This window comes from Myiozetetes cayanensis, unplaced genomic scaffold, assembly GCF_022539395.1.
Source record: "Myiozetetes cayanensis isolate MyiCay16 unplaced genomic scaffold, myiCay2020 scf6-25, whole genome shotgun sequence".
Taxonomy (NCBI): Eukaryota; Metazoa; Chordata; class Aves; order Passeriformes; family Tyrannidae; genus Myiozetetes; species Myiozetetes cayanensis.
In genome coordinates this window covers 16,266,322-16,338,410 of record NW_026087853.1, presented here as the reverse complement: position 1 = coordinate 16,338,410, position 72,089 = coordinate 16,266,322, and the positions used below count along the sequence as shown (strand labels likewise).

Genomic DNA, 72,089 nt, shown 5'->3' with positions numbered 1-72,089 from the left:
AAAGCTGTTAATTTGGATCACTCAACTAAAAAATAATAAAAGGTTTTGCTTAATCTGGAATTTTTAAGATTTGTCATTTTTTACATCATCAGAAAATTTCAAAGAAGTGCCATTTTGACCCAAAGCATTGAAATTCTTCACTTAAAAAATATATTAAAAAAGGCTGGAATAATTTAATGGTTTTTTTTTTTTTTTTTAGATGAGGACAGCAAGTTCATGAAAATGTCATTTCCTCAAGAACAGCTTGAGGAACTAAAGATCACTTAAGCTAATTAGCATTTTCCAAAACCAGAATTTATTCTGTTACCTGTATTCCAGATGTATAAGAATCACAGTCAACTGATGCCTGCACTCTGCAAGACACCACAAAGAAACTACTCAAAGGTAGCATGGGCAAACAAAGCATCTTAGGTATGACTAACTGAAAACAAGAGAAGAGATAGGTACCAGCCTGCTGAACAAGCACATGAATTAGGTTAGCTGTTAAATCTGCAAAGCAGGTACTATTTGTGGTTTTTAAATCTACACTGTTTTTTTGCTATGCAAAGCCTATTTATTTAAAACATTTGTGTAATGCTCCACCACCTTCATGTGAACAGTTTTGGAAAAGGATCCTTGCTCCTGAACTACAGTAGGAATAGGAAAACCTAAGCAAAATACCTTTTAAAATGTCAATCACAAGAGAGTTGTAAATACGCTTCTACCACAAAGATTGCCATTAATTTTAATGAGATCTTCTCGTGTGGAACATTTACAGGTTTCAGTTCACTGGCTAAAGTGTAGCATGTACCACTGCTGGTAATAATAATAAATTTTTTCTTTTATGTTGTTGTACTATAATTACAGGTGCATTCGATGTGGAAGTGATAGCTCTGGAGTTAACCTGCTTACTTTATCTAAAATGTGTTCAAGTTGAGCTGGGCCACTGGGCAGATGTGACTATCCACATCAGCTACTGGAGCTGATGGGATGCATCCAGGATTTTGGACACAGTTGATTCCTCTGCTCAAATGATCTGTTTGCAGTTGGGTGAAGTGGGGATAATGCTGGAATTTTTACCACTGGATCACTTCAGTTACACTCCATGTCATCTCTATTCCTCCTTTTCTGGTAAGCAATATAATTTCAGACCAATTGCTCAAGGGAGTGGAATGACGAATGAATTTCCACATTGCTCATTGAAAAGTTGGAGAACTAAGGGATTGTTGCATTGATAATCTGAAATACAGTAAATCACTAAAAGTAAAATATTATCTGTCTGTCCTTGTCTTCTGACCCTTGAAACAAAATGAGACATAACTGGAAAGCAGACAGAATGATTTGTGTGGAGAACATAATCGCTTCAAGGCTTTACTTCATTATAAAGATGCCAAGCCTACTACAGTCTTACTTGGTAAAACAAGAGCTAAATCCTATTGCCAGATATGGTCTGAGAAGGTATTGATCTGATAGGTAGAGGTATCAATGGGAATTCTTCTAAATTTTCTGGTAAGTAAAATTTCTGATTCTTCTATGCACTTTCTCTTTATTTCTGTGTGATAAAAAGAAGTATCCTGTGAGAAGTTACAGGCCCTAGAAGAACACTTAACATTGGCCAGACAGGTCAGGAAACAGGTAGCTAGTGGCCTTAGGAAGCAAGGGGACTATGCAATGTTTGGAAGTCCAAGGTGACAAAGTCCTACTAACGCTTTTTTCTTCTTCCTGTTGGGAAACGGACAATATTGGCCAGTTCCATAATCACAGCTTTACAATCAAAACTTTACAGAGAGTTATGCTGGATATTAGAGATAGAAATAGTATATTCTTGTATGTGGATTGAACTTTGGGTTTTAATATTATTTGACCTGAATGTCTTCTCACCAGCATGAAGGATTAAATAGAAAGTTTTGTGTTTTTCCACCACAACCTGTTTAAATGTTTCAACAGGCTTAACTCACTTCTTCCCACAGTTGCATTTCATAGCCCTTTCCCATCCACTTGTCATCTCTCTGAAATGTTGGCCAATGTGAACGCAATCAAATCATATGGGGGAAAAATCAAAACCAAAAAGCTGAACAAAATAGAAGACCTTTCCATTATACAATTGTGATTTAAATTTGTATGTATCCAAATAATTCTTTTGGTAAAGCTTTTTACAGTCCCTTGTGCAAGGCAGCAATCAGCTGTTAAAAGGAGATAAATGAAAGAATAGAAAATTATAACACATTTCACCTGCATATTGGCTTTAACACAAACATCATTCATTTTCCAAGGTGATTAGTATTGTGCCGGCCTGCAGGGACCAGGCAAATGAAAAGGGTAAGATTTAATACTCTATACAACATACATAAAGACATGCATATCCAAACACATCCACACATCCACAGCAAAGTGTTTTTCACAGCTAAAGAGCTTGTTGTAAAAGCTCCATGTGGATGTGATTCATATCTTAAGATAAATTTAAAAACTAAAGAGTCATACACCAATCACATTTACACAGAGGTAAAAACAGAATAACACCACTGATGTCCACACCATTTTTCAAAGTTCACAAAAGTAAATGAAATATGAATCTGGCTTAAAGTCCTTGCCAAGTTCTCAGGCAACAATACTTTCTTGATTAAGCATCAGGCTATGAAGTACAAGACGCTATTGTCCAAGCAGCTGGTGGCAGATTGATTAATAACAGCACTAGCAGATATATGAGACATGCTAAAAGTTATTGAATTAATTAAGCTAAATTCTGTTGCAACTTGAAATTACTAGGAGTCTTGCCACTGATCACTGTTTAGGCCAGTCTGACATTATTTCCCATATAAAATAGGAAATAAAGCAGTACTACCAAAAACCATTGGAAACCAAAATTGGGTAGAACCTTAGGAAACACAAAAGTAGTGAAACCATTTCATTTTAGAATCTGAGCATGGATAACAACTCTAGTAGTAATCAGAATAAAAAGGCTTATGCTACAGTTCATCAAATACCTTTAACCCGAACACTACCAGCTGATATACTAACAAACTCATAACTGATGGGTTTTGGTTTTGTAAACTATTTTTTTTATTTTTAGCACACACACACATGCACACAAAAGCCAAAAGAACAAGGCTATGATCCCACAGTCACATGCGGAGTCCGTGCACAAAGGAAAAATAGAAAAACTTTCAGTATTTTAATTAAGAAGTCAGAAAGGGATGTGCAAGCCATCATGTAAATGATGCAGCGTATAAATGATTAAGAGGATATCAGATAAATATTTTTAAGAGTTCCTACAATTTTAATTCCTTCTTCCCCTTCCTTTTTTTACTTATGCTGTCATTCTAATTGAAGTCACAAATGGTTCCTGACCCCAAAACCCCAAAGCATCTTAGCAACTCGATGGAAAAAACTAGGCAGGAACCATAACACTCGTGTGATTATTATTGCCATGGCATTGTCAGTCAGGTCATGCCCTATGCTGATTCAGAAGATGAGAGATTAACCTGGCCATTGAGATATTTGCTGTAACCTGCATAACCAGCATTTACAGCTGCAGGGGGAAACACAGGCCAGCTTAACATAACAAGCTCTGGAGAAAAAGGCCAAAGAAGGAGAGGGATTTCTTTCCTTCCTGCAATGCTGACTTGAGGAAGATTTGCCCTTCATCTTTTGCTCTGGGATGATACAGAACGGGCATCAGAGATTAAACTGAGGAGTCTCTCCACTGTTAAGCTGTAAATGTCCTTTTCAGGTATAATGGAAAGAAAACAGGTTGCCCAGACCCCAAGGCAAGGAGCTGCTGTTCTGGCCTGAACAAATCCCCTTCTGGGGACACCTGAGCTAGCTCTCAGCAGCCCAGTTTGGGTGTGGGCAGTAGAGTACAAGCAGACTGGGACTGGAATGTGCATAAGGGAGAAGACCTTGGGAAAAGTTGAGTGAGGAGATCAGTGTGAGTGATGACAAGGAAGAGAAACTAGATGTTCAGCTTGGGTCTCAGGTATGCATTACCTGACTGATGATCTCAAGACAAGACACTGATGGAAAGGGAGAAAACTGTATAAGGAATTTGAAGCCTGAGACTGAGAAATGTCACTGGGGAGGGTGCAATAACAGGCTACAGGCAAAGAGACAGCAATTGGCTGAGAAGGTGGGGAAAAAAGATAAGAGGGAATGGCTAAGTAAGAGCCTGGTTATAGAAGCAGAGCAGGGAAAATGTGAGTTATGATCATACACATTGCCATTCTTCCAGTATTTCCTCACATGGGAGCCAACAACTTTGTAATTTATGCATACTTTTAACCCCCTTAGAGGTCTAGTGAAAAATAAATTCTGCAGAAATGAGGTCAGCTTTGCACTCCTTCCAGGGCTCAGGCTGTTACAAGTTTATTCTTTCTCCCACGCTATGGATGACCCAGAAAAAAGACACCCGTCCAGAGTGGAGATCAGTGTCCAGACTATGCTGTTGGGCTTGGTCATCTTGCAAAGAAACTGATGATAAATTCAGTGATTCTAAGAGACATCTAACACAGAAGCATATTTATTCAGAAGTAGTATTTCTCACTTATAATTCAGACACAGGTGATAAGGAGACTGTGTGTGGAGGATTTCTGTTTGTATTCTTCTCTTTTGCTTTTATGTTTCTGTTCTTGAAGAAATCTTTGGAAAATAGCAATTTATTCAGGGCCTGTCACACAGCTGACAGTCTGCTGCTGCTATCAGGAGATACATCTTATTTCTGTTGAGATGATTTGACAGACACTTGTAAAGTTTCTCTGCTTTATGTCTCAGCTCCAGGAGATACCCTTAGAGAAACAGAGCATTTTATCTATTTCACTTTTGACTAACAGATTATTATTATTTGTTTCTTATCCCAAACCATCAGTATTTGGCAGTCTATCCTGAGCCACACTGCTTACAGTTCTTGCTCCTGTTTGCTAGATAAGCTTGTCCCTGTTACCAACTTCATTTTCCTGTACATAGAGCTGACTGGTGAGGCTCTTTGGGACATTGCTATCAAAATGATTTTTCAATAGGAAACATTATTTCTGCAATTTTTTTTTCTGGGAAAATGGAATGGGTGCACTTAACCTACTCCAAGGGCCAGGACAGCTCATAGAATATGACACTCCAGAAATAAATATCTGCACCCTAGCTCAAGATTCAGACATCACTATGTAGGAGATGGCAAGGAGGCAAAGACACAAAATGAAGAAGGACCAAGGGATCTGCAGATTACATCTCTATGAGACCCTCTTGCATATTATGAACATACAACACATGCAACCTGAGGTGAAAACTTCATTAAAATGATAATACAGCACCTTTTAACAGATGTTTTTGGTATGAAGGAATCTGTGATCTGACTTCAAGCCATTTGACCATATTTAAATAGTGGCAATATCATCCAGTAAGCCCTGGTATATCAAGGTGTGATAGCTCAAAATGTACTATGCAAGCCTGATCATAAGCCTTTAAATGAAAACTGAGCTTTGTCTTCTTTACCCATCCCTTGTAAAGCAAAATCTTTCACTACTTACATTTTTATCCTATTTTATGATTAAACCAAATCCTGAACTTTTTCCTGCATGGCAAGTATGACTTTGCCCATCTGACTTGAATCTAAAACTTATTATAATCCTGATGGTCTCATCCTCCCAAACTCTTTAAGAACTTGTCCTGTCTTGCATCCTGCAGAGCTTCAAACAGGGTCAAGGATAAGCCAGGCAAAGCCCTGCATTGCACTCACCTCTGCTGAGTCCCCTCTGACAGCAAAAAAGTCACAGCAAAAGAGAGAATTACTGACAACCTCAAGGACTTTAGAGCTCCCTGGTAATCAAGTGCCTCATTTTAACCAGTTTATCAGTGCCTGAAGAGCCTCAGTACACAAGCATGGGGGCAGGCAGACAAGAACCCATCTACACAGCCAGCCAAGCCCTACGAGAAAGGTGTGTTCTTCTGTCCACAAGAGATAATCAAAGGAGATCACCCTAGTTATTTCCCACCTCCTCATTTCAGCTGCAGAACTTTTCATAACATTTTGTACATGTTGCATAAGCAGAGAGTATATTCAAGTCCCTTTTCCTTATGTCACACCAATCCTTTCCTCCCTAGGCTTTTATCCCTAAAGGAGGTCCTGTCAAGCTCAGGCCCAGAATGCTATGTCAAGGAAGTATGAACAACTGTTTCTCTTTTCTTTTCCTGGGCTGTTTCTCTGTTTAACTCACAGGCACATTTTAAATAAATTATCAAAAAAATTTGCACTTATGCTTCCAAAGCGTTCAAGAAAGTAATAAGTGGCTTTGGGACTTCTGGTCATCTGCTTTTGGTAAGATATGGAAAGCTAGCTGAAGGTGTCCTTGAGGGTATTTTCTCAGGCTGAGACACCAGAATATTCTCTTGACACAGGAAGGAAAAAGAGAACAAAAGCAATGCTGGATCTGCAAGGCAGAACTACAGATCAAACAAGCTCCCTCAGTGTTGCAGTGTTTACCTCTTGATTTTTCCCTTGGCTTTTCCTGTGTTTCCAAACAGTCACATACAGCTTTTAGTTTTAGGAACTGCATGGTACTAGCAACACAGTCACAGTTTCACTGCTTAGGTTTACTGGGCAGGTCAACTGGCACTGCAGCTGCCCCTACACACACAGACATAGATACAGACATCCACACACGCACACTCTTGCATTCCCAATGGGTCACATGAGGTAGTGACCACATGCACTCTTGCACCCAGCCTAGGCTAAACATACCAAACCCGAACAACACAAGAAGCAGAGTTAACACTAAGGACAAAGTTACAGATACTCTGATCAAAAGTCTCACTGCATCTCTCCTTCACTGTTAACCACTTCATCTCTGAAAAGGGGATAACAATAAGCTTTCACATTAAAGGATTATTTAGAAACCATAGAATCACAGAATGGTTTGGGTTGGAAGAGACTTTAAAGATAATCCAGTTTCAACCCTTCTGCCATTGGCAGGGATGTTTTCCACTAGACCACATTGTTCAGACCTCCTTCCAACCTGGCCTTGAACACTTTCAGGAATGAGGCATCAACAATTTCTCTGGGCAACCTGTACCAGCTCACCATCCTCACAGTCAAGAATTTCTTCCTAGCATCTAATTTATATCTACTCTCTTTCAGTTTGAAGCCATTCTCCCGTGTCCTGTCACTACATGCTCCTGTAAAAAGTGTCTCTCTGTCCTTCTTGAGGGTTCTCTCCAGGTACTGAAAGGCTGTAGTTAGGTCAGCCTGAAGCCTTCTCTTCTCCTAGATGAACAATCCCAATTCTCTCAGACTTTCCTCGTAGGAGAGGTTCTCCATTACTCTAATCAACTTGCTAGACTCCTCTGGACTTTCTCCAAGAGATCCATGTCCTTCCTGTGCTGGGGACCCCAGAGCTGGATGCAGCACTCCAGGTGGGGTGTCACCAGAGCAGAGTAGAGGGGCAGAATCCTCTCCCTCGACCTGCTGGCCACACTGCTTTTGATGCAGCCCAGGACACAATTGGCTTTCTGGGTTGCAAGTGCACATGGCCAGCTCATGTCCAGCCTCTCATCCTCCAGCACCCCCAAGTCCTTCTCAGCGGGGCTACTCTCTACCCCTTCATCCCCCAGGCTGTATTGATAAGGGAGATTGTCCTGATCCAGATGCAGCACCTTGCACTCGATCTTGTTCAACTGCAGAATGGATTATAATGGGCTCACTTCTCAAGCTTGTCCAGGTCCCTCTGGATGTCATCCAATCCTTCAGGAATGTCAACTGCACCATTCAGCTTGGTGTCATCTGCAAATTTCCTGAGGGTCTTTGCTCAATCCCTTTGTCTATGTCATTAAACCAGATATTAAATAACACTGGTCCCAATACTGGCCCTTGAGGGACACCACTTGTCACTGATGTCCATTGGGACTCTGAGTCATTGGCCACTACCCTCTGAATGCAACCATCCAACTAGTTCCTCATCCACTGTTCATCAAATCCATGTCTCTCCAATTTAGAGAGAAGGATGCTGTGGGAGATCACATCAAAGGCTTTACAGAAGTCCAGATGAACGACACTTGTAGTCCTTTCCCTGGCCACTGATGTACTCACTCCATCTTAGAAGGCCACTGGGTTGGTCAGGCAGGACTTTTTCCCTTGGTGAAGCTGTGTTGGATGTCCCAAATCACCTCCCTGTCCTCCATGTGCCTTAGCATAGCTTCTAGGAGGATCTGTTCCATGATCTTCCCAGGCACAGAGGTGAGACTGATAGGTCAATAGTTCCCAGGAAAATAACTAATTAATCAACTAATTAATTAATTAATTTTCCTTTAGAAATAAATTAAAGCTTATCTATGAAAAGTATGGTTAATCTAAAAATGAGTTGCATTTAAAAAAAGTTAATCCACTGCTAGAGCAGCAACTGAAGGAGTTTCAGAATTATGCAGAAAATTACACATAATGCTACATGACAATCAGTAAGAAAATAAACACTGAAAAGTATACTTCCATGCATTAAAAAAACATATTGTACTGTTCATATACACAAAAATGCCATCTGGAGTGTCCTTTTTCTGACTACACAATTTTAAATCAGTAGTTTTATATGAGAACCTCTATGGCTTGACAAAAAGCAAAAGGAGAAATTTTTCTGAATACGTTTAGAGTTTAAACACGGACAAAAGAAAAACATCATTCATGGTACTACAGAGTAGAACAAGACATGGAGTTTTTGAAAATAACCCTAATGAAAAGCTAACAAACAGTTTCACAAGTAAATCAATCTTACCTCTGGTAATGATAATCCTTACCATACCATACCTGAGACTGAAACCATTATCATCAAGAGAATACTTTGCATTGACTTCAGAAGACCAGGCCTGAAAGCAGTGTAATAAACAGAAACTGAGCAAAAGGGGTTTTAATTAAACAAAACTTCCTGCCAACAAGATCTACCAAGACAGAGATCTTTAAAATTGTAGTGCTTCTTCACTGATTTCTTGCACAAGTCACAAAAATCTTATTCCACAGAGCAATCACTGCCCTGTAATTTAAAAGCAAAAAAAAATCAGCACTTAATCAGATCAGTATGTGTTCGTCAGAAGACTTACACATTAAGACAACAATACATTATAAATCCATTTAGTGGAGCACCCTTCAAGATGATTTGCTCACTTCCAGAGAATACTGTGTTGACAAGAACCTTTACAATACCACTTAATGCTCTATTACATGACATGGATTTTCAACTAGAGTCAGCAGAAATAGCACTTAAAAGTACTTCAGACAAGTTCATTATTGACATGATGGCCTGGCTATAATATTCCTTCAGATAGCCATTGTCATAATGGAACAGCTCTGACATTCTTTGATATAACACTCAAGAACAGTAATTTTCTAATTCAGTAACTTATAGACTAACAAACCTCTTCTATGAGAGAGAAGAGGGAGAAAATCCTTCTCTCCTGCTTCCATCATTTCATTGCTATGGTTAGCCATGGGGATATGCCTCTCCTGGAAAGTTTTTGTAAAACGCAAAGATGGATTTGTCTCCACAAACAGTGGCTGTGTGGGTCACCCACTGAATTTATCCATACCGTTTAATAGTAGCATGAGCTCTATTATAACCTCAAAGAGGCATCTTCTGGCTTTACTCTTTTACCATTTTGTGGACCATGTCCTCTGCACAGAGCAAGGCATTACTCCAAAGTGAAGCAAATTTTTCAGGAGCTGAACTGATTCAAATGCACGTTTTCCTTTCCACAATCAAATTCCTACAGCTATGTAATTCAAACAGGTGGAAGGGAGATAGCAAGATGTCTGCACCTTCTAAATAAGGTATAAATGGTCTTTGGTGGTTATAAAGGAAAGGACAGTGTCAAAGAGGTTGTAGGTCACTTTATAAGAGGTGCAGATCCCCTCACAGACTCCTTGCAAAGCTACAACATCCTAATTCCTTGTGTTTCACTCACGGAAAGGGTCCACATCGTCTAAAGAGTAAAAATTTCTGACTATATTTAAAAAGTCAAAGTCATCTCTTCACCTTCACTCATGTAAAATAAGCCATTCCTGAAGACAAAAAGCTTTTTTGTCTATGACAAAATAGGCATTACTAGTGAATTAGGTCCTAAATTTGGAAGTCAGTTAATCAATGCATGTACTAGGTGTCTAGGAATATCTAAACAGGAGGAAATAGCAATTTGACATTTAAAAATTATAACCCATATTGTCATGACCATACATGTCAAATTTACTGGAGAAAAAAATAAGCAGTGAAGCGGGTGGAAGGCCTTTATACATATAACGCAGTCATCAAAATTGTACCTGGTATTTAAACACATGCACAGATGCTTCTTACAGTAAATAGGAAAAAATATAGAAGTTCTTATTTAAGTCTCTAAATGCCTAGTGGGAAATCTCTTCTAGATTGGACAATCTGTTGAATTTTGGCAAATGCAAAGTGAGAATTCTACATCAAGAATCACACAGAGCTTCAAAACATCCTCACTGTCACATAAAGATAACAGTGAACTTCCTCAGTACCTTCCTATTTACTGCATTTATTTGTCAGCCTGGTCCTCAAAGTCCAAGTTTATCCTGCCAGGAAATAAGGAAGAAAGAATTGAAACAGTTGGCAGGAGAATTGTGTGTTCACCATACTCCAGGAAAAAAAAGCAGGAGGACATAGTTCCTTCTCCTTCCCAATTTGATACATACAATAAAGTGTTTTGATAAAGCTCTGTACATGCAGCTGTGTTCAATAGAGTGAAGGACTGAGAGGGGAACCACTGCAGATCACAACTGAAGCAGCTGGCAGGTGAAGATCTTAAATGTCAGAGAGAAGCCAGCAGTCAGTCATCAAAAATGAGTAAAAATTCACAGCCTGAATTACATCTTATCCAGTAAGGTTTTGTATGAATTACAAAGGGATATGGGATATGTGAGATTTTTTGATTAAAAATTATCCCTCTTCCCAAAGCAATCTGTCAATCATCCCCTAAATTTTACTTGGATAACATGGTGGTATAAACACAGACACCTTCAGAACTGCACCAACAGCAGGTCAACTGTCCTAACAAAATTATTATTACATATAGTGAGATACAAGCATTAACCCTTAAGGGAAACGATTTGTGAAGACAAGACAGGCTAAAGCATCCAACTCACACTAAATTATTCACTATTTTGCTGATAGAAATCTATTTTAGTAAGAAGATTTAACTTTTAGTAAGACCTTTAACTTTCTGACACACCATAGTTTGTGCACTCATATATGTATGCATATGCATCAGCTCTGGAACTAAGTGTTTGCAGCACTTTAAGCTCCAGGAGTTCAGTAAACGGAGACCAGGCTTGGTTGGCAGCAAAGTGGGGTCAGAGCGAGTCTACGCACATGTGTATAAATGCAGGCCACACATCAAACAGGATAACCACTGCTAACTCAAGAGGCCTTCTCTTACTAGCTTTATCAGTCATGCTGTTGTTAAAGAACTTCTTCAACTGTGATGCTGAAATAGCTTATCGAAGAATACATCAGTATCTCCACTACTTGCTTGTTTTAAATCAAGACTGCCTATGGTTTAAGTGCAGGTATCAGTCTTAAGAGAGAAACTAATGGTTAAAATTTGATGGCCTGCTATAGGTAAGATTAGATTATCCCAATAATCCCTTCTGGCCTTAAAAATTTATTAATTTTTAACAAAAATTAATTTAAATCAAATTCCATCTTCTCTCTTTTATGCTGCTGCATTAAGATAAATTATCAGGTTCTGTTATGCAAAATATTTCAACATAATCTTAACTCCATAAGAGAATATGTCTGTGGACAGTAGAAATGCCCTTCATTTTTTAAATTTTATTCACCTTATAAAATAACTCTCTCTCCCAACTTAAGCCTCAATATTCATAAAGCAGTACTCCTAATACTGCATTTATACATATGAAAGTGTAAATGAAAAAATAATCTGCTACATGAAATTCCCCGGATGCTTGCAGCTTACTGGGCAATGTATATTTTTGTTCCTACCTGATGATATCACAAGCAGAGAAAGGGCACTTCCTCTGAAGCCTTGCAAATCTCTCAGACTGTCCACAGATTTGCTAAATAACACAAGGTTCCTAAAATCTCTTATCTGTGAAGTCAGACAATGACATATTCTTTAAACTAATAAAAGAGCTACATTGTCTGTGAAAGCATAATAATAAGGCTGAAGAATTTTCAGGAACAGTTTGTAGAAGATAGTGGAAATACCTCTTAATATTTCCTCCTTTCTCCCGCCCATCTTATTCTATGCACAGTTGAGACTTATTCAATTTGCACTTCTTGTCCCATCATCAGTTTTCCATGTCATCTGTAACTCATCTTTTCCCTCTGTTCTGTCTCATGGTAGCTGACCTATGTTGAAACAGGAGACCAATAAATTCTGTGGTTCTGTCAGACGTTCAAACCCCAAATACTTAGGTGAATTTTAACTGGTTAACCACAGAATGGATAAAAATCCATTAATGTGTGCATAGTCCTTCTGGATATAATGCTTCATCTCTAATCAGTTTTTTAGCAACCCTGATGACAGCCATGATGATAGCCACTGTGTAGTGAAAGAGCATTAACAGCATTTTACAGTTATATTTTTTGCTGCACCAGAGACTTTTTAGTTTAATTTCAATTCTCATTACAAAAGGTCTGATTGAAAGTAACAAACCTAAAAGAAAAGTGATCTCATTTAACTGTAGTGCTTGGTTACACTTCATTTTATAAGGTTGCTCTCACTTATTTTATATAACGAGGGGGTGGGAGGGAGGGGGGTTGTTAATGATAAATAGTAAGTGGGTTTCATTTAAAATCCAACTCAGCAACTTGGTATGTCTCACTAACAGAAAGTGCAAACAATGAAGAAATTATGGGCTTCATTTATCTTTCTTTTCTTTTTTTTTTTTTTTTTTTTTTTTTTATCAGCCGTGTGTTACATTAAGAAAGTCACTTATTTTGAGTGCTGTTGGCTCAACTTCTTTGGAGCTGGCATATGTTACACTGCAGTGACAGATCATTGTATACTGCTGCAGCACTATGACAATGGGATGGATAGCAAATGAATAAGTATCTCTGGGAAAGGAAGGCCAAAATATCCCTCAGTTTAAGACTAATTGCAACAGTGTTTATCTCTGAAGACTTGTGAAATATAGTCCAAGAGCATAATGACAAGCAGCCTGGTTGTTACAGATCACACAGTACTGCCATTAACAAAAAAAAGATATAAACCACAACATCCATATAAAGTGGGTAAAACTATCTTCATTTTGCAGAAAATTTAAGACGTGGAGATTAAATAACTCAAGAAAGGTGTTCTAGTAAGTCAGTGGCAGAGCCAGGAATACAATATCAGGGTCTTTACGCTGAGTGCTCTTGTCACTGGGCTGCCGGATTAAGATAATAAGAAGGCTCCACCCTGATAAGAATTAAGAAATCCCATAATTTCTACTTGCAAGCAGAGTTTGGAGCACTTTGGCATGAACATTTCAGTGCAAGAGGTGGTTCGCATCAACACCTGCTTCTGCTCCATAGCTAGTGCAGAGGTTATGACCACTTCTTTCCTCTCTTTTTACTCTTCATTTAGATAGTTCTGTCTTTAGGTATTGTTAAATTTGATTGTACTATACATTTCAAAAGGTGTGAAACTCATGGCTTCTTCACTGGGACATTGTATAGTCAAACAACAAAGATATGTTTTCTCCATGTTACTTCTACTACTGTTATACAGCCAATCAAATCTCACTCCATGTTCCTATCTCATAAGACAGAAGAACTACGTAAAAGAAGAATTAGTACTAGTGATCTATCAGTAGAAATGGAGACAAAGCAGCAGCAAATGGAATGAAAAGACTACATTCTTCATCCTTTGTGAGAAGTGAGATGAAAAAATATGAGCAATAATGGATAACTGAACAGATGGGTTACTACCTCCATTGAAATGTGACATTTCCTCAGGTGAATGACTTGGCTGGTTGATCAAGATTGGCACTTTGCTCTCCACAATGGCCATTCCTGAGTGCTCAATTTATTAACAAAAAAAAGAAGACATAATACACATAGCCATTGAGAATTCTCATGTGATGACAGTTCATCTATTTGAGTCAAGGCAGAAGCACACTCTTGAAATTTTTCCAGTGTGTTTGGGTTTGAAAATACAACCCTCCAAAGTATTTTTAAGCCCCAGTTCAGATTAAAGTAATGAACAGACTCAGAAGTTGATATGAACACGAGGTTTTAATGTAAACAAAATCTAAGCAGAGCAGATGCAGAGAAAATCACCAAAGGTGTTGGTCCTCAACTAGTAATCCTGAAGGAAGAAATGTACTGATTGTCTCCACATATACACAGCACATGCAACCTTCTCCAGGTGAACCTGCTTTAGCAGGGGAATTGAAACAGGTATCTCCAGAGGTCACTTCCAACCCCAATCATTCTATGATTATATGAAGGTTAGGCTGCAGGAAATAAAGTCCAGATAACACAAATTATTTTGATTAAAAAAAAAAAAAAAAAAGAAACAGTGCCAGAAGAGGGAAACTCTTTCCTAAAGGTTATCTTACTCCCAGAAAATTCTGTTCAGCTGGACATATTTACCCTAAGATTTTTCAGGAGTTTGGACATGGACTGAAATTTTGTGTTATGGTTTGTTCTGATTTCTAACCTAACCAAGGAGTAATTTCAATCATTTCTTACTTTTTCACATTGCAAAAACCTCCAGTAACAATGTTTGAACCAATTTTATCTCCTTAATGATGTCTTCACTATAACAGCATTCCAGGGCCAAACCTATCACTTCCCACTGACTTACTAAGGGTGGAGAGGAGTGTGAGTCATCTTTCATCAAGACATCGTGTGCAATGTAACTTTTTTTTCCATTTAAGTACACAGAAATAGTCAAGTCTTGGAGCTGCTAAATTGGATTTTAAATGCTTTGACAGATATTACATTTTAAATGGGATTAACCTTTTTCTTCAACCTCCAAAGTCTGAAAAAATCATATACGTATATTCTACAAGGATGCTAACAACAAACAGTTAGAATCCACCAGGTGAAAATTTCAGTGATGTAGCCCTAGGCAGTGCACAGCTAGACAGGGAACAGGGAAGAAAAATAGCATGGATAATTCTGAAATGTATTAATAGACTCAGCCAGGAACAAAATCGCCATGCTACATTAAGAAGATGCGAAGATGCATGGCAGCAAGCTCTGATGCACCAGGTGTAGCACGGGAAAACTAGAAGAGTGGTAGTTCTTCAAGAGCAGCAGCCCCAGGGAAGAAATCAGTTTCTTCTCCCATAAACTTGTTCCAGAAACATGGACAGTCTGCTGGGAAATTAATCTTTCCTATGCATTTAATTTTTCTCTCTTGCAACAGCAAAAGGAAATTCCATGGAGGCAGCTTATATTTAAGATTGATCAGAAAACAATATTTCTTCTCTGTCAAACAACCAGGGTTTTAAAGGAGTTCTTCCTGTACATTAAAAGAATCTGTGGATTTGTAATTATTTTATGAGAGGAGGGGATTTGCATTTTACATTTTCTTGTTGTTCCTTTTTTTGATGGAAAGCAGTGCCTTTCCTCAGATATCTTGTTCATAGGATAGGTCAACTCCATGGATTTGTGAGAACTTCTGATTTTAGGTCAATGTCCTAAGGACCAATCTACTGGTCACACTGTCAGGAGTTCACTGTTCTATTGTGGTCTAACCCAAATTGCATATCAGAAATTTTCTTGAGAAAAGAAGTTGGTCAGAACTTACTCATTTCTATGAACTTCAATTTTATCCTGAGTTCACAAAAAAAAAAAAAAAAAAAAAAAAAGATATTTTGCTGAAAATTTGATGCTTAGTTTTCTCATGGACCACAATTCTGCACTTTCAATAGCTACAAGATAAATCTCTGCCCTCACCAACATTCATGTCTCTGCCATAGCCATTTCCAGACAAATCAGAACAAAGCAGGGCAAAGGCTATCACTGCCTTGAACATCCCTATCCGTGCCTTTCTTTCTTCCTGCTGTTGCTGCTAGATACAAATGATTTAAAGAGCTGTGTTTCTTCAAAGCAGGGTGAAATTATCTTCTTAAAAACAACAAAACAGAATAACCTTTAAGGGAAATAAATCCCAAGCATAACCACTTTGTCACTGCTGTTAGCATCCTCTAATTTCTTTCTATGAGCTTCTCAAGCTTTGACCCCTCTTACGTCCTCCTACCTGAACAAGTTGCTGTGCTCTTCACACCCTTAACCATTTAGCCTCACAAGAAAGGGTCTGGTTTTATCTCTGCTTTCAAAATAGCTAGCAGGCACCAAAAAAAAAAAAAAACCAGCATTTCTGAAATATCCAGGCAACATAACACAGAGCCTTTTACAGCTAGCTTGGTTAACAACCTCCCTCCTCAGCAAACCAATGTCCACAGGCACAACCCCTCCTCACTGCATGATCTCTCCACTGGTGGTCTCTGAAGACCAAGAAGTGTCTGATCCCACAGACCTGACTGTCACCTCTACCAGACGGGCCACGAGGCAGGAAGCAGAAAAGGAGGGAGGACCTTACATGTCTGTGCAGTGAAGCACAGAGCTGAAAAAAATACGGAGTGCCCCTGGATCCAACAGACTGTAGGAATGGCAGGAGTCCTCTAAGCACGGGTGCATTTGTCACTCCTGCCTGCCTGCCGCTGCCAGGGGACTAAGACCCCATCCCTTCAAATCTATCCCCAACGTATTTCTTATCTGTAAACGAGTTATTTTGCAGTAACAGTGGCTCTTTGCTTAAGGGCCAGCCTTCCTGTGTGGATGAATCAGGTCATAGTCATCAAGATACTGTAACTGAAGATCTAGGACTCTGTGCATGCAAAATACACTTCCAGCCAAGAATGTGTTCAATATCTTTTTCTAGCACTCAGAAAATAAAATAACTTCTTACCAGTGAGATGATGCAGTTACTTCACTAGCTCAAGGTGGTAAGAATTCAGCTGAGCCTACAAACTACAGTGAGACAGTTACACCAGTTTTATAGAAACAAGACAATATCAAACATGAACTGCACATTCCCGTTGGCAGGCTACCACATGATAGGTCTTTTGTGGAGTACATGCACATAAATGTCTGGGGAGGAAAAGAAAATCTTGATCTCAAAATTCATTTAATTGCAAAACTGAATTTGTTTCATAATCAGGCTTTGCAGTAGTATCTTCTATGAGGAGTGTAGGATTAGCTATTAAAATGTTAGGCTTTGAAAATATCTATAGTTGATATAAATAGGGATGAAAGAAAAATTTGTGATGAAAGAAAATGTTCAGGTCATCAAATCAAAGAAAAAAAGTCATATAGTGTAAATGACCGATTATCTAATTTTAAGATTCAGTTCCAATATGGGAATAAAAACTCCCAGTCCTAAGATATTGATGCGTAGATACTTGTTTTTACAAAAGATTTAACAAATCTTAAAAGCAGCAATCCCCTAGAAAAAAACAAATTGCAAGAGGAAAAAGGTCTTAATTTGTAAAATAAATTATTCATTGAGGATTGTTTCTCCAGAAGAAATTTCCATTTTGAATAACTGATTTCATTCTTTTTTACTCTCCCATGTTCTTTTCTTCTCTCCCTGCAAAAAAGAAAGTTTTCTTCCTTTTCACAGAAAAACATATATAAAGTCAAGATTTTTTACTACCCAATACACCAAATTGAAAAAGAAACAAAGGAATGTATTTTTAAAACAATAAATTTCCAATATGTTTGCCCATTGCATAAACAAACAGAACTGGAGTTTGCAAGAAATATTAAAGTTAATTTAAATTGCAAATCTGACCTTATTAAAATGGCTTTGCAGAGAGCTATAAACAAACAGTATGTGAGCTGGTAATGTAGCCAAAATAACGGAAGACATTCTCAACTAGCATTATAATTAAAGTTAAAAAAACCACTGTTTTCACAGTTCTGAAAATCTCAGAAGGGGTGGAGGATCAAGGCAAATGTTTTAAGGAAGTCTCAAGGTTGGGGGGGAAAAGTATTCCAGTTGGATTTCTCCTTTAAGAATTGTTGTGACATTTACTCTTTCAAAATCAAAATAAATTCTGATTATTAAGTACTTACTAATTTAATGTGTTTTGAATACTTTTCTCCTACGATTACTACATTGCCTCTTAATGTTTGAAGCACAACCATTAAGATTTACTGCATCTTCTGTGAGAACAAAAATGGAGCAATTAAGACTGTGCTTGTATCTGCAATGGATGTGGAGAGCTAATAAATTTCAGAATTAAAAGCAAGTAGATAAGCTGGGCTGCTTTCTTGGTTTATGGAAAATCTATACCTGAAGGTCTATTTAAACCAGTGTAGTGTTAGCAAGCAAATTGTTTCCTCTTACTTACAAAAATAATACAGGCTGCAGAAGACCAGAAAAATTAGAAGAAGCAGAGGTGAAACTCAACAGGATATTTCTACCACCCCAATATTCTTGCTTGATTGTGGCTCTTTGGTACAGCATGCATGGTGTAAAGGAGTACTAGCTTTCTGTGTGTAGATGTTTTCTGATCACAAATGTACTGAACTGAAAAATGAGTCATTTCCCTCCAAAACAGAGGCAGGATAGAGCAGGGAGGCAGTTGTGCTAAAGGGTTGCAAAGATACTATTTTATGTAGGTAAGGTGGTTTTTTCCCCAGGAACCTTCTATGTTTAAGTGTCAAATCCCCCATCAGCCACATGCAAATCCTGGAAACCTGGGTTTATAAGATTCTATGGATATGAAGAATGTGTATTTGCTTTCTCTAGTCCTTGCATACAGAACGTGGATCTACTCCAACGGAGCCTGGAGCCTGATCTCTCTATGAAAGGCTCCAGCTGAATTGCGAGCCACAGAGTACTGGCCTGTAGCCAATCCCACCCTGCAGTTCCTCTGGACTGTTTCTCAGGCCCCTTCATCTATGCTCTTTTTTACCTCACCAATACCTCGCTGTGACGTGTCAGCCTAAAGGCTGTGGGCTATCAGGCTGCATCATCTTTTGGTTACTTCTGGCATAAAACCAACAGGAGTAACTGTTTGGTGAGATGCATCATCTATATAACAGCATAGCAAGATCAAACAAAATTTCTGAGTGCAAACAGTGAATTAAAAAATTTGAGTACCCACCATGTGACACAGGAGCTGAGGCTCCTGCCTAGTTCCTTATGCTTTAAAGCCTGCCTGGGTATTCCTCCCCAGCTGAAAAAGAGTCATCAGTTCCTATTGGCATCTGAACAAATACAGACATGTTTTTAGATCAAGAATAAAGAAAAAGAATTATAATTTAAAACAGACACTTCCACTTGCCCCAATCCTGTTACTGAGAAAGGAGAGAGTAGCAGACATACACCAGTGCCAGCCATGCAGGAATGTGATCCATGTGGGGATAGATCCAGGGACTGGAATGGAGAGGAAATACAATGTGAGCCAAATCCTCAGCCAAGGAAGTGCTACCTACATCTGTATCATTGTTGTGAGGGAAACACAGTCTAAGAGAATATTTTCCATACCACAGCAGACGGAATGATTGTCATGGAAGATACTATGTTTTAGGGGGTGACAGTACTAAAAGAAGCCATTATGGATCTTTAGTTCCCTTTCCTTCATACATTTTGTTGCTACATGTCACTGGATGAACGTGAAGTAGCCTAAGCAAGATCATTAAATACACACTCAAAACTAATTCCACCTTTTTGAGTAGAAAGAAAAAAAAGAAGACTCAAATCGAGGACTACAGGTATGGCAGATGTGACTACGTGAATCAACACATACTCTGTCACACCAAGAAGGTTCTCAGAGACTTAAGCTGACATCAGCTCTGATTACAAATCTTGGAAGTTGTATGAAGCAGACTGCCATATCAGCGCAAATATCTGAATTAGTTCAGTTTCCCAGTAACTGATCTCATTCAAGACTGGAGAGTTTTTCACATGGGAAAAAAGGGAAGATAGGTGTTCCCAGGCTGGTAACTTCCATTGATTGTTTCCATTTGTCAGTGTGAAAATCAGTCAAATGACAACAAAAGATTTCCTTTTCATGTTTTCTCCTGCAGCTGAAAAATTGCTACTCCTTCCAAGCAGGATGTCCAATAGATTAAAAAACAGTATAAGGTTTCCCTCAGCCACAGATAACATTTAAATTGCTACCTATCAGAGCAGAGAGCCCAATTGTTTTCTGACCAACTACAGACTGTGGAATGGGGGTACACACATCATGATTAGGGTCATGAAAGTAAGGCCATATGATGGTTATCATGAAGAAGGAAGGAGGAAGATGCTGAAGTCAGGCTTTCAGAGGTGAGAAACTCCTGAATGGTGATTTAATTTGCAGATTCCCAGATGCAAAGTCCTTCCTCAGCTCTGCTGCCAGGCTGCCTGCTCAAGATACACCAGATTTCTGCCCCAGCTGCATCTGGGAGCAGAGAGCTGCCCCACAGCACTCTTTCTGAGAGTCACAGAGAGTTCATAGGTGAAATCAAAGTGCATAGCTCTGACTGGAGCACGTTTTATGAGAATAGCAAATAGGTGAGTAATCAATCACTTGAAAGAAATACAAGGCAATGGAGAATGCTCACAGAGGTTCAGAATTGTACTTTAAAACCATAATTACTTGTGCCCTGGGCTTGGAAAATGAATTATTGCCTTCCTCTTTGCAGAAGTTTTTTATATATATTAGAACATCAAACAGCCACACACTAATTTTTTTCCTCATAACCCATGTTTCTCTAGGCCTTTGATTATTCTCATTGCTCTTCAATTACATCCCCATATTTCTTTGCAAACATACAATTTACACTAATAATAGTCAGCAGATGGGACGACCAAATCCTCCAAACTGAAGAAAGGGAACAGCTCTCAAGACTAAATTTGCTACTTAGACTACAAGTTTTAAGGGAGGGAACTGTTTCTACTGTCAACAGGTATAACAATACACAACAAACTTCTCTGGATTCTTTTCTTGACCTATTCCATAAATGATTCATTAAAAGCAGAGAGACACATAAGAATTAATAAGAAAAAAAAGTGAGATATTTTACTTAGAGTAAAATGAGTAGAATAGAATAGAATAGAATAGAATAGAATAGAATAGAATAGAATAGAATAGAATAGAATAGAATAGAATAGAATATTTCAGTTGGAGGGTACCTACAACAATCATCTAGTCCAAGACTCTAACCAATTCGGGGCTGACCAAAAGTTAGTTATTAAGGGCATTGTCCAAATACCTCTTAAACACTGTCAGGCGTAGGGCATTGAACACCTGAATTATGGAACCAATGGTACCCATACTTTAGATGGATGATATAAGATCTGTCTGCAAGAAGAAACAACCCCCTAAAGCACTTGATGTCTGCACAGCCCAACGTGTGGGCTCACCGCTTTAGAAATATATGAAGCCATTGCCTGAACCCAAAGTGCCACATGCCTGGCATACAGATGTCCCTAAAGATACATTTAAATCTGTCTCTAACTGTTACCACCTCTGCTATTTTAAACCTTTCCCCACAAGGCACTTTCCGGCTCTTAAGCAAGATGAGTGAAATCAGCTGTGGTTTGCCCTGCATACTAACACTGCTTCTGAGAAAAAACACTGCAAGTACTATCAAAACAGACATCTCTGAGCACCTCTCATGCCATATGCTGTCTGTCCTACAAGCTTGTTTGTATTTGCAGAGATCCAGAGGAGTCAGGGGAACAGTGTGTTTCCTCCCCAGTTCTTCCCTCCTCTCCTTAGATTTAATAATAATAGTAATTCACTGTGAGCATCTACAAGCACGCAGGACAGAAAACCTCTCAATGTTAATCTCTGCAGAGAAGTCAATTTTCTGGATGATATTATGAACTAAACTATATTGTTTGTTTTAATTAAGCTACAAATAATCTACCTACATACTCCTTTCCTACTCTTCAGCCTCCTACATGCTGTTGCTACACCAGACTGACTGACACCAGAAGTGAAGGGGAAGAACAAAATCAAATTTCCAAAATAAACTCAGAAAATACATTGCATTGCTGCAATGCACATTTTGCAGAGAGCAATGAAAGCACAGGCCAAAAAACAAATATCCTAAATCATGGGAGAGAAATGCAAATGTTCATTGCTGGGAGATTATATACATGACATGCCAAAAATGAGCTGAAAAATTACATTCAGAAACAGCCACATGCAGTAATTCTGACCTTTTCTCTGTTGCTGCATTAGAGAATTATCAGACCAGGAAAACCATCAAGTAACACACAAAGGAGGCATTACAATGCTCACAGCTTCTTTCTTCATAGTGTTGTCTGAATTCAGTCAGTTATTATCCAGAAGATAGAAGTCAGCTCTTAAATGCTAAAGGATAGCATTCTGCTAGTCTATAGCCCATAACAGGTGAAATATCAGCAGGAAGAAAATGTGTATTTACTATGAAGCTGATTATCAATTCTTAATAGGTATGGAAATATACTGAAGGTACAGTACACATATACTGTATAGCAGTCAACATGTCATACAAATTGATATGGAAAACACATTGTCATTTGGGTGGAAACTCTTAGAAAACCCAAAGGATCGCTTGCAAAAAGCAACAACTGTTACATCCTTACATCTCAAGAGGTGAATTAAGTATGAATCCCCCAAGACAACCCTTTGACATCAAAGAAAGGATGCTCACCTGTAAAAGGGAGAGAGGCATAGACCAGTAAAGAGACTTACTTTTGTTTGAGTCCCCCAAGTAGCAGGACACGAAGTCCTGATACCTTGTGACTAACAAAGCAAAATGCGACAGTTCAAAGATGCTTTGGGGTAAGAAAAGTGCTGGGAGACTGATGGAGATTGACTTAGACAAGTACAAAATATAAAGCAAATAGAGTTACTGTTTGATTAATAAAGCAATAGCTCAGGCCCTGAAACAAAGCCAAGCTGTCACATGCTCATTTTGTGGAGAAAAACTGACTCAATAACAGCCTCAGGGGGCTGGAGAGTTCAGTGAGGAGTAAGACACTAGGACAAACTGACCCAGAGGGCTGTCTGGCAATGAACCTACAGAGTCAGCTCAGCTTTGATGGTCAGCAGGAGGGTGAGGAGGACATGATGTTACTCTTCATAAGGAGTATGTGAAAAAGGTTAGTACTAAGCACTGTTTTAATAGAGGGAGAGCTAACAGGTGTGGATTTGACATTTCTGAGTATAGAGCCAGGCAGAGAAGCTTTCTCTGGAAGAACCAGTGGGAATTTCAGGCAGTGAGAGCTAAACGTTTCTCAAACCCATTGGGCAAATATTTGAAAGAATAATGACACAATAAATGCGGCATTTATAGCCTCAGCTAATGAGCAGGCTTCAGCACCTACAGCTCTAACATAATTGAAAAGCAGAGCATTGCTTAAACTATTTCTCATCAGTGTAGGTGTTTCATCCTCAAGGCTCAGTTTAATCTCCTTCCCTCACTTATTCCACCTGTGATCTGCCAAGAGTATTTCCCCCTTTGCTAGGCTGCTGAATTCTCTCATCTGTAAAAAGCAGGACTATTAATTGAAGTAACTCTCTCTGGAATTTACTTATGTTCTTTGTTTTGATGGGTAAGCACCAAGTCCCACTGACTTTTTCCTCTCTCTTCTGTGGTGATATTAAACACATGCATTGCTTTTATATGACCTATCAAAAGAAATAAAAAAATTTCATGCAGGTTTAGCAATAGCCCTATTTAGAATAAATATATATATATGTAGAATAGACAAGCTAAAGAAGATGACAAAAGAGCAAGGTATCAGTCTAATGCAATATAGTTGCTACAGATTGACAAGGACTGAGGCACTGTTCACCCCAAAACTCTTCCTCAAGTCCACATGAGTTGTGGATGCTCAACCTATACTTGTGATAAATCATAAAAATAGCTTGTGAATCAAATTTGACCAAAGTTTTTCAAAGCTCTCAAGATTTTCCTATGACTCTGATATCACAGAGCAGAACAGGAGCTGCTGGTTGCTCCATTCCTGTAAAAGGGAGGTCAAAAACACTCTTGAGAAAAAGTATCTTGATGTCAAAATCCTGAAAATGAAGAAGTCTTCAGCAGACAACCAGACCTTATCTCCTAAATTAAGGCTGTTCTGGAACTGCTCAAGCCCTGCTCATCCCTTCCTTAGCCCTTTCCTTGCAGGAAATCTCCAGACAAACTGGAAAACCTAATCTTAATGCTCCTAGCACTGACAGAGGTGGAAAAAGAAATTTAGGGGAAATACTCTTTTATTCTTGATGAAAACCTTTTAAGTTGTTTTTGCCCTCAGACAAAGATATGGAAAAGACAAGAAATCTGATTCTGCAGGTCATCCTTACATTCCCGAGTTTATAATAGATACAAGGGTGTCAGTGACCCTCTTACAGGATGGTTATCTGCTGCCATGTTTAGAGGAAGTTGTGCCTGCGTAGAACTGGTCCCACAGGCATGTTTACAGCTTTAAGCCCATTACAAAGGCCATAGGAGTTTAGATGAAGGAAAAAAGGAATAAATGTTTTGAGGTAGATTTATGTCTACAAGGAAGTAGTGGTTTAAAGAAACTTAAGCACTAATCTTCTATTTCTTTTCTCTGTAGCAGGAGCAGAAGGCTCTATAGGCAGCAGAAGTGCTTACTTGAGAGAGGCAGGCAACAAGGCTAAGAGGCATCCCAGGCAGGGAGCTGGGGGCACTCACACAGGAGAGTCAAGACAGTGACAAACAGATCTGCTGCCCTGGGCTGGAAAGACCTAGTTCTCTCTGCAGAAACCTTGCCTGCAGCTTCTATAGCAACAGGATAAGAAAGATGACGAAGGTGGACATTATTTTTTTCCTTTGTGCTGAGTCACCTGCTCTGCCATAAAAGCGAGATTGTCTCACCCTGAGGTGGGAGGGTTGTTTCTGTAGTTTGGAATGAAGCATCACAAATTTAGTGCATATCAAAGTTGTAATCCCAGTACTCTGTATGAAATGGGTCCTGCACACCACACCCATCACTGGAACACAGTCACACCACAGAGGGACAATGATGAAGAAGGTGTACCAGTAACCAAGAATCAGGGCAGGTAGCAGAGCACAGTGAACATTGTTACAGGCTACAGGGCTCACAAGCCTCAGTGTAGCAAAGCCTGGCAATGCCTAATAAAGTCCTACAAACAAAAGGCCTTATCTCATACCAAATCTGCCAGATAGTTATTGATGTGGTACTGTGCATCCTAACATCACTGTGCACCTGACACATGGGCCAGTGAGAGAAACCTCCAGATCAGTGGCTTCCAGCATCCTGGGTTTCTCTCAGAGTTTTCCTGTCCAAGTTCTGGACAGCTTATGAAGATTGATGAGCTCAGGGCCCCCAGGTGTTAGTGCTCTGGGTGTATTCTGAGATAATCAAAGGCGCTAGGTTTCACTCTCAGATGACTCCACCAGCTGTCACAGGAGGAACCATGGTTGTGCTGCACTATGCAGGGAAAGCCCTTCTATCACTGTCTAGGGGAAAATTACACTCCTGTGAAATATACATTGTTATTTTGGGAGGGTGGTTTTGATAATTAACATAGTGTCCAAAGAACCCATGTCATTAAGCAAAGTACATTCTAGAAAGCATACTGTCCCAAAGAACCCACTCCCACAAAAGCCAAGACTAGGAGCAGGAAACAGTCACATCAGCAGAACCGAGGCAAAAGGGATTTACTAACTGTTGTGCACAAAGCCTGTGGCCAAGACCAGTTGCTTTGAGACTTCTCAATCTAAAAGCTAAGACACAAGATGCTACTCCTTTGCAAGCCCAGCGCTGACCAACTTCCAGCTTGCTTTTGAGCCATTCATTTCACTTCACTTTCATTGCTTAAAGTATTGATTCTCCCAGGAGGAGGAAAATATCTTTTTGCCTCTCTGAGGTGCCATGGCAATTAACATGGGTATAACTTTTTAGGAAGCTACAGAACTGGAAGGCACTGTAGAAGTTCAAAGCAATATTATTATATGGCTCAGAAAATGATACAATATGCTGACAGAAATTATGCAGTATACTGCTTAATAAACTTACAGCCAGCATAGTAAAAATTCTATCAGTAATAAACTCCTTTCCCAGTTGACTGCAGACCTGTGTTGCTAAAAATTATCATCCCCTTGCAGGTCCTACAGCACTCCACCTTCATATTCAGTAAAATGGTGCCCCAGTGACATTGGCAGACATTTTATTATTATCCACAGTTATGAAAATACAAATAATTGACCTTGGAATTCTTGATCTTACTCCTAAATTGATTAAAAAAAAAAAAGAATAAGATTTTATGCACACTTAAGTGCATAAGTTTTGCATCCAAGTGAGTATACCATCAAGATGTGGACCTGCCTATATTTAATATCTTGGAGGTAACCTTTATTTCACTTTATGTTTCTCTTCCTTGCTGCCCCAGATGTTACTTACACTATATCTTATTGGAGCATCATCTGGGCAATCTGTACTTACGTCCCTGCCTGGTCTGCAAAGTCACTAACACACATCCAGAAGGCTTAAAAATAGTATGGAATGTTCATACAGTATTAGTTGATATTTGTTGATTTTGAGCACGATGTTAGCTTTTCCTTTTACTTAAAAATAGCCACAAATGATGTATTTGTGCACATGGGTGTTTGGGGAGAATAAACACGCCTCCACACATGCCAATAGCCAGTAATATTTATGGGACCATTTTGAAAGGCCTCTGATTTACTTCCTGTTAGGCATAAATGATCTGGACATCGATTATCTAATCAAAAGCATCATCTTATCCACTCGGCTGTCAGCACTTTCTAAATGGAGAACAACACACTCAGAGAGTAATTTGTAAATAACAGAGCGAAAACTGTTCACGTAAACAGATCAATGGACAAATGCATAAAGAGAATGAGGCCTCTTGACAGATTACTCATAAAAATAAATTATTGGAATTCATTAAATAAGCATTACCAGTTTACCAGCTTTAACTATCACACTGCAGCAGATGACAAATTTCAGAAGATGTGCCTCAATAGTCTGAGCACAACATAGTTGAAGTATTTGAATGCCCATGAACTACTGGTTTGAGTCGAGGCATCAGCATAACCTTTTGTCCCTTTATCGATGATAGGCCATATATCAGGATGTTTACTGAATGCAGATAAGACTTGGAAAGCAGTCTCACCTGTCAGGATCATAACAATCACATATTAGTTTTTCTCTAAAGGAAAAAGAATTAGTCAACAGTGTCCTTGGCCAATCTTCTCAAGTCCAGCATGAGAATGCTATGCACGACTCACATCCTTTGCTCATTGCAAAGCTGTGGAAAGTGGCTTTTTATTTTACACATATCACACATTTCTGTTTCTGCATAGTCCCTTGCCTTGTCACACTGATCTGAAAGCTTAGTGTAGAATATGAAAGCTACAGGATCTGTCTATCCATTACTAACATCACTAACAAAGAAAGTTAGTTTGTTATTCCTATCCAAATCAAAAAATTACCCATAAGCCAAATTCAGCTGAATTCTAAAATACATTCCACAGTCAAAACAAGGGACACACAGAAATTGTGGGGATGGGGAAGAGTGCGGGGAGGAGAGGGAAGCCCCTAAGGCCCTCTGACAGCAGAGCTGGGTTCTCTAGTCTCTACAAATAATTTCTATTTCAAAGGCTGTTGATGCTGTGTAATTTTCAGAGAGACTACAGCAGGGTATGACAACAGAGTGCTTGTCACTTCCATGGGTGGGACATCCAGATTTAAGAAAAAGCTGCTGTCTGCACCATTTGATTCAAACTCAGTGAGGCAGACAGTTCTGACCCATAACTAGTCAAGTAAATGCCAGAATATGCCTGGTCGAACTGTGTCAGTGGGGACTGCAATTCATTGCAGAGAACAAACTGTGCAGCTAGAAAGATGCTATCAGCAATGCTAGAGCCATGAATCTTTACCAGAAGGTTAAAGCATCATCCTGATGAGATTCTTCTTTTTGGATTTGTTATGAGAGAGTACTCATGACTTGGAGTAATTCAGAGAAAAATTATTGTGTGAAATATACAAAGGCTAAGAACACCCTGGTTCGCTCTTGCACTGCAATTTGCTTATGAATCCTTAAAAAAGTACACAAAAAATAAAGGAAAGCTGAGCAAGTCATTTGCAATGGATATAATAAAGAAATAAGTGCTTTTCCAACATAATAATGTCTTGAGAACAATACAGATCCATCATACTGTGGGAAACATCTAAATTCTTTTGATATATGTACAGTGCTGTTACCCTGTGATATGTCTTCGAAGAATGTGATGGCCAAATGCCACAAGGCCTTCTCAGAAATGCAGCATAGACCTAATAAATACATAAATAATCCAACATTTCTTTGACATTTATTGACTTCCCAGGGGCTCACCGAATACGGAAGACTGGAATTTTAAGCAGTGTTGCCTTGTGTAGTTGAAAGGCAAAAGATGGAAGAATTTTGTTCACCCATAGTCTGAAATGCAAAGAGAATACAAGAAGCTGAAAGTGGGAGGAGAGGAAGTAGCTACTGAGCTTTTCCACCAAAGATAAAATGGGTACAGGTCTCTCACGTAGAGAGCAGAGTCCCCATAAGTTAAATCTTATCTATGAGAGTAAGCTAGGACTGGTGTTTAATATTCGTATTCCATAAAAAGAAACACAACTTTAAGGTTGAGCACAGTTCAAGATGTCTTCTCATGTCACAGTACCTGGGATTTCTCCCTTGTCGAGTCTATTAACATATGGATACTGCCAGAATCATTCAGTGCAAAATCAGGAAAAAGACCTTTCCCCCCGCTACTATTTGACACTCCCCTCCCACCAATATAAGACAGTGGTAAACAGAAAACATATTTTTGTCAGTATTCAAGTATTTAGTCTTTTTACAAGACACTTTCAAGTGTGGTTTATCAAGATATTCAGTTTGGAAAAGAAGGAATGTACTAAAGAAAGGATTTCATGAAGCAAAACTAGCTTTACTGGTGATAGCTGGTCCAATATTGTGCTGTTTTCTTAAATTGTGTTGTGGCTGTAAGCAACACACTGAATTGCAAAGCTATAACTGTAAGTAGTTTATATGTCTTTGTGTGCACATATCAGGAACAAAGCAGAATGTAAACACAATGGAATAGCTCATACTTCAATTCAGCTATTATGTTTGCAGAGCTTGATTTACTGTTTTTAATAGTGTGTCTTCTCTATGCTGGAGCTGTCTTAAGCATCATTAAAACATTACATTTTTTTTGCCAGCTAAAAACATACATGTGTTTTTAAAACAGCTCATCTCAAATGCCAAAACTCATCTGACAACAACTGTAAATCAGCATAAGATGAGGCTGAATCCTGAGTAAAGCCACATGTATCCCTGCAAAATAGCAATCAACCTCAACATAGAAAAACAGACTGTCAGTTTAATTTCCAGGACTAAATCAGAGAAAACAAGGGTCCAAATCCAGACATGCCAACTTGACTGCCAGGCTGTGTACTGCTCTGGTGTGAACTCTTCTTTCCTCCATCTGAAAAATCCTGATCTGCTCTAGAATGGTAATATATCCTTTTAAAATCAGCAGTAGGAAAGGCTGCCCATGTCTACCATGAATTACACAAAGGAAGCACTGAACTCAAGCTTGCAGTCACCTGTTTTGGTGCTTTTGGTTGAATCTAAGATAAAGAGACATGCCAGATGCACCAAGTGGATTCAAGAAAGGACCACACTGAAAAAGTCTCCTCTTTTTAAGTTCTTAAGCTGCTCAAGCAGACAAATCCAGGGAAGTTATTAGACCTCTTATCTCACTTTTGCACATTTTCTTTTGTGAATATAATGGATCTTTTTGGCTTCTCAATCTGAATTCCCCTACAGTTAAAATCCTGATCTGTATGCAAACAATAGAAGCTCAAAGAAAGAGGTCACCGAAGCCACAGTTTCACTGCAAATGATAACAATTATAACCATGATGAAAAATATCACTACCTTGATATCCTTTCCTCTCCCATTCCACCCACAAACACAGGTGACAGGTACCCTGTATCATGCTCAATATGATGCTGCAGCAATGAGATGGCTTTGAAAGTTGCCTGTTGGTGGGTCTTTCAGAAGCTCCTGCAGAAGCAGGTTTGAAAACATCACCAGGAATGCATTGTTATCCCTTTGCTACCCCATCAGGTACATGTTAAACATCATTGTTACTTTGTGAGAAGCTGATTCTGGTTTCCTCAGCCTCTTCATTTTTCCAGAGACCTGACTGCCTTGAAAGAAGCTAGGAAGATAATGGAACCATGTGCCATTGTTATCTCCAAGTGGAATTTTTCCTCAGAATTTTCCAAGATTGAGTTCTTCCCATACCAAAGACATCTTTTGTCACAGAATAGAAATTCCATCTTTCCATGACAGTTATAAAGAGGTGAATAAATAAAATATGAAAAAGAAGCCTTATCGTGAAATTCACCAAAATTAAGCTAAATATTGAGCCATACTTAACACAACAGCGTTGTGTTATTCTGCAATGCCTCTTGGATTGCAGAATCATAGTTCTCTTCCTAAAGAAGTCCCAGCATGCAGAGGTCAGATTAAACCTATCTTGTGTGCATAACAACTGATCTTTCATGTCTCAATTTTTGCATTGGCTTCACCTAACTACAGTCCGGGTTTTAGTATTCCAATTCTCCAGTATTACATGATGCTGACTTTCTATAATGCATGCTATCATTTCTGGGAAATAATAGGATAATAAGAGGAATAGAATAATAATAATAATAATAATAATAATAATAATAATAATAATAGGAAGAGAATTTTAAAAGGCAAGAGCTGTAATTCTTGTATTGGTTCTCTGATCTGTAATAATATTTTTTCATTTTTGATAGAATTCTTATCAATAGATTTCAAGACTGGTATAATATCATTGACACACCATCTTACAGCCAGGGAATCTCAAATACAAGAGACTCACTCTGGTGGCTTGACAAAATCTTGACTTTAAGACTGGTGAAAAACTGCATAATTCTTCAGTAAGTCAAACATCTCAATTTCAGATACACAAGGGTTTTTTTTAATTCAGTATTAGAACCCTACCAACAGGCTGACAATATTTCTGTGTTTTGCCTAACACCCTACAAGAGTACCAAGACTACTAAAAACTACTCACAGCTTAAGATGATACCATTCAGTCCCCTTGGTTTGAAGGTGAAATCCTACCTCCCAAACTTCCTTAATCAGCTTTCATCTTTTCATCAACCTTTCCATCTCTTCACTGAGAGGGTTGTAAGGACAGATTGCGCAACAAGGACAGAAGTCTAACCAGAAACCTCCACAGAACTACCTGCAGAAGGGCAAACTACCCTCAGCTCCAGCTGAAGGTCACCAAGTTCTCTGCCATCACTCCCTCTGGGAGTTAGGTCCATTCCCCCACTTAAAACATCCTATAACTAGCAGAGGGTTGCTCCTCAGCCAGCTATTCCCTTGGTCCAGGGCCTGGCACAAGCCCTCTGCCTGATGCAGCGATTTTCACATTACAGCTCTCAGCTCTGCCGAGCGTTATGTACGGCTCTCTGAGGCATTGGGTTATAGCTCCTCTGTTACCAGAAGTCCTCCCTATTAACTTTACTGCTCTGTGCTATGTATTACAGCAGGAGGCAGCCCAGGTGCCCACCAGCGCTGCAGCACTGGGGCCAAAGCAGCTGGTTTGTCATTACTGATGGGGAAGCCAGAAAACAGGAGCTCTCACCAGTGGCTGGCAAGCACAGATTTACAACAGCATTTCGTCGCGCTCTTCCTTCTCTCTCAGGAGCTAAAGGTTCTGTCTTAAGTAAATTCACTCACTAAATAATGCAGACGGAATGTTTCAAAATGACTCAAACACTGCTAAGAGGCTGCCAAGCTGCATGCCTGCACTGGTTACAGCAAGCTCAGTCATCCTGGTATTATTCTACTGGCTGAGACAGAGCCTATAAGTCACCTGCTCCAAAGGTTCTTGCAAATAACCACTGTTCTCTACAGGCCACATGGTATCTTGGAATCTCTCTTCCATTTTCCTGTATATGCTTCACGTACGCCAAGCACATTTTGGATAAGCAATTTGCCTTCAAAGCACTGTGGGTGAAAGGGAAAACCTGTCAAGGTTCAGTGACCACATTTCAGTTCCCTAGCACCTTATGGAAAGGTTTCTTTCTCCCTTTTGCACAAGAAGTTAAAATTATAGCAAAGAAAGGTAAAATGAAAACCTGAGCTATTCCTGAAGATCACTTCCTGTCAGAGCAAACTACACGGAAAATAGCCATGACCCAGAAGCACAGAGCACCTAAAGGCCTGTAAAAACAACTGACATTCAGAAGAATTTCATAAAGAAAATGAACAAAAAAATACACAGAGAGTATTAAGGTTATAAAGCAATAAGGAAAATTTCTCACTTTGCTTTCCAGAAGGCAAGGCATAATGACACATTTTTATGTCAGGATCTTGTATCTTTGTGTTAATTTTCACAAAGTCCTTCTGCTTCCCAGTCCCTACACATATCCAGGTAGGCCCTTTCTGGGGCAATGCTAAAAGTACATAAAGAAAACCATGGAACCCATAAGTAAGGATTTCCTTGAGCAAGGTGCAGCCAGAGAGGCTGATCTGAGCCAGCCCATACTTATGCTCAGTGTTGAGCTGCCTGACAGTGGGGGTCTATGAGGGACAGAGAAGGACATCACCTCAGGAAGCCTGGGGCTTAATCCAGAGTGAAAGCAAATAGCTGGCTATTAACCTAAAGCACATAAAGCTTTTGAAAACCTGGCATGAGGGAGTGAAATGCTTTCCCGGTAATCACTGCTCATTTACCTCTCCCATATTTCTGATTATGCTGTTCTGTGACACTTGATAATGGCCAAACCCATCCTCCCTTTCTGCTTTCACACTGTTGACCTCTTCATTTTCATAAGTTTCTCGATCACCCCAAAGTCAGCCAGTTCCTGTTTCTGACGTGCTCTTTGTGACCTCCCTTCACATGTGTTTACAGGGCTGCTGCTTTCCTTGTCTCCAGACCCTTTTGAGAAAAGAACTGCCTTGTTCAAGGGTAAGCTGGATGACAATTCCTCTGTCAGTGCAAACATGCTGCTTGTTTCTCACACGGTGTCTCTGTCCCTTGCAGCTGCCCAAGCTATCAAGTTCACACTTTAAAACTTAAGCAGAAAAGATGAGCCCCACACCTCAGAAATCCTCAGTGATGGGAAATAAAAATCTTGCAGCTGTACGCTGTAAAAAGCTCCTATACACTGTTCTCATTTGCTGTCACATCGAGTCTGGGGTTTTGTCTTGTGATCCCAACTGTGCACAGCCCTCCCATACAGAGTCTCTGTAGGGCACATACAGCTGCATGCTCCTAGGGAGACCTCCCAATACTGGGGCTGTGACACGTCAAAGGCTTTTAGGATATAGGTTGTAGTAGCATATTTATCAGTGAAGAGCAAATTCACTGTGCTCTAAAAATAATATCTGGAGATAATTTCTTAGTTTGAACACACAAGTTAAAGATTAATGAGACACATACACAAAAGCTATGTCACTGGGAGCAATTGGACATTTGGTGCTTTTTTTTGGTTTAATGACTTTGATCCAGACAAGCCACTGTAGGTAACAGATGCTTTACAAAGCATTTCGGTTTTTATAAGTTAATCTGCTTAAAGGAGATGTAAAATTATTAAAAGAAGAATTAGCATTCTTTGAAAGGGAGGCCTTGGGTTTTGTGCACAGAAGGCCATCCATAGTCTCAGCCTTATCTTTCTTCTCAAGTAAAGCCTCCTTCATGCCTTGTTTTTCATGGCTCAGAGAAGCAGGACAGCTCTTTTCTTAGCCATACTTCCACTGCCATCTAGTGCCTCCAGCACAGACTGCAAGGGCCTTTTGTTTTACGAACTTGTCACAAAAGATAAAAAGTCCTAAGGTTCATGTCAAACCTCAATTTTTCTTTCGGAAACCAATCTTTGTGATTCCACTATAGATTTTTTTTTTTCTAAGTACAGATCAGACTTGCTGTAATGAGGTGGGTCATTTTGTAGCCAGAAGTACGAGCTGCCCCTCCTGACTGTCTGGACCGAGCAGTGATTTCAAATACCGTGTCAGTCACACTCAATGAACTGGAATAGCATTGCTATTAATCTGGTTTTGGTTAGGACTGAGAGACTTTTCACAGGGAATTAGGTCTCCAGAGGAAAAGAAGTAGCTATAGTTAAGCAATAGTGTGGGCAGTGTTCATTATCTTCAGGAAAACAGCATTGAGGAAAGGTAACTGCAGATAGAACAAGTAGACTTGGCATTGTTATCCTCTCATACCATTCTGCTCTTTTACTAGGTATGACTTACATCATTTTTTTTTCAGTGAAAAGAAAGGAGAGAGCCTGGAGATGAGCATTTCTAAGGGCATATTATGGACTCAAGCTTTTACAGATGCATTGGCATAAATCCTCCTCCCTTGTTATGTCAAGCTAAATATGCAGGAACTGATACATCTCGAAGGAGACACTATGTAAGCTTTCCTTCATTCCACTGTGTTTCTATACCAAACAAGGCCATTTCCAACCTATCCTACTTATCTCTATTCTACTGGTTCCACTAGAAAGTCAACTCTGTGAAACACAGCGTGTTGCCTTACCTTTTCCAGAAGATTTCCTTTGCAGGTAGTGGCAGCTGTTGGTGATGTGCTTATGTTTCAGTTCACCGACTCCATCACTTTTGCCTGTTTTTTCTCTACTGTGAGACTGTTGAACTGAGAAACCACAGGACACAAATGTATACAGAATCAAGGGAGTCCTTTCCAAAACTGTGTGAAAAGACCTACACTCATAGCGTGTCTATCATTAGAGGTAGAGCATCATCAGTGTTCCATGCAGAGATGAAGAATAAAAAGGGCAGCACATTCAGTGGCAGATTTAAAAGGAAATGAAGTCACAACTCCCAGTCTCCCACCATCACTAAGGCAGAGCTGACAACCACCAAACAGAGGCACATCTGCAGTGGCTTGCTCTCAGGCCACTATCATTTTCCCACTTACACTTTCAATAGAATGAGACACTGAGCTTTTAATTAGTGTTGTCCCTGCTAGTGCTTTTAGTCTTTGTAGGAGGGAAGTTAAAGCTGCAGCAATGTTCCAGGTCTGCTAAGGAAGACTGCTCAGTGCTACGATATCCCTGTGTTGCATCTGTTTTCTAATGAGGAAACTGAGGCACGGAGTGAGTCTAGGACACCATACTAGGATGCACTCCAGAACTCCATCCACAACCCATTTATTGATCTGGAAAATGCAGAGAATTTAAATGCTATTTAAAAAAAAAAAAAAAAAAGGAACTATCCAGGACTGCACACAGTGCTCCATAATCATTTTAAAAACAGAACTGTACATTTTGAAAACTTAGTACAGGTTCATATGTAAATTCATTATATTCTGAGTTCAGAGCACTGTCCCCAACAGATATAAACCTAAACAGACTCTCTAGATCACCAGAAACATGCAGCATGCAACACACACTTCTCTCATCTGCAATAGAGGCCACTGGTAATATTTACAGGGTGCTGAGTTCCTTGTAGATTAAACAAGTGAGATGTGGTCCACAGTCTTTTGAATTAGTAGAAACAGAAAGAAAAACAACACAAAGCTAAAACATCACAGGGCAGAAAATAATCACCACCACACTTAGAATCAGCATATTACTTTAGCAACTTTTCCAAAGAAACTGCCTTCTGAAATGACCTAGTACAGATAAGTACCCCCAGCAGAAGTCTTCAAAGGCATCTGAGTATGCAGTATACACTCATCAGGGAGGTTGCTAAACATCGAATTGCCATAATCAGGTTTTGATGTAATAAAAGCAACCCAGCACCCCTTCTGCATCAGGATTCTTAGGGAAAAATAAAATAAAGAAACATTATTCAAAGGAATAGAAAAAAATCCTTCAGACTATTAACATTCCAATGCCTGGTTGTATAATAAAACAGATCAAAAACATGCCTGAATTCCAGGAGGTTGAATTCTACGAAGAAGGTACAGAAGATTGGCATCTATCATTCCCAATTCGCCATGTCACACACAAAAAAGACACTCACCACCTTCAGTCCTTAATACTACCACTGAGGAAGTCACCCAGGTGGCCTCCCTATAAGGCACTGGGGAGTGTGTGGGGAGATGAAGGTAGGAAAGAAAAAATACAGTTAAGGTGACTTGTGGCTTCCCACTGAAGCTTTACAGATCTCTGCATCGAGACATTAGCGTGCACCTCAGTTCAGCACAAACCTGGCTGACCTCTTGCCAGTGAACACTATCATTTATTGCTCCCACTACAAGAGCAATCACATTAGAAGGGAATATGGACATCCTTAACAGGATTTGCTGTTTGTCATTGCCATCTGCTCTTTCAAATGACTGTTAAAGCTGTATAATCAAGCTAAGAGGCTATAGAGTCACTCCTGTGCGATCTCAGACTGGCCGATGTACATGAAGCTTTCCAAAACCCTGGAAGGGGAGCGGCAGTAACAGAGAAATATTTTCCCTTTTCATACAGCTCTGCTGCCATGCTCAGAGGGAAGAAATCTTTTGCAACCAGGAGCAGGACTGATTCACACACATCACAGCTGCATTTCAGCTGCATAACCTGTGTTCACGTTTTCTAACCTTTTCTAATCCTAGTGCCCCTGGGAAGCAGCAGTGTCTATAAAAAGCAAAACATTTGCTTTTTAACAACAACGATATCTTGAATTCTCTATAGGCATTTAACTAAAATATTCATGGAAAACAGTAAGAAAGATGGCTGTATTTTCCATCAGGAACTGAACAAAGGAAGTCAAGCTAAACCTGGACTATTCTTTGCTTTTCCTTGTACTATTTGGGAACATGTGTGCAGTTTGTTTGGGTTTTTTTTTGTTAGTGACTGTGTAAGCTTTTTTAATAGTGATTTTGGTGTAATGTCTTCTGTCTTAGTGCATGAAGGATCCCCAGACCATGGCTGCATGACATTAGCCTTATGTTATGCACTAGGTTCAGCCTCCTTTTACACAACCTTGAGCTAAATCTGTACTGAGACACCTCTACTATAGCACTGTGAATCTTTGAGAACAGAAAAAAAACCAAAATCACTGTTTTCCTGCCCTAAGTGAAATTTAAACTTGGTCAGGTACACTTGACATGAACAGAAAAGGGATTTAAAAAAACCAGTCAACACTCCAACCAATACTTTCATCCCTGCTTTCCAGAGATATGTCTAAGTTTAGCCTGGGGTGTACAAAAGTAAAAGTCAGGTTTAGTTGGTTGCAAAGTTACTGGGAGCCCCTGACAAAACTGATGTTTGGGTTCTGTGTTTCTTTCTAACCTTATCCAAATAAGATTCCTTGAGGGGTAAAAAACTGCCTGGAAGTATCTTGGCACACAGTGAAAGCTTGGAAACACTGCTGCAAATACACATTTTCCTCTGCTCAATTACTAGTAGGTGTTATGGGGTTTCCTTAGAACACAAGTTCTAGAAACACCACATGAAGGACAGCAGTAATTACTGTGGTTATTTTCAAAATATCCAGAAAACAGACTCTGGATAGAAACTTCAGCAAGTGAAAATTTAATAAGTGAAAACAACCAACTTGCTGCTATGATGCAATAAAACTAATTCAATAAGGAAAGAGCAGGCCACTACCACTCCAAATCAAATCTGGAAGTAGAAATTTATTTCTGTTACAGTGATACAAGGAGGTGGCTGCAAAAGGAACCATCATCAGTAGCCTAAAGTAATAGAGTTTCCTGTAATTTTAAAGCAAAGGAATCACAGTGTTTTGCAGGGTTTGAAAGTCCCAAGAACTACCTGTGCCTAACCTCAAAGGTGGGGTGGTAGAGAAGGGACAGATTTGATCTTGATGCAGTGTTTGTGCAGTGGTAGCACATACCTGGTTACTGAAAGGCATTATTTCCAGGATAATTAGTATCTACTAGCATAATGGCCTGGAAAACTATCGAAAACTATCTGTATGGAAATTCTCACTGCTTTGTAAAGTTGAACCCTTAAGTTTAGCTGGGGAAAAAAGTGCATTTGAAGCCAGATTCAAAAGGATACTCAAAGTAAAGAAGCCTCCTTTAAACTTTCAAAGTACATCTGTACAACACTGTCTGTTTCCATACACAGAAACTGACTTTCAGCTAAATCTCTTAAGACCTTAGTAATCAGCAGTTCTGCTTCACTGGTCCTCAAATACAATTTAATTCCCTTCACTAAACACAAAAAAAACACCCAAAAAGATGCAAAATGTATATCGAGCACTATAAGAAAATAATTTTTTTTAACAGCGTAAGTCCTAATGCATATGGATTTTGAGATATTTTTTAATGAGGAGTGGTTGGCTATTCAGACCATCAGAAAAACTCTTTCAACACAATTAAGTTAATGCCAAGCATATTTATCTGAATCCACAATGGAAAAACTGTCAGCTTTCTTCCTGAAGATAACGAAGACCCATTTACAGAAGCATTGTACACAAAAAAAGAGTGTTTAAGTGTTTTATTTGTCCATTTGGAATGATTAGTGTTTATAATCAACAACATAAATCCACCTCACAGTGAAAAACCTGACAGCTTGTTATTGCCAAACATATTACAATCTGCTGACGGATGAAGAATTACAGATATACAAAGATGAATAACATTATATCACCATTAAATCACATACTCTGTTCATAGCACTTTAATCCTCTAACATTGTAAACTAAGATTACGAAAAAAAAAAAAATCAACTTGTCCAGTGATAAAATACATTGTGTTTAGTACACAATATAACAGTACAGTTTGTTACACTAGTGCACTGAAAGGTAAAAAAAATGGACAGCTTCTTTGGGATAACTGCATCATTGCTGGTCTCTCTCTTGCCCAAACACTACTTGCAGCCACAGAAGCTACCAGGAAGTCTCCAAAAGTATCCTACTAGGAAAATCCATCACAGTTAAAATACATCTATTCTGAGATATTATACTCATATTACTTGAATATGAGGACCCAAAATTAAATTCCTTCACATTTGGAGTGACCAGTGACATCCCTTATGAAATCAAGTGAGTAATGGACAGATCTGCATCCACACTTCAACCAGTAACTGAAAGGGATGTGGAAAACAGGCTTTCACTTTTCACCCAGTTAAGTAAACAGTTACTTCATATTTGGAAGCTTTCTAAGAGTTTTGAAGTTTAGTGGTCTGAACCATTTTTCAAGGTTACTAGCATGTAGAAAATTGAGTAGTATCAGTATAACAGCTAAAAGACAAAGCATTTTCAGTTATTAGAGATGGAACATTCTCTTCTCCAAAACCTAATTTGGAAAGTAAAATTTCATTAAAAATTTCCAGGAGTGACTTGTATTACATTAACTCTACATGACATGATAACTTCAAAGACTGAAGTTAACACTTACTGGAATCAGCCTTCAAAGTAAAATGGATCAGAAGAATAATCTCTATAACTCTAAGTATACTGCTAATCTTTTTCTCAAGATGTTGCCTGCTACAAATGGTCTCATACAGCTATTACTGCCCTAGCAAGTCTGCAGACTACTCACTTGTCAGTTAAATATGATGTGAATGTGAAAAGAAGATGGACACAAGAGGATGGCAACAGATATCATCTTCATTCAAACCAACCAACGGCAAACGAGAAAAAATATGAAGCCAACTGAAGTTGGAATGTGTGTGAGGGAAATCCCATTCAGTATCTCTTTATATTCTGAATGATTTGTTTTCTTTATAACACAGTAACTTGAGGGAAAAAAATAAAATGAAGCAACAGCAGAACAGAATCCCTCCTTTCTCAAGGATCTGAAGTTCCCTCTGAATTTAATTCCATGATATCTAGGAAAAGTTGAAAAACAGACACTACTGTGTCAGTACCTCTGCCTGGCTCACTACAAAATTCTGTCTGTGTCCACCTGCTGTCACCTTATGAACAGATTGCAGGCTTTTAAGGGCAAAGACTAATTTTTTTTAATTTTTGTCTACACCAGGAAGTGATAGTATCCATATCTCCTCTGTGCTACAGTAATATAGTAAAATAACATTGTTATGCTTTAATTATTTTCTGTTCTAAGCTTTAGATCCATCAGAAGTGAGAGATGGTTGCCCAAGTTTCTACAAACAAAAAGCCGGTTTACACATGTGATCTGACACAAAAATAAGTACTCTGCTTGCCAGCATCCATGATGCAAAAAACCTACAAGGTTATTATCAACAAACTGTAAGTTATGGTATCTTTTCATCCGTTTCAACCCTTTCATTGGAAAGAGGAGGTAGATCAGAAGTAAGGTACATCCTGCACTGCCTGATCAGCCATAAGGCACATTTACATTCCACTGAAAATAGGATCTATTTAAGGGCTGGCAATGCAAGTTGGAAGAAGTAATCAGGAAGAAGTAATCAAATGCACTTGGAGAACCATAATGTCTAGCTACAGACCGTAGCAAAGAAACAGACAAAACATCTTTTTTTTTTTACTATTGAAAATCTAGGTGCTTTATCCAAATGAAACTTGAGAATGATAGACCTACAAAAGTATGGGGCTACTGGCTCAAAAGGCTTACTGGCACTTAATTCCTTTTTTCACAGTGAAAGGAATGGACATAATCATGGAAGTGTTAAAAAAATGCAGCTTAAGAGGCATCTGTCTTCAGTTAACTTCAAAGTTATCTTAAAAGTGAGCTGGTAAGTTAAGATGTTGTTATTAAAAGATATTAAAATCCATGAATTTGTTTTCATCATTACCTTGAACTAAAATTTACCCCCAAAAATCGAAGGGTAAAAATCCCAAAGCAACCGGGGGATAAAGTTACAGTCATGTTGACATCTACTCAAGTAAACTTTTAACAAATAATAAGGACAGAATACAGATTCTTTGCCAACAGATCAATCACAGCATAGCATTAAGCTCTCCTCCAAGTTTGAACTGGCTCTTATTCAAAGTAATATGAGAACTGGGTTCTCCAAATGTGAAAGGCACCTCAGCTGGCTTCAACGTGAAAGTTGTCAAACTGTGCAAACTCAAATGAGCGAGTTCCAAGAGCAGCCCAGCCATGGCTTGGTTTAGAAACGGTGACATTCTCCCATAGCAGATAACCATTTAACAGTCCTGAGGCGGAATTACCCTGTCAAAAAAAGGAAAATGTTAGCTTTGTAAAATCCAGCATCTGTGTTGACATTGAGCCTACTCACACGGGAGACAAGACAAAGCAGAGAGATGTCAAGTCAACTTGCAACTACATTTCACACACTTTTCACGCAGAGGTGCTTCTAAATATTGCATAGAATCCTCCAGTGTCTATCTGCTCTGTGAAACAGATCTAATGCCTTTACAGAGAATATATAAAAAGCTCATCTTCCCCAACTCACAGCTTTACTAACTCAGTGTAGAATCTGAAAAGTAAACTGGTTTTCCTCTTCCACTTGCATAACACTCTCTCAAACAGCCCTACTCTCTTAAGATATACCTGGCCCTACTTATGATATACCTGTCAGTAATTCCTCAGAATTAGGCAGAAGTCAAAAGTAAAGACGGATGTAATTTAGTCATTAAGCTGAGAGGAAGAGCAGATGCAGAACTTTCAAGTATCACTCTAGCTACTTCAAGCCATTGAAATTAAAAATTATTTCAGGAAAAATTACAATTTATCTTGCCAGTGTTCCACTAAACAGTATTTAGAAAAAAGTACTTCTGTTTACTTGTATTTCTTAATCTGAAAGACAATTACGGACACAGGTAAAAGCAAAGAATGTCTTTCAAAAAGGATTTAATGTAAGAATTATTTAAAGAGGGCTCTGCACTTCTGTTATTACGTCAAAGGTATATTTGGTACAAAATACTTGAACAGCACAGATGGAAGTTTGAAGCAACGTAATTTTAAAGTTACCATGACTGTCTTGTGGTTTAAGTTATTTATGTTCAGTAAACTTTCAGGTTAATAAATGTCTTGGCCTGTTGGCAATCACTGTCATAAATGCAGGTGTACCACAGCCAAAACTAAACTACATCCATTCTAGTGACTGACTCAGGTACAAGTGTCCCTTTGTCTCCAAATGTGATAATACAAGAGAAAAAACACAGTTCCTAATACTCAATGACATTTTAGCATGAGGGACTCATTGCATCATTTTAGAAGAGTTATCTTCAGTAGCAGATCTCCCCAGCTAGGACTGAAGCTTCCCCACATTTCAGACCACACTGCAGTTGCAAAGGTTATATTAGACAAGGGGATTAGGCATTCAGAAGAAGGAATCAAGGCCTTTTAGTTACTTGCACCAATGCCACACACAGGTGAGTGCACAGGTATATTTAAAGTAGAGTTCAGGAGTACTTTCCTCACCAAGTGTCTAGGGTCAAAAGGGGTGGAGTGGCAGGGGAAGAAAAAATGTGGGCAGGCTTCTCATTAACTGTAGCCCATTTATACAGCAACATTATGCCCATGCTTTTTTATTACAGTAGAGAACGATGGCAGCTCATCTGAGTTCCCTAGTCCTTTACTAGCTGCACGTACAAGGCCTTAGCCTGCAAAGGGAACTGGTGGGAGATAGATTTGTAAAACAGGCCAGTTTAGTAGTTTACTGACTGTCTTCAGAAAAAGGAAGTCAGATCTTTTTTGTTAGCTTAAACAAGAGATTTGCCTCTCTGGCACTCCTAACATCATCTCTCAATTCATCTTTCCAGTTATTTTCTATACTTTCTACAGTTTCTCAAGATCTCTTTAAAAATACAGGCAGCTGAACTTGGTATGGTATTTTAATACTGGTTTAAAATAACAGATATTATTTATATTTTAGATAGGATAAACTAATACAAGTAGACCACCAATAGTATAGCCTTGTTTTGTCTAAATCATTTAGGACTGAAGTTTCATAGTTGTTTTTCTGGTTTTTTGCCAGTGTCCTTACCTGAATGTTGAGAGTAAGTGTGTGCCATGCATTATCCCGGACACCAGAAAGTCCTTTCATTAATATTTCTTCTCCAGCTGCAAAACATGTTTAAGTTAACAAAATGCTACTTCAGTCTTTTGCTGAAACTGATAAATACCAAGAGAGTAAAAAGAAAATAATATCTATTTTTCAGAAGTGCTCAGGACTGACATTTTACCAATTTCAAGTGCAGTATGAAAGGCTTAACATGCAAACCGGGCTCTACATTATCAGTGCATTCTCCTGTTCTGCCAGGACTGTTTTCCCACTGAAATCTCCAATGCTCTTGGCAATTTGGCATAAGATGAGGATTTGCTCTATTGAGAGCAGGAGTTCATGAAGTGTGACAGTAGCTATCACTCTGCTTCTTCTATAGACCTCCTTCTTTATGTATTGTCTGAAACTATTTTAAATCACAGGGTTGGAATTGCCACATCAACATGTTGCTTAGTTCTACTCAAAATTTAAGCCAAGCAAATATTGGGTGTGGCTGACACCTGGATGGAAGACCTGAAAAAAAAAATTAAGTGCTACAAGTCTTCAATTATTCAGCTGATAGTTTAAGCTGCAAGGTAATTTAACATTCAGGTTCCCTTCTACAAATCTATAAAGACGACCAAAAATCGTTGTACAGAAAAAAATTATCATGTTGTGTAGCAAGTGTCTCAGGCAAAATAATGGGGTGGTTAATAATTTCATCTAGGAAAAATTAGTTTTGACAGCCTGAGAAACTAATTGGGTAATGTTGCGATGTCTCATTAAAAATAAATACTGGAGTTGATCCTAAAGACAAGTATATTTTCACATATAGCTGAAATTTAAGTTTTTATGGAGTTAGACATTGCAAGAAGCACCAGTATGCTAAGAGAAGATATGTAAAACCTTCTTTATGCTACTTATCCATGGTAAAAAAGGAAAGGAACACACACACAAACACACAACAATATAGCTTATCAGATATTATTGTATTTTTATTGTATTATTGTAAGTCTAGAAGCTGCATTTGACTCATCAGAAACTACTGGAAATTTTAACTTGTGAAGTGATAGGAAGTGCATTTAAACAACATAATCTGCCACTATTTGAAAGAAAAGAACTTTTAACTATTGATGAAGTTTTATGACACACTCTTTCACGTGTCTGTCAAATGCTCTACAGATGAACACACACGAATGTTAACATCACACGTAGAATATGCTCTCACTCCACTGAGCTAGGCTAACAGCAGGACGCATGATCTGAGGAAGAAGCAGATGTATGTACAGTGACTTGCACTGCTCTGCAAGACAAGTCCCTGCATTTCACTCAGGATTTTTTTTAATGGGTAGTTAAAGAATACAGATCAAATCTTTCTGTAATTAATACTGTGTCAGAGTATGTATGAAAAGCAAAATAGGTTATATTTTCTAATGTAAAATAGGTTTTGTCAGTGGAAAAAGAAAAAAATGCAGAAATCTCGGCTTAAGTAGCCAGCCAGTAGCCTTAAGATGCTTTCTCTACCTACAAAAAGTGGCCATCATTAGAGCACAATAGCTTAAATTCATAATGATGGCAACTGAACTACAAAATCTGAATGTTAGCCATTTTTATGAAGGTTTTAAAAAAGACATGTCCATATGCCAGCATCTTCTTTAGCAAAGAGCTGCTTACCTAGGTCACGAGTCACTCTGTAGGTGCCATCTGCAAAAACCCAGAAGAAAACTCCCTTGGTACGTCGAACGTATATCCCACCATTGTCAACTCTTCCTGCAATAAATACGCCCCCATCACGCTGCTTTTCTATGTAGATGTCACAGGTGACTGTCAAGTTTACCCTGTAAGAGAAGTTCAGTGTTTTTAGAAGGAAGGAATCAATTTTTTAAAGCAGGCAATAGGTAGAAGATTATTCCTTATTCAGTACAGCAACCTTCCTGAGGAAAGATTTAGCAATCTTAACCCTGGGAGAAGCAGAGAACTTGTTTAGACTCATTCCCACATGTGAGTTCATAGATTTTCATAGGCATGGCAATTCTCAGAAACCAACAACAAAAAGTGTATTGTCAGCAAATTTCAATTAATTACTAAAATAAAATTTAAAAAAAACCAACCCACATGAACAAAAATCTACCAAACAGTACTTTTGCATGTCCACAGAAAAGCTGTCAGGTCTGCAAAATGAAAAGTTGCTTCTAGGTAACTAAATTAAATCCAAGATTCAAGGTCATAGCACCACATCTGCTAAAATTTGCCATTTCTCTAGGATTTTTAATACAGGGCAAGTCTTAAATAATCCAGACTGCTTGCCCCAAAGCCAAAACAAATGTTTTTAAACAAAATGTTTAAATAAGTTGAAAATATTTGATTTTCCTGAGGTGATACTCCAGCTCAACAGTAAGACACTATTTGTATACATAATGACAACTGTGACAGAGAATAAAGCAAAGTGATACCAGAACCATCAGATAGCATTTAGTAAATTTACACAACTTCTTCCTCCCCAAAGTTGCACTACAAGCCTCACAACCACAAAAATTAAAAGCATTCTTTACCTCTATTAATGTATATTCAAATTAAAAATCTATATCCCATGTCTGAAAGCATTTGCAATATGGATACAGCCACAAGGTCACATATTTATGAGGTTTATAATTATCTATGATTATTTACAGAATGTGAAAATACTCTGTGACACCAGCTCAGCTGAGAACTGAATCAAAGAATATCTATTTTAAGATATCTTTTCTCCTCACCTTTAACACAATAGTAATGTTATTAGAAGTATTAGATTCTTGGATATATATTCCTTGTACAAACAAGAGTACTTTCTGGACTCCCTAAGTATTAAACAAGAGAACTCCCACATCCTCCTTAAGCCATTATAAAGAGATTGGAAGCAATGCCTAATTAATTAAATAGTAATGTTTCAGAATGGAGCTAGGTTCAATAAAACAATCAGAGCAAAACATGAACAAATTCAGAATGAGGGAAAAAAAAGCTTTCACACGCACAAGTTTAAAATGCAAACTAAAACCAACTAAATACTCCTGAAATTGAATCATAATAAATTGCCACTAACGACTGAAGTCAAATATAATTCCACAGAAAAAATTAGTGCAGAATTGGTTCAGAATTTTAATGGCACACACTAATTGTTGAAAACATCTGCCAGGGACAAGATTAGCCTTAAACTGAGGATGAAGCAAACAAATCTGAGGGCCTGAAATTGAAGACCAGCATTATGAAAAGTTACAGATCAGTAAAATTCGAAGAATCAGCTGAATATTCAGGACACAAGCTTGGTTCTCAAAATAAGATGCAGATTTAGAAAGAAATTGATCAAAAATGAAATAATAGGATGTTTTTAGGAATCTCAGTACAGTAATTTAAGAATATAGCCTGTGTAGCTGTTATAGGAATCACTGAATATGATTTACTTTGTGAGGGAAAGTTGATTATATGGGTAATATGAGATTTTTCTTAACAGAGGGCTGCAAAAGAAAGCATCAGATAACTGAAGAACAAGCTCCAGTTACAAGATGATGGTATTCTTCCAGGCTTCAGATCAAAGTGATTCAATCACTTCTCCAGGTCTGAAATTAGAAGTGTGAAGCAAGTCCTGAAAAAGTATTTGGGAGATCATTGATCTAATCAAAGTGAGAAAAACCTGACAGAATGGCTACTTCAAAGAACATACAAAAAAAAATTTAAGCTTGACTTCTTAGTGGAAGAAAAAGTTTTAAGCATGAAGTTTATAATTACTATAAAATCACAATTAGTTAACAGGCTCTTTCCCAAATGTTTATTAATTCTAAATAAACATTATTCTAAAATACGCTGCTTGATTATAAATTACCATTACATCTCCTAGAAAGAATTGCAATTGTAATCCTACTCTTATCAAAGCAGTAAACCTCAGTTACATTTACCCAGAAAAAAACCTGGTCGAAGTAGCAGCTGAATCAAACCCACAATTCTAGGAACTGCTCAGAAGATGGCAGTCTGCAACAAATACAACTGCATTATCAATTAAATAATGGGAATTATAAGATTGATCAGACTGTTAACAATTAATCCAGATAACTCAAAATTATGTAATTTAAAAGTCATCAATTTTTTTTGTCCCATTTAAAAAATATTGAAACTCAAGGCTTATACTGAGTTAGGATTTTGAATTGGTCTTTCTAGTATGTCAGATCCATTATTCTGAAAATATAGCTTGAAAAATATATGCCCAGCAGGCAAAAATATCCAAGACAGTGTAGCAGTGGGCCAAGTAACCAAGAGATGTGGTGGACTCCCCATCCTTTAAGAGTCATTTAGACAGGCACAGTTGATCTCAATGACTTTTGGAGGTCCCTCTGACATCATTCCTACATGTGTACAGAGAATCTGAGTGCAAAAGCATGAGCCCTCTGTCCAAGAGAAATGAGGCTTGAGACAGATTAACTGATCATAACTGACACTGGTAAGGAGGACATTTCCCCAAATGTCACTAGAAAATCGTATTTACATACCACTGAAAATTTCCTATGATACTGATGGTCTGGTCTGCATCAGAAACCCAAGTGATGGGCCGCTGAACCACCACTTGGCGGAGTGTGAACACATGATCTCCTGGGTCAGAAGCATTTATAAAGTATTCAAAGACACCTGTCTGATCTGCAAAATTTGGGGCTTCACTGAAAGGTGGATTACCTGTTCAGAAAATAAAATACATATCAACTCCAAAACATTATTTTTCTTCTATATACACTTGTTTTCAGAAATTTCCCTGGAAAATTTTCTCCAGAATTCTGACCTGCTATATCAAAACACAGTCTCCAAAACTGAAGTTAAGTAGACACCAGTTTTCACAAACACATGAACCAAGTAAATTGCATTTTTCCCTACCTTCCTTCCAAAAGCTGGTTTGCTATAGTTATGAGCTATACCATTTGCATCAAGGATTTTAAAACTGCTAGTGAACATCCTGTTAAGACATAGAGTAAAATACACCTCATTTCAAGTGAAGTATACAGGTGTAAGTTGTTGGAGAAATGGATATTAAAAGAAAAAACAACAAAACAGACCTTCAGACTACTTCATGTAGAGGATTTAAACAGCATAACTTACTGCCTTTCTACATTATCTGTTTGTGAATAAAGCTTTTGGATAAGAGAATTCTGACTTACGTATATTAAAATCATCTTTGTAATTTGAAGGAAAGGGATGAGGTGGAGGTGGCTGTGGGTAAATGCATTTATGTCCTGTCTTGAGTGTGGTTAAAGTGTAGACTTCATCCACATCTAGATCTAAAGAAAATCTTCCCCTCCACACCTAGAATTGAAGAAAGTTTAAGCTGCAAAAATTAAACAATTAAATGACAAAATACTCAACTTCTTCAATTAAACAAGATCCTCTAAAGTCCTGCTTTAAGGCAAATGTCCTGTCTTTTTGCCTCAGCATTTAATATCTCCAGGCTATTTTGAAAACTCCTTTCCTCCAAATTCTTTATTACTTCCAGAAAAGCTTGTATATAGCTGATAAAATTATAATCAAAAGGCCTTAATGACGTGTGCCCTAATTTTGCACCTGAAGCACGAAAGTCAAGGAGTTTCAGCAAAGGCAGAAGATACATCTGAAATTGAAGAGAAACTGTAATCATAACTGATCAACTCACTTTTACAGGGTGGAGTCGCTGAAAAAGACTGGAGTTTCCAGATTCAAAACCAAGTCTAGAATGCCACACTTGAAGGGTTTCCACCATAAACTACAACAAAACACAATACACAATTTAACACAACAGCAGCAAAATAAAACACCTTGAATATTCACCTTGAGAAGTATCAGTCCTCTATGGGTGTCTAGCTTTTGTTATTTTAAAGTTGTTGATCATATTAGAGGCCACAACTCTCCTCAGATATCCTCAGATAGCCATTACCTTATACCATATGCCTTACATTTTTATCCATTATACATCAGTAATGTCCTAACATGCAGCAATGTTGTTTTTAAAGACAGAAAGCATCACAATCAAACAACACAAACTTTAGCTTCTCTTTTACCAACAATGGTACCCCTTTGATACAAGCTCTCTGCCTTGGAGTAATTAGACTGAAATAATCTCTTGCTCATTTCACTTTAATGAGACCTTTAGTTTAGTTGCTGGTTCCTTGATATCCATTTTTGAGCAAAGTACTTTGCTTACAGATCTCCAAAATTCTGCAATACTATATATCAACCACATTAGCTACAGATTTTAATCATACCTAATACCTATAATTAGGGATACAAGCAAGCAACCTAGAGTTTGCTTTTCCTAAGCAAACCATTTTATTGCCAATAGAATTGTCCAAGCTATCTCCCCCTAAAGCAAACCAATGCTGTCAAAATGCTTGAAACTTTGCCAGGTGTGTACAGTCTCTGGTATTGGAGGCTGTTAATTTCTTGCTAATTTGTGGTACTGTCTTGTATGTATTTCGTTATGAATAGTAGGTCATTTTACAAGACTGTTCAAGTGTATTCAACATCTACTTACAAATGACCCTTTGAGGTAGAAAGTTGCTCTCTGAGGTGTGACACTGAAATTAGGTAGTGGAGGTCTGATACACTGAGAGTGATTATGAGTCTGAAGAAAAAAATAAATTTAACAGAAGGAACATTCATTAGTGAAATGTATCACAAAGCAACCCCTATGAAAAACATACAGCATAGAATTGAAATTAAAAAAGCAATCATTTATTTCACTGTTAACATAATAACTACAATTACACTAGTTTTATAATTTTATTTTGAATGCTGATTTTAAAAAAGCACATGATTAAACTTCCTCCCAGAGTGTGTCATCAAATTAAAGCTAATTTGTGATAAAAAGATAAAGATTACATATATATTGGTCTTCACGAAGACTCAATTAGCTATTCAAAACTTCAGGTAGGAAAAAGGACCTCTAGTGGACTCACTAACAAAACTACCAGTATGAAAGAATATTCAGACACTAAACTACGTAAAGAAAGAGAGGTCCTTCATAACAAAACATTCTCTTTCCTAGTTCATTGGAATTGCTGATGCACATACCATAGTTTCAATGATGATGGTAAGGTTCCCTAGACCATCTGTCAGAGCTACAAAACTGCCACCTCCTTCTAAGTGTCCATCCACTTGCAAGTATGACCAGCCTGGCTGAGTAAATTGTGTTGTGTGTGCTGAGATAATAAAAACAAAAATCAGAATGCAATAAGACTTCATAAAAAACAGTACTATTTTCTTAATCAAATTTCTCACATACATGCTTACACAACAAAAACCTGATTTGGGGACGAAAGTAATAGAACTTCCAAAACAAATTCTACCTATACAAGAAGAAAGATTAAGGAATTATACTAAGGCACAATTTAAAACACCAACTCTGTGGCAGAAAAAACAGTTAAAATGATAGAGGTTATTTAGACAGGAAGAACAAGCTATTACACCTCTATATAAGGTACTCATATGCAATCTGAAAATTCATCACAGTTTAGATTTTCACAAATCTCTTTTTTTCTTTAAATAAAGCAAACATTGGAGCCAGAGAAAGCATAGATGGGCATCTCCGTGAGGAATAACTAAATAAATAAGGTTTTCAGCATAAAAGAATAGAATATGACCCAGATCCTGAAAATCCTGAGCTACATGGACACTGGAACAACTGCTCAGCTGTTCTGAACTGTTCATGGGACAGTATGGCCATTTTTGGTTTAATGCTTTTACATATATAGGTAACCAGCAAAAGAAAGAAAATTAAAGTATTTGTTTTCAAAGTGTTTGCATGGCACTGCAAATCTTACTTGCTCTAGTGAATTGTGGCAAAGACAGTAAAACATTACAGACATAAGGACTACTGAGTAGCCAGTGAATTTGTGTGTCCATAAACAGATACTACGTGAACACCCTTCGCTTTCCCCAAGCTTAGGGAAATGCTGATTTACAAAAGCCAAGAATCTCAAGCCGGGTAAGAATACAGAGGTTCTTTGTTCCATTTTCTCAAATTGAGAAGTAAAGTATCAAATGAAATTGATACTCCTCAAAGATTAAAAATAGAAGAGGGAAAGGAAACATGAAAGCACATTAACCCTTATGTGTACTTTGGATCAAAATATTTTAATAGTAATGGCCGTAAACACAGTAGCTTATTCATTTCTGCTACATCTAAAGGTCAATACTAAAAATTAGTATTTCCCTTGCTATTAGATCTTTCTGCTTTCTGTTGAAAGGAAAATTTTTTTCACCTTTTTTAAAGTATTCACAAAACTTTTCACAAATCTGTCTTAATTTGGAAAAAAAACCAACAAAAACACACAAAATAAATGAAAGCTTCAGAAAATACAGTGATGCTCAGTGTCAGATCACCAAACTTTTAACTGCAACATTTTACCTGTAATCCAAATAGGAGCTTCAACTTTATAATGGCCACTCCATGGCTCTTGCGCTGTCATTAACCCACATCGACCAAAGGGTAACTCTTCATAATAACTAGCCACCAAGTTCCATGCAATTGTCCTGGAAGAAAAATAGCTGTTGGCTCCACTCATATGGACAGTATTATATTAACTTAGTATAAGAATCCATTCCTCTTTTTTCTCCAGCATACAATGAAAATAATTAGGGGGATGAGGGTGGGGAGAATATCTTTCCAGCTGAAAGGGAAACAAAAAACCACAGGAGAGAAAAATAAAGCAAATCAGCTTCCAGTGTTGAGAGCTTCATCCAAAAATTGTGATACATTCCCTGGTTATACCATCATAAAAAGTTGCACATTAAAAGAAATATGTATTGAGGGTTAAAGACTCCATTTGTTTGCAGTTTTTTCCTGTTTTGAAGGCAAGACATTTTGTCAGCAAAATGTATAGCTTTTTGTTAGGGTGTTATTTGGTTGGGGTTTTTTTGATTGACTGTTTATTGTTGTGCATGGTGGTGAGCTTTTTTGCATAGAGTTTTTTGGGAGCAATTAAGTACCACTTAAAAAAAATGATCCTTTCTCTATCCATATAAATAAAAAACAGAAAACAATTTTAATCAGCCATCCTCCACAAGCTGTTGCTATTTCAACAGGTTACTGTCAGGATACTGATAAGGTTAATCACTTCAGGTACTTTGATTTGTTCTTCACCAAAAATGTTTTGCAAGGATTGTAAACTTTAGACCTGCGGGCCATAAGTATGGAAATACAGCTTAATAGAGCAGTTCTGTAGAAAGGAAAAGCTGGCAAGCTGTTCTGCTGATGCATATGGGTAAGTGCAAAGGCCTCATCCTGAAGTCACTGTCATAGATTAATCACACTATACAAGCATATAAAAAAGACTCTGGAATTCTACAAAAACATGCTCATAAAAATAAAGTAAACTCAACATGCTCACATCAAACTCGTTCTGCTAATTTCAAACTTAGAAAGAGATGCAGAAAACTCAAGTTCAAAGGAAACAAGCTCAGAGAAAGATAAGCTGTCTTTCATCAAGAAGATTCTGTTTTCAATATAAAAGCCAAGATAATTTCACTGTTGGATATATGGAGTTAGAACGATTCTATGATAATTAATACAACGCATATGCCAGCTGTGAAACAAATGGGACGCATATAACTAGAAAGGGCTTGTAAAAACAGAAAAACATTGGGAAAAGACTGACCCCAAATTAGTATATTGAAGATATTAAGATATTAAAGCATATGATAAGAGGCAACCAGAATTACCAGGAGTTCACATAGGAAATATTAATGTGTTAGAAAGCTTCAGCTTGCAGAAAAAAGATTTGTAAAAACCAGGTGAGTCAAAAAACTTTATAAGTATCTAAGTGATTTGTACTGCACCCCACTTCAACCATTTCAGACAAAAACAATCCTCTTTATTGTTCCAAAATAAAGTTACAGAAAAACTAAAAGCTTTGAACAATATTGCTTACATCTTGATGACTATATTTTCTTTTAATCAGACTTTTATTTTTCTTTCAAACTAGTAGTTGTTGCACTAAAAACATCAAACTGTATTTACTATTCTCTTCTAAAACTGTGAGTTATGCAATTTCCCAGTAAAGAGAACAGCTTTCTTCCAGTTTTCAGTTTGGAAAGAAAATGTGCAGATTGGTAAATGACTGATTACTGAGTGGTTTAGAATGGATTCTGAGGAAGAACTTGAATGGAAAGACTAGATAATTACATCCATACATATTACTTTTAACTGAAGACAAACAATCTGATAAAGACCTTAAGAAAAATACAGACAAATTAGCATTACTGATATTTTTCTCCAATGTTATTCATGTTGATCGTTTTTCTTAACATTCTCTTTTTAATAATTATTACCAGTCTCAAAGGCATCTGAAATTAGCTGCATAAACCATTGGATGCTATGGGACAGTAACTCAAGAATACACTAAAACCTGTGGAACTTCTACCCCAGAAAAAAATTAAGGACAGCAGACTTCATACATTACTATATTTGAATTCAGACTGATGCCAGGGCAAGTTTCAGTTTACCTGCTTTCTTACCACAGCAGATAGATGTCTTATATAGTTCTTTAAATAATTCTTACACACCAAGTTGTGAAAGTGAGCAACAGTGGACAACACTTACGAGGTCATGTTTCCATTCACGTAGTTTTGGTTCAGGATCCGAGCCCAGCAGCCTGCACCTACTTCATCATTGAAAGTACTGTAATCTTCTGAAGACCATAGTTTCTTCTCAGTTAATATGGCATTTTGCACTGTTTTTGTCCCAGGATAGTGAGCTCTACATAATATTTTAAAAAGAAAGAGCACTTAGGACAAAGGGAAAAATCAATCTTTGGAAGTACATACAGCAACAACGATTCACCTCCTTCAAACTGAAATGAAAAACAAAATATCTTTGGAATACAGGTGGAATAGAAGAAAATGGACCAAGGGGAGCTATAACAACATTCCAGGGCTTATTGTATTTGTATCAGTAGATTATTTCTTCTAAAATATGACAGCATATAAGTAAATGTAGAGTTAAAGATGCTGAGCAATTTCCACAGCTTGTTAGAGCAAATGTAGAGTTAAAGATGCTGTGCAATTTCCACAGCTTGTTAGAGCAAAGCTCTGTCTTGAAACTGAGCTTGAAGATTTTCCTAACTAATCTGCTAAATAAAGACATGCTAACTCATAGAATATTAAACAAAACCATAAATAATTGTAAAATCAACAATAAGATACAGTACCAGGCATTACTCTAAGAACTTAACTGCAGGAATGTCTTCAGATCTAAACATGAACTTAACTAATTTTTTTAATAAACTCATGTTTCAAAAAAGCATTCTAGTTGTACTATAGAAGTTACAGAGGCATAAACTGAAAGGAGTTGAAACATATAATGAAAGCTAATTTTCCTTTCAAGATCTTCCTTAGTATGAGGAGAGAAGCTTTCTCCCAGTGGAGACTATTAACTATACTCAATTACAACACTAATTCAGTGTGCAAGGTTTGTCTTGACTGAAATAAAACCTTTTTAAATCACTTGCAGAAAACACTGCGCATATTCATTGAAGACACTAAGTACATGCACTAAAATTAAATTATCAGCACTGGAAAGGAAAGCATAAATACTTCCTTTGCTATTAGCCTGAAACTTGACAAATTGATACATTTGTGGCAAGGACACAAGAAACTCCACTTTTTCTAGGCTGAGTGTTAAGGGGTTTTTATTCTCATTATTTTCCCTCTACTGGACAATGGGCCAGTGTAGTCCTTCATACATAGCTTCACTAATGGAAATGTAACTGATAGTAGAGATTTTAGCTCCATTCTTCTCTGCTGTAGAGATTACTGTATATTTCCCCCTTGGCTTGGAAACATAAGTATTACCTCAGTACCAAGCAAAAGTTTTTGTAATGGCATAAAGTGCATAGCTTGCAAAAACAAGGCAGAGAAGCAATAATCTTTCTTTCTACACTCCATATCCTGAAAAGGTGTTTGATATTATGTGTCAACATCCCTGCCAAATAAAAGCTGAAATACATAACAGATTATTTAACCATTTAACCTCGTTGTTAAGATTGAATCAGAGCAGGGATGTAAAACTTACACTTGTAAAGAGTTAATCAACTACAGCTTACTTAGACAGTAAGTAAACCACACATGATCCAAGATTCCACCTGTGAAAAACTGCCAGGATACTGTTCATGTTCAGAATGGTGGGAAGGATTGATTGCAGGGGTAAATGACACTGACTGCCTATTTGGAGTAAAAGCCTTCATTTCTATACTTCCTATGGATCAGATATATAAAGATGGATGAAAAAGACCCAAGTCGAAGCAAGTAACTAAAATTTATAGCTACTGTAAAATCAAAAGTTAATGTGCGAGTCTCACACACATTTCCATGCAGCCATCAAGTCAGTAATCAATCTCAAATTTAGTCTACTAGCACGATATTAGCATCATATGACAAAATCCAGAACTAGTAAAACAAATTAGCTAGTTGAATGCTTTCCAAACACAACTTTCTCATCAAAACAAAATTGAAACTAAGAATCAAGACGTTATTGCAACTCAAAGAAGAATCACAGCCCAAATCCATTTCTGGATCACAACCATTTGAGTAACAGACCAGTGAAGTCAGTAATGCAAGGCTGTATACAAAGCTGTAAAGCTAAAGCACCTTTTGCATACCAACTACAGTAACCAAAAACCCTCAGAATAAAAAGGGTTGTCCAAAAAACCTTCAGTTCATCAAAAGTGCATTCACACCCAGTAGGAATCTTCAATCTAATAGAGGACTCACATTCAAAAGAGTTGAGGCTGTTACCAGGACAATAGCCATGTGATTTGATGTGGGTTAGTAAAAAAGATTATACAATCAATCCTTTCCTTGCAGGTAAGAGTACAGAGAAGTAAAAGTTTGGCTGTGTTAGTTATAAATAAGATGAAGACAGACTATAAACAAACCACCAAGAAAGAAAAAGAGAGAACCCCCTACCCAATCACATCGACCACTCCATGGAGCTCAGAGTCAATCAGCAAGACAAAGGAAATGGGCTCCCACAGTCTATCGCTGGCTATGATCCTCACCTGCTCCAGCCCACGCTTATCCAATGTGTATCTCAACAGCTTGGAAAAAAAAAGGAGAGTAAAGAACAGAGAAAAGGGACAAATAAAAAAAAAGTTTTTCAAATTGTTAACACTTTATATTGGGAAAGGCAGCATCTTCTTTTTCAGCACTATTTGAACATAGCTAAAAAAAAAAAAATTATGTTTCAATTCTTGTTTTTGCAACCTGAACAACAACTGTTACAAGAAACAAAATGTACTACACTGTCAAGCACAAAGTGCCTTCAAAGAATGGCATTTTCTTCCTCTACCATACCAAACCCCCAAGTACATAACAAACGGAAAAATTAAAAGCATTGGGTTCTTCCTTTCTCACAGACACAAAACCACAGATAATACAAATGATATCACATTTCATGCAAGATACTCTATTGGTAGATCAGCCACTGATGTTACAATGCTGATGGTTAAGCTACAAGGACCCCATACAGGGCAACTGAATTACAATGTATAAACCTTCCAAAAACACAGTAAACAACTAATTAAGAACATGAGTTGATTCCCCCTATTTTCCCTGCTAATCAGCTATTACAGTTTAACAGTGAAACAACAGAAATGAGCTGAGCTCTCCCTAAACACAAGCAACGAAAGAAACATGAAAAACCCCAGATACATGCACACCTTATTACTCAACTGTGTTGTATTTCAAGCTTTAAAATTGCAACTACCGTTCACTTCTCTACAGACATTTTAAGACCTTTGAAGTCAATGAAACAAATCTAAAATGTCAAGTCTAATGATATAGTTTCTTGTAGTGTAGAGGTCCCCTCAACAGCGTTTGCTGTACTTGTAAATTGATGCAACATCAAATGCCCAACTATCTTCAAATTATTCTGTGTATTTCTACCAGATATAATCTTCTGTTACAGGGCACACTATCTGCAGAAAGCAGTGCTGCAAGATTTTTCTTCCACATATCAGAATATGAACTACGTGCAGTCTGGCAGCAGCCTGAAACATCAAGATTTCCACCCCCAAAGTTTTAATTACTTCAGCTGAACATGATGTTACTATTAATAACATTACTAGCAGCATACTTATGTGTTGTACTTTTCATTACATCTTTCTTTAGAATAAGGCAGTATTTGGTTTACAGACTTATACATAAAAAGGGTAACCTATTAAACAATTAAGGGAAGTTCCTGATGACTAGAGACAAACAGTTTTAATGTCCATCTTCAAGAAGGAGGATCTGAAAAACTACAGTGCCATCAAAAACTACAGTCCCCAGGAAGGTCACAGAGCAAGTCTTCCTGGAAGCCATGTCAAAGCCCTAGACGGGTAGGAGTATAACTGGGAACAGCAGCATGGATTTACCAAGGGCAAATCATGTCTGACAAAGATGCTTGCTTCCTACAACAAGATGATCACCTGTGTGGGCAAAGTGAAATCAGTGGATGTCATATACCTTGACGTCAGCAAAGCCTTCAACCCTGGTAGATAGAAAAGTGCACTCAGGGAGCAGATTACTGGCTTATATTATGAACAATCCCAATTGATATTTTTAATAAAACTCTGGAAGTTTACATTTTGCTTTCCCTGCAGACAAAGCTTTTGCTGTTAAGCTGTCTAACTTTACTCATGACTTCTCACTTCCACCCTTCTGATTCTCCCCACATCCCATTTACCTTAAATCTACCTTAGATATCCTTCAGACTACAAATGGTATTTTAGGCAGAGATAAAGGTCCACGGGGAGCAATGGTATCAAGGCAAAAGTTACCTGATGCAAAATCAGAACAGAAAGGAAAACTGAAAATTAAATGAAACACTAAGAGAGGGAAAGGACAGCTCCTTTTTGTGGATGAATGCCAAAGCAATCCCTTCAATTATCTTGATAATTTCTAAATAAAACAATATAAATTTAAACTGAGGTCTCCATTCCACACTAAAAAGAACTAAGAAAAAGTCACTGAGAGGTTATAACTGCAAAGAGATTACAAAAGAATATACAGAAAAGGATTTCTGAGGAAAGAATTTAGGTTATTTAGGAAAACAGACTGACTAGCAGATTTTGCACCAACTAGACATGGTTATCTAACAGACATACAGATACAGTTGACTTCTAGCAACTTCATGAACCTTAGCATTTGAAGGACAGATGCCTAAATACTATTATCTTTCACTAGGTCAGCAAGAACTCTGATAGCAGGTATCTTAAAGTCAGCACTGGCTGAGAAACATGGTGTTCTCGTTTTGTACTACCCTTAATTTCTCGACAGATAACACCACTGCACAGGAAAATCTAACTGTTCCTTTTCTGTGATCAGCGGTGGCAGGGGCAGCTGGGGAAAAACCTCTATGACATTCAAGAAAAACCTCTTACAAAAAGAACTTCCCTCTTAAAGAACAACTAAAACACATCTGTGGTTCTAAAGGCACAAGCAATAACAGGTACTTCTAGCCTTGATTTTGTCAAGCTCTTAAAGAAATAAGAACCACACACAGAGCATTCATTCTGCAAGTTGTATTGGCATGGAAATCATTACTAAAACATTTCCTAATGCACTATAACTTGCTGAGGTGCAAGTCTTGCCTAACCTGGGAAAGTTCTAAATTATTAAAACAAAGGAGTTACTCAATGCTGACATTATAATTTGTATTTCATCGGCAGTCACTTCCAGGTGATCGGTGTTTACAAGCTCAACACATATGAAAGCAGTTTCTTTATAAAAAGTCCCTGCTTAACTGACTATAACCCTTGAACCATGCATTAATTTAAACAACGATGAGCATATCACACTTCCTTACACACAGAGGATAACGGGTACACTAGTGACCACAAAAATGTTTTTATCACAATAAGGTTAACAACAAAGATAAGTTAACAAATGTAACACAAGTGAGTAATTTATATAGATATAGGTCATTTCCACTTGGAACATGCTGTAATTTTTAAAAAACTATTTATAGTTTTGAGAAACCAGAGATTACAGAGAAAGCAAGAGCAGCAGTATCAAGCCAGTTGACAGAAGCAAGGTAGTAAGAAACTGTATCATGGAACAAGAGCAAAGGAAAACAATCGAGTTGATATTTGCTGAAACTGCAACAGTGGACACTCCTAGCTGTCAAAATTGAGGTAGGCTCTATTAGTTTACGAAGTCTGGATGGGTTTTTTTACTTCTATTTTACTGCCTGTGTGTGCACTTCTAATATTCTGTTATCAGATATAAGCAACAAAACAGAAAATTCTAGATTTAGGATATGACCAGAAAAATCAGAAGCATATACCAGGGAATACCACAAGCACAACAAGTCCCAGGGTGATAAGTCCCACTGTAAAAGTTCAAGTTCATCTGAAATTAAAACCAATTGCAGACCAAGAATTCAGTCCTAAAGTTGTTCTAGCTTTGAAAATGCACATGCAGATTAGTAAGAAGTTTCCTGTCATTCCCTAGTGCTAAGAAGCCTAAAACATAGCTCCTACATTGATACTTAAAAGAAATAATGGAAGAGTGGTAAGGTCAGCTTGCACATGCACTAAACTGAAAGAGAGGAAGATAAGAATGAATAATCCATCACCACTGTACATGATGATGAAAAAAATGGGAACGGCTAGGAATTATGAAGTAAGAATATATGACTCTTGAAAATGGAGACGAAAACTTACTTAAAGAGAGGAAGCAATAAGCAATGTTTAAAATTCCTCCTTTCACCCACACTTACCCGACTACCTCAATAGCATCATTAAGATAGGGATCAACTATCATCTCCTTTGAAATGTTCCAATCTCCATCCGCAGCGATGATGCCAATGTTCCTTAGACCCAGTCTGTCCAAAGAATGTCGAAGTACCTTAGTAACAGACAACACCACTTAAAGTACAGCCTTCATCAGTGAGGCAACATGAAAATTTAAGACTGAAAACAATTTAAGAACTGTAGGAGTCATCAGTGGAAGTATTTGTCTTCAGACCAAGATGGATAAGAAAAGTTCTCACTTCTCAAATGACAACTAAGACGAAGTTAATGGTAAATATTTTTAAAGCTGAAGGGTTGTCTATGGTATTCAGACAGTCATTACATAAAAAGGAGCTTCTTATCACTTGGATTACTTTTGACACCCCATGTGCATACATATACTCGACTTGGAGACTCTCAACATACTGACTCCATTGCATGCATGCAATTCAGTACACAAAAGTAATGGATTTATCATAAAGTCAGTCACATTAAGTTGATCTAAAAATAATGACTGGCTGGAATGTGGCAGTGGACATACCTCCAAAAGTGAAAGAAGCGAAAGTCAATCTGATCTCCAAAAAAGTATAACGTGAAAACAGAGACTGAAGTTTCAAAATAGAAAAGACCTTGCAACCATGCAGTTCTCTATAGGAACAAAAAATCTTTGCCTAACACCTGTCCTGTTCAAGTGAAGAGCATCTAAACATTCTTCTCACAGCCCATTTTGTTGAAGAAAAAAAAATTCTTGATATGTTAAGTGTTTGATATTTAAGTTTACTCACTACTTGGTTCGTCTCACTAACTTTTGGGAACATAATGAATAAAATTGGAATTGCATATTTATAACAAAATTGATGGACAACCAACTTAGAATTCACATATGCCAGCAGAAAAGAATTCCTATTCTGTCTTCACAGCTTCTCCTTACTATTTCATTGTTAAAGATGATAAACCTCCCACATTTGTCTGTAGAATTCCTTAGATAAAGCATACCCATGCAAAATATACCATCTTTTATCTGAAGACTCAATTAAGAAGAAAAAAAAAAAAGTATTTTCAGCAACTTGCACATACAGTTGCATCTGAAAAAAAACCACATCAGTCCACATTCTAAAATGTTCTTTTCAATCTTACATATAAAGGAATGATGCACTATGTGCTATGTGCAAACATGCATGCATAAGAAAGATTTTTCCAGCCATTCAAAGATAAGTAAGCATGAATCCTTAAACAGCTTTTCATAATAGCCCTCTAGCAATGTGAAGAATAGGGAGCATCTCCGTTTTTCATATAATCAAGTAAGGACAGAAATCAAAGTCCAAGTGCTGATGACAATAAAAGCCTAGGTCTAAAGGACATAAAACTGATTAAGAAGAGAAGTAGCAATGAAATTTTGTTCAGCTGTTTGAAACCTTTGAAACTCAAAGTTTACCAGAAGAAAAATTCACAATGCTAGAAGGTCTTCACAATTTAAATCTTTCTCGCTAGCTAGACATTGGGAAATATTGCCTAACCATAGAGATAATTCAGAAGAACAAAATGACTGGAACAGTTGCAGAACTTCCAGGCTGAAAGATAAGTAGCAAAGACATTGAATTGCAGACACTCAAAATGCACTCCATGATCACATATGCAGAACGGTTCCCCCACACCCAGTACTGACGTTTATGTACAGATCACTCCTTAAATTTTAGGATTAAAGATGGCAGTATTTAAAGATATAATTGGAGGAACAGGATCTTCCTGAACAAGAATTTATAAGCATTAGAATCCTCATTTCTTTTTTCTTTTTTTTTTCTACTTAATAAGAAACATAACTAATGCCTGAGTGGATGAAGTAACTAAAATACCTTCTTACAATTAAGATAACTAAGAGCTTATCTGTCACGTATTTAGCAGACCTTACAGAAAATGTTTGATGTGCAGCAGCACACTTCAGTAAATTGACCTTTTTCAAAATGGCTAATTGCAAATAGAATTATCATGCTGATTAGAGAACAGGTGCCACATGACACTGTAAGAGAATGAATGGTAAAACAGGTGTCAAAAAAAAACCTCAACTTTTATCAGTTAACATACAATGAAGGAAAGGCCAAAATTTTTCAGTAAATATTTGGGTGATTTTAAGAATAAATGTTAAAGTAAATTTTAAGCTCTAGAAGCCAAAAGCTCAATTCAACAGCATTCCAAAAGCTAACAGAATGCTGCACCTCGACTCCACAGCTTGTTCTCCACATTCCTTCTCCCCACACTAGGAAGCCAAGACAGAAGAGAAAGCCTCCAGATGACACGACAGAGTTGGGATTGTTCAGCCTGGAAAAGAGAAGGCTCCAGTACCTGAAGGGAGCCTACAGGAAAGATGGAGAGGGACTTTTTTACAAGAGCATGTAGCAATAGAACAAGGGGGGATGGCTTCAAACTGAAACAGAGGGCAGGTTTTAGATTAGGTATAAGGAAGAAATTCTTTAAGTGTGGTGAGGCACTGGAACAGGTTTCCCAGAGAAGTGGTGGATGTTCCATCCCTGGAAGTGTTCAAGGCGAGGTTGGACGGGGTTTTCAGCAACATGGTCTAGTGGAAAGTGTTCCTTCCCATGGCAGGGGGGTTGGAACCAGATGATCTTTAAGGTCATTTCCAAGTCAAGCCATTCTATAACTCTTATTTGTTTTTAAGAAGAGGAAATTCTACTGCTTCTTAGCCTCGAAGAAACAACAAGGGAAGGAAGAAAGCAGAAGCCTGTACTTATGATTTCACTGCAAGATAACGTAACAAATAGAAAAGAGTTTTCAAAGCACGGCAGGGGACAGCAGGGGCATTCAGCAGTGTGAAATATTAGAGACTCTAGACTGGTTATGTGTAATATTGTGTTCCTCCAACCTTTTAGAACAAAAGGTACTGAATTTTGCACAGCTAAAAACACAGGGCATTTACTATGTATTCCACAAAATAAGAACCTGGAGATTTATAGCAGTATTTAAGGCACTATAACCTTAGAACTTTACTACAGAATTTCAAGTAATTCTAGATCTTGGACTTCTAGCTATATCCAAGCTGGTATGACACAAATTTGTATGATTTCAGTAGCATCAACTGAAGTGTTCATTAAAATGTAAAAGTCCTTAACATTTAGCATACACTGACACGCTTTATGTTCAAAATAACAGTTGTAGACACATAAAATAAACAACCTAGAGATCTGATCATTTTAGCATTCCATGTGTGCAACTACAAGAAACAGAGTTCAGTAAGTGAAGTAGTTGCAGAATTAGGGTCCCTTTACTAGGCAAATTCAGAAAAGCTAATTGTTTGCATAAGACAAGCATTTCACTTTACAAAAATAAGAAAAAAATACATACCTTAATGTATTTGCTATTAAATGCCCTTTCATTCCATATCTATAAAGGAAAAGTAAAAATCCATTTAGAAAAATCAGGATATGTCAATACATAATGGAAGATTTTTTATATATATATATACATATGTGAGATTATACATTCCATTAATCAACTTCATGTTTCTGGTGTGCTAGAGGAAAGTGCTCTGGTTGTTTTTGTTATCAGCTTTTCAGGGGAAAATTCTGTATGGAAGTTCATAAAAGCTGGGATTTTATCTTTCTGTAAGGTCAACTGACTGCCTTCTTGCTGAAAAGAGTGCTAGAGCTGCTTGAGCTCTACAATGGCAGCAGTGTTACACACAACACTGTTACCAACTGGTGTACAGTTTGATAGGAATCATCGAGACACTGTGGCTTCAAAGTGTGACCTAATGAATGGGTCCTGTTGCAATACAATGACATAGGAGAGTGAGAGTAAGTCACATATTGAACAATTCAATGAAGATTACAGCTCTTTCTAATTTATACAGGATTACATCCAAACTCAAACACAAAAGAGATTGACCATAGTTTAAGAAAACAGACAAGCAGTATCCTGCAGATGGGATAAACCCAACTCATTTTGGTATTTCCAGATCTTTCAATAAATGCTAACGTGACTTCAGAAATGAGCCAGTCAAAAAGTTACTTACTGAAAGGCTCATCTCATCATAAAATAAATAGCAATATAGAACAAGTGCTATAAACAAAGACACTGGTAAAGGTTAACAATGTAAAATCATAACAGCATTAAAATTGTTCTGACAGTTTCTGAGCCTTCACAAATCTCACTCATTTCATGTATTTCAGATTATACCCACAAAGAAATTAAACAATATGCAGCTATGCAGTGTCACCACACTGCCCATAGAAGCAGAAATTCCCTCTTCTTTGAAGGAAAGAAGGCCAATTCTTCAGAAGACCAATTACCGTGAAGTAACAAAACAGAAGCTGAGCATTGCTGAAATATATGAAGTGCAGAACTTACCTTCTAGTCCAAGAACACAGGGCAAAAAAAATGTAACAGTAGTTTGTTCTCCCTCTCTCCACAACTGAATTGCTGAAGCATCACTGTGTTACCCACAGTGCAAGACTGACCCAGCTGAAACAAGTGAGGAACACCAAGGGGCATGCATTCCAGAAGACACATACATGAGGTACACCTGCCCGTTACTGCAGAAAGGTCAGACCTCTTTTGAGGGATGGGAACAGTTTTAGCAGCTTTGTTCTGGACTACTGAAGTGATTTTCAGCTTTTCTGCTGTTAAACTGTCTTATATAAAAACACTTCAAAGTCCAAAATAAGTGTTCAGTAAGTACAGGACTGATTTTAAACGAATCCTAGCCACACACTTCCTTGGTCAAATAATGAACTTGAAAAGTGTTTTTCCAGATTGTCTGCTTCTCTTTCTCATCTCCAAATTATGATGTTTTTTCTTAAATATTCATTTACTACTTCCATATATTGCACTGTAGCACAATACAGCAGTTACAATGTACTGTAACACATGTATCTTTACTGTAAATAATGCAGGTAAAAATGGAAGAAGTTGCAGGGGATTGCTCTTCTGCAAAATAACAACCATATTTAATGCTAAGAAGTCATGTTAGCTGACTTGCACAAACTGTCTTAACTAATGCTTTTTGTTAGCTGGTAACTGCTGAAACCCAAGCAGAAAAAGCAAGGGAGAAAAGGAAAAGATTTCAGAACACTCAAATTCTCTGGTAACTTTTTTCTAGAACTGGGAAGGCAGGAGCAACTTGACACTGGTCCTGCTTTAACAGCCATCACTGCAGAATGACTGTAAACTAACATAACTTCTGCCTTTCCCTGGCAACAGAACAAGCCAAAACTGCAATTAAAAGTAAAAAATAAAAAATCTCTTTCCATCCTCCTCCTCCAATAATCAACAAAGAGAGAGACAAGACCAAGGTCTTGGGAATGAAGATAGATAAAATATACAGGTTTTGCATTACTGACCCCTATATAATCAATGTCCAAATCGTGATACTGTTTTGCTCCTAATATCCAAGAAACAATATAGTAAGCAGTGACATCTGGATAGTCATAGGGCCAGTTTTCACCCTTCCCTATCCATCTTGGAAATGTCCAAGGTAATCCTGGAAAGAGAAGAAAAACAAATGAATAAGGTAAGTGATTGGTCTAAATTACTCAGTAAGTTTCAATAGCAAGCTGTAATTTACCTAAAAGGAGGCACACACTTCAAATTCACTTACTTCCAGTGAATAATTGGAACATAACTTATTTAATGAATAAAACATAACTTATTTAACTGGAGAGTACGCTCTAATATGAATCATGATCAAACATATTAACAGCTGTTTGGGTAGTTTTGAGCTAGAAAACCATCATTACTAAAGAACAACTAGACTGACTACATAAAATCCTTAAATTGTATGGTATTAGCTCTAACAGGTTTAAAAATCCAAAAATTTTAGGATAAAAATTTACAAAGTTTAAGACAAAGAACCAATACTGAACATAAAAAGTTGTTAATCTCCTGTATATGAATTTCAGAAGTGATGATCGGATCATAAAAGAGGAAGGAAGATTAGCATCATGAAAAAGAATTTCCGTCCCAGATCTTGTAATAAGGTAGAACAACAAATTAACCTAACCAGATGCTGCTAAGTTTTCAGCTGACTTGTACAAGATACCACAGGCCAATTTAAAGGTAAACCCTCCTTCCTTTGTTGAGAGCTTGATCTGAGGGAAGAGGGTTGTTATTAATAGTCACTTAGTCATACATAGTAAGCTTAACAGAACCTGACTGACAAATCCTGCAGCAAGTCATGCTCTGTGGCTGGATATGGCCTGAACCCTGGAAGACCAGGGGAATTAGACCCTCTTTAACCGACACATTTCTTACCTTGTTTTGAGTGAAATACATTTTGTATTTCAAAAATACAATCTAGGGTTCCACATATGTGTTGTCACAGCACATGCACAACTCATGATCAAAACAGGAAGACAGGAAACTCCTCTTACAACTCAACTACATATGTAACACAACAACAGACAGGAACCACTAGAATGGGGAGGGGGTGATCAGTTTGTAATAAGAACATATAATTGAATGAAGTGTGTATAAGATTCACAGACTTATACTTCCAATAGCTTTATTTTATCCCTCTCAACTTTTTTACTCTATTACTCAGAAATTCACCTCTCATGATAAATCATTTACATTCACTGCTGCGATACAATCTAAGCAGTAATGTTACTTGATACAAGCAAATTATTTGACTTTTTTTACCCTATGCTTCTTGTAGCCCAACATAAGGATATTGTGCTACTGTAACAAAGTAAAACATGGTAAGTGAAGCATCAAGGCAAGCTTAATAAATATTAGAGATTCTACTTTGCTGCAATATCAAAATATCTGCCCATTAAAATTAATATGTTAATTAAGTGTGAGAGATGGGTAATTTAGTCAGGGGAATAAAAAAAGCATTTAAATCTTAAAGCATGAAGCAATTTACCAATCAGTTTAATATTGGGGTTCCTCTTTTTAGCTTCTTTCATCAGCCACCATTCATAGCCCCGGAAGTAGTTCTCATCATTTTCATAGTGCATATGGGAGGGTTCAGTACCATCTAGGAAGGAAGGAGACAGGTAGTTCACAATTATGCTCTGTGTCATAAGCTGTTACACATGGCAAAGTTTGCTGTATTGCTCATTGCCATAGTATGCAAGTACATATCTCCGACATGGTTCACAAGTTCTCTGGTATGCAATTTCACAGCAAAATGAAGAGTGGGAGGGAACATGCAAGACTTGCCACCCTCTGTTCTTAGCATATAAACTTAGCATAAATTTAATATTTTTAAGGGACTCTACCTGCTTTTAACATCAGATGTGGTTAACCATTGGGTATTTTCTATTCCTAGCTATGATAACACTAATCTATATCTAAATCTATTGATAACACTAATCTATATCTAAATCTATATTCATGAGTATCTTGGTCCCAACAACCACTAGGAAAGTTACGGCATTAAGATGAGGAGGAACAAAAAACAAACAAACAAACAAAATTGAACAAGCAGCTTATTTCTAAACAAAAGAAAAAAAAAAAAAAAAAGAAGGTTATAGTTTGTTTATTCTGTGCAAGGCAAGTCCAGAGAGAGAAAAGAAAGGAACTACAATGAAGTTTTTCAATTAAAGGAAATAGGGAGGTTTTATTTTTATAGTAAAAGATGTAGTTTATCATTTCCATCGTGTTCAGTGACTGCAGGAAGAGTTTCTGGAATTGAACGCTATGTACTGAATTTCCTCAGGCAAAGGTAAACAAACTACAAAGGTGCAAAAGAATCAGGTGTTGCAAGGGAAGTCATTACACACAAAAGTAAAGTTATAGTTGTGTACACAACTGCAACAATTATTTATGCTAAAATACATGCAGAGGCCTCTTTTAATGAGACTTTTTTTTAATGAAGTCTGCTTAAACAGGACATTTCATTGTAGAAAATAGGATTGATATTTTTACCTTACTAACACTTGACTATATGGAAGTTCTATTTATCAGGGACACAGAATAATTAGATTCCAAACTTAGACTTCTGCTAGAAGATGACTCCTCTCTCCTCTCACCAGCAACTCATTAACAAATACTGAGCTTTTAAACCCAGTATAGTACTTTTCATCATTATAATTTTAGTAAAGGAAAGTAAACCAGAGAAAAAAACCCAGTATTATACAAACACAGGCATTACAAATAAATATAGATATCATGCCACAAAACCAGATTCTTTGCTTTCTGTTTATTAACTGTGCCTAGTTTAAGTCTGTTCTTGATGTGGCCAGACTTACTTCGAGGAAAGATAAAAAAAAGGAAAAGAAAAGAAAGATAAGAGCTGTCATCACTGCTTCTCAGCTTCTGATTACAAGCAGTTATTAAAGAGCTTCTCCTATATGTGAATGTAATCAGCTAGACAAATTACACCAAGACATTTTTATTTGCAATTCTGCTCAGGCAAAAAAAAAGAAAAAAAAATAGTAACGACTGTCAGCTAGCGCCACTCCAGTGAAATGTAGCAGCTCATTAAACTAAAGAAATGTCATTGCTTCTGACCAGCTGTCTTTGCATTTTCATGCTTTTAAGTATTGCAAAACTGGTGTTTCAGAAATGCTCTGCAATTCAGAAAGCTACTGGGCTGGGGGGAGGGGGAAGAATTAATTTGCTCTAGAATACAACCTATTAACCATGATAGTGAGAACTGTCTCCATAAGGTTAGTATAAATCTCTCTTTACAAGTTAGCAGACACGTTGTTTTTTTGCAACTTCAGTACAACTATAGACTGCATTTCCACGCCTCAGCTAAAGTGATGTGTGCAGGACGTGTTACTTACAGCAACACTGAAACAAGAAGTTAAACGCTCCTCACGTAAAATCCATACCTGTTGACTGCCCATCACCGCCAATCTCTACTTTGAGAATATGTAAAGAAGCACCAAAATTAGGCTAGAAAAAAAGAAACAGAAAACCAAACAGAATCCTGATGTTAACAAGAAAAATGCATTAAGTAAGGATAAAATTTTGAGTAGCTAAAAATAAATTGGGTTGGTTTTTTTTTAAACATCCATTATAAATGCAATAAGAGATACACAGAGTTCTGCTTCAAAAGAAAATCAAGCAGAGTAAATATTACACTGGTCTTTAATTGGTTCATTCACTCTTGCACTGTTAACAACACACCTCCACAACTGTGCAGATTTTAAATTGGTTATATTCAAGGAAATACTGAACCACTCTTAAAGTACGATGTGGGCTACATGAGGAACACAACAGTATTTTAATGTTATTAGAAGTCAAATTTGTTTCCCTTTAAAATCAAATTATTGAAGTCAATGTCTCTGTAAATAATTTATTCTATAGCGTAAAGGGTTATCCTGCTTATGCGACAGAATATACATATCGGTCAGAAATAATCTCCTAACTAGATGCAGGAAGGCAAGCGAGGGAAAAAACCCACCACAATGGAAAATAAGTAGCCACCTAATCGACTCTCCCCCTCCCCTAGCATCTGACTGGTGGAGACAAATATCAAATTCAAGCTCATATAGGTGACCCTACTGCCTAGTATGTTCTTCCAGTCATTAATGGCTTAAGAGTAGCTCAAGCCAGAAGTTACAATTAATCATTATTTTAATAACCACTGACCTCCTTCATGGAATTACCCAAGTATAATTCTGGTATCTCAAAGAATGTTGTAAGACAATGCATTTTGATTAAAAAATAAGTTGCATAGATAGTAGTTTGTTTGGCTTACAAGTTTTGGATTTTTTTATTTGCTTTGAAATAAAAAGCACATCTTTCCAATATACCATTTCTCTTCCCAACATTTCTGATTTTAAACTTCTAACACATTTATTCTCCCATGCCCATCAAGAAAATTGACTGACATTAAAAGGTAAGGAGAATAAGGCAAGGTATACCCCCTCCACGGTACGAGACCTTAAGAGGCTTTGGTGAAAGAACGTGTCATAAATTCTTTGAAAATCATAATCTCTCAGCTAAATTTTCTTTTACCATGTGCCTATTGATTTCTTCAGAAAATTTGTATTAGTAACACACAGCTTCAGTCTCCAAAAATCATAGGGTTTAATCACCCAGTCACATATTATGCCTTACTCTACACTTTAATTCTTTAAACTACACAGTAAATTATTCCCCTCCAGCCATCTGGATTGCATTACTTGAAAGTGACATGACATCCTCTTCCAGCAGTGTAATTTACAGTGCCAAAAGCAAAGCAAGCTATTAATGTCCAGTGCAATAATCTTGCCTTATAATAAGTTGGGCAACTGCACGGGTTACACTTGCTAACTAAGGCAGCTTTCACACCAATGACATTTACACACCTTCTAGAGTAACTGCAGTTATGCTTGAGACTAGTTTGGAATAGATATGCTACTAAAATCATGCAGCCTGCACAATCATTTTCATGTTATGTTAATCTATCTATACCCCAAAAAATCAAAACTGCCTCAAAGACCCACTTACTGTCATCACTACAAACAGCTAAATCCCTAATTTTAGCTATAAAAATGATTTCTCATTTAGCCCACATGGATGATCAATGTATGTTCAATACATTTTTGAAAATGGATTTTTAAAACATATTTTGAAAACATGAAAGGAATTTTCATAGTAATTTGAAGAAACAGACTCTTGAACAAAATCCTGGTTGTCAAAAACAGCAGCTAAAATTTAAGGTTCTGGCAACAACCAACATTAAAGTAGATTCTTTATAAGATAGGATTTTGTCTAATTTTAGGTAGCATTGAATATACTACAACTGGAGTTCCAGCATTACACAATCAAAAACTCTGCATGAAATTACACATTACTGTAGCAGTGAAACCAACTTTACCTTGAACAGGTAATCTAAAATCTGGGAGCGGTAAGGTTCTTGGTAGTTCACCAGGAGTCTAGATGTGGCCTAAAATGGAAAGAAAACATGAAAATATGAAAACCTAACTCAAATGCTTAAGTACATCCCAGATTTTCAGTCTAAGACCTTCACATGGCTAATAAACTTACAAAAATAATTACAGCACCAGGAACTCAGCTAAGCCCCTACAGAAATGCGTTTCTAACCCTTCAACTGTGCATTTCTGGTTTCGTAGATTGCAATTGCCTTGTACTCTGGTCACCTGCAATTCACTGCAAAGAGAGTCCAGAGAACAGAGAAACAGAGACCACACAGGCTTATGGTACGAAAACGCAGCTTCCTCCCCGCACCATTTCTCCCACTCTACTGAACTCTCCCTGCTTTGGTTCACCATATACCAAGGGCAACAGGAGGCACACAGGCAGGAGGGCAAGGAAAGCACCCCAGCAGGTGCACGACTGAGTAAAAACTCCAGGGATTTCACGGCTCTGCTGACTGGACCACAGGAAAGACGACGACCGACTGTTGGCTCTTCCAGCATTTTCAGACGCAGAGACGAGGAGCTACGAAGACCCTCTACAGAAAAGCCCATCCTGGCTTAGCTCTCACATCCCCCAGCCCTCACGGCTCCCCCACGGAATCCCCTCCGGCCCAGGCCCCGCCGAAGCCACTACACATTCCCATGGGACGGAATGCCCAGCCCCCGTCCCCTGCCACCCCGAGGAGGGCACCAGCGCTGCCCGCACCGCAGCCCCGGGGGCGCCGCTCACCCCGCCGCCGCTCACGGCCCCGATCCCGTCGAACTGCCTGCCCAGCCCGTCCGCATCGTCCAGCACGTAGGTGGCCGTCAGCAGCGGAGCGGCACCGACCCTGGGTGGTCCCGGGCCGCAGCTGCAGCCGAGCAGGATCGCACCCCACAGCAGAGCCGCGCACCCCATCCCACTCCCAGTCTCAGTGTGAGTTCCAGTCCCAGCCCCGAAGCCGCTCCAGCTCCGCTCCCGCCCCGCCCCTGCAGCGCCCGGCACTGCCCGGCAACACGCCGCACGTGACCGCGCCGACCTGCATCACCAGGGGCGGGGCGTAGCGCCCGCGCCGCCATCTTGCTCCAGGGAAAGCTGCAGGGAGGGGAAGACGCTTTACGGGCAAGCCCTCCCCTGCTGAAGTCAACAGTTGCCATTTTGACAAAGGGCAAGGCAAACGGGGGCTGATGAGGCGCGCACCGCCACGCTGGAACTGGGCATTGAGCGGCGAGTGAAGCTATCGAGGAGCCATCTTGGGTGTGGGAAAGCCGGTGGCTGTGAGGCGAGGCGGGGTTTATCTGGGAGCACACCGGGAATTGTTTTCGGTGCAGCGTGAGCAGGCGCGGGTCGGGGCAGAGCCCAGCTGCCACTCTTTCACGAAGCGTGTGACCCTCCTTTTCGGGACTTATTGCAAGGCTCGGTACTTGTCCTGGGTGAGGAATGGCCTTTCCCAGTGCGTTTCATTCCCAGGCCCTCGCCAGCACCTCGGAGCCAGTTTCCTGGTTCTTCCCCCCTCTCGGGCTGCCACCGAATCCTTTGAAGAGTCGGCACAAGTCGGCGCTTTGAAGCAGCACATTCTAGCGCGCTGTGAGAAGGACCTTTGATCGCCGCGGGGGAAGCGGCTGGGAGCGGCCCTGGGCCCGCGCCAGCCCCGCAGAGGCCCGGCCCCGCAGC

The 72,089-nt window shown here is 38.1% G+C and overlaps 1 protein-coding gene across 2 annotated transcripts; it reads right to left on the bottom strand.

Annotated features, from left to right (window-relative positions):
* Positions 1–38,428: 38,428 nt before the first annotated feature.
* GALC (galactosylceramidase) lies at positions 38,429–71,369 on the bottom strand. Of its 2 annotated transcripts, none has more exons than XM_050335822.1 (17): positions 71,166–71,369; positions 70,375–70,443; positions 68,399–68,462; positions 66,481–66,594; positions 64,958–65,097; positions 62,961–62,999; positions 59,591–59,718; positions 53,432–53,587; positions 51,239–51,363; positions 49,903–50,030; positions 49,364–49,453; positions 48,506–48,595; positions 48,018–48,162; positions 47,361–47,541; positions 44,518–44,681; positions 42,847–42,923; positions 38,429–41,066 (listed from the first exon to the last, which is right to left on the bottom strand). In XM_050335822.1, the coding sequence occupies exons 1-17, from the start codon at positions 71,331–71,333 to the stop codon at positions 40,923–40,925; spliced, it is 2,022 nt and encodes a 673-aa protein (XP_050191779.1). In that variant the 5' UTR covers positions 71,334–71,369; the 3' UTR covers positions 38,429–40,922. The 2 variants fall into 2 exon arrangements, with proteins under 2 accessions (XP_050191779.1, XP_050191778.1); XM_050335821.1 differs by lacking the exon at positions 59,591–59,718 and adding an exon at positions 55,795–55,925.
* Positions 71,370–72,089: the final 720 nt, after the last annotated feature.

What these genes read in the sequence shown, in the direction of transcription:
- GALC (XM_050335821.1), bottom strand. Translation starts at nt 71,333, where the DNA reads ATGGGGTGCGCGGCTCTGCTGTGGGGTGCGATCCTGCTCGGCTGCAGC. An exon ending in AGCTCCTATTTGGATTACAG is followed by an intron (nt 50,031 to 51,238) that starts GTAAAATGTTGC and finishes TTATTATCTCAG; the next exon opens with CACACACAACACAATTTACT. An exon ending in CACTTACTCTCAACATTCAG is followed by an intron (nt 41,067 to 42,846) that starts GTAAGGACACTG and finishes TTTTTTTGACAG; the next exon opens with GGTAATTCCGCCTCAGGACT.